Here is a 66,054-nt window from a genome sequence, read left to right on the forward strand (position 1 = left end):
CCGGCAACCAGAGCAAACAGTGGTGCCCGCATCGTCGGTGCTGGAGGACTCAAGGCTTCAACGGAAGACACTGAGGAAATATTGCACTTATCCAATCCGAGGAGTGGAATGGCGAGCAAGCGAAGACACCTAAGCGGGTCCAGTACTGGCGGAAGCGAGTGCGTGAGAGGACACCGGCTCAATTCGCAGATTATAGAATCTGGCGAAGGTGTTAGGTGTCGCCCAGCCTGCAGCTCTGCAGATGTCTGTTAGCGAGGCGCCGTGCGCTAGAGCCCAAGAGGAGGCCACACTCCGAGTGGAATGGGCCGTCACACCAAGGGGGCACGGACGGCCTTGCTGCTGGTAAGACAAAGCAATGGCGTCCACTATCCAGTGAGACAGCCGTTGCTTTGAGAGAGCCCTTCCCTTCTGGCTCCCTCCATGACAGACAAAGAGCTGGTCTGAGGTCCTGAACACCGCGTTCTGTCAACGTAGGTGCGGAGAGCACGTACCGGACAGAGCAGTGCCAAGGCTGGGTCTGCCTCCTCCAGGGGTAGCGCTTGCAGGTTCACCACCTGGTCCCGGAAGGGAGTGGTGGGAACCTTGGGCACGTATCCAGGCCGGGGTCTCAGGATCACGTGAGAGTAAGCCGGCCCGAACTCCAGAAACGCTTCGTCAACGGAGAATGCGTGCAGGTCCCCCACCCTCTTGATGGAGGCCAGTGCAACCAGGAGTGCTGTCTTCATGGACAGCTGGACCGTCTGGGGATGGAGTCGCCATTCGCCGGAGATAGGGCGGATCCGTGACAGCTCGTCAGCTGCCTGGTTCCGGTCTCCTGGAATGTATACTGCATGAAGGGACCTTAGGTGCTTCTGACTCCATAACAAGAGGTGGCGGGCGAGCTGCGACAACCGGCGTGAGCGTAGACCACCCTGGTGGTTGATGTACGCTATTGCAGTGGTGTTGTCTGAGCGGACAAGTACATGTTGACCCCTGAGCAGCGCTCGAAAGCGGTGCAGGGCCAGGCGTACTGCCAGCAGCTCGAGGCAATTGATGTGCATGATACAATTGACGGGCGCTGGGCTCCTGTCCAGGAACCCGCGGCTGCATGCCCATTGCACATGGATGCCTGGAAACTCGCTGAAGAGGGACACCGGTCTGTAAAAAGCTGAGGTTCGACCACGGGAAGAAGGTTCGGCGGCATGCTGGAGTCACTGGAACTCGGAGCGAGCCGCGATGCCATGCCCACCTCGGGACTCACCAGGCCGTCCTGTGTCCTCGAAGATGGTGAGGCCAGGGTGGCCTTCAAGCACAGCACAACAAGTAAGTTTGCATCACCTGTTTTTATATATACCTGTTAATATATAGATTTTTAGGCAAACATTTAGGCTTAAAGTACATTTGGATACCCATTTCTGATCATTTTAATTTAAAAAAAACTATATACATTTTTTTTTGCAACCAGGAAGATGGGTCGGGGATGAAATACCGCTCAGACATGAGATGCGGTTACCCCATGTGACCTGGGTAATTCGGCGATCGCATCCCTTGCTTATCGCAATAACCCTGTATACAGGGATACCAATACAGGGAATACACCAGGCCATCCTGTGTCCTCGAAGATGGCAAGGCCAGGGTGGCCTTCGAGCACAGCACAACGAGTAAGTTTGCATCACCTGTTTTTATATATACCTGTTAATATATAGATTTTTAGGCAAACATTTATGCTTAAAGTACATTTGGATACCCATTTCTATTTTGTTTTGTTCCAAAATGTTATTTAACCATACTTTTCATTATCATTCTGTATGTTTCAACAGGCGCTTGCGTTCGGAGGATCCTGTGCCAGACAACTGGAGGGATCTCTGTCTGTAACAGATGCACTGTTTAATGTTTAAAGTGTCTTTCTGCTTTTTATTGTTTGTGTGTGTGTGTATATATAGTTCTTAACTTGTTAAAGCTTCAATTGAGTTCATCTATATATTTCTTTGTTGTTTCTGTATTAATTGTGTATATAGTTTTTACTTTGCTTTATTGTAATTTTAATAAAATACAGTTTGCTTTGAAAAATTGTTTGATTTGATCACAATACAAGGTAAGACGTCATATCCCAGAGGGCTTTGCATCTAAACAAACATGGCTGCACCCTCAATGTTACAAGACACACAAATAACACGCAAATATCTCTGCAAAACCTCGACAGATTTGGAAATATATTTCAAAAAATAAGAAGAGTAGACCATAATGATATTTATTTAAAATAAATTATAAGTCCTCCATCTCTTCATTGTTGGCACAATACTGTAGAGAAATAAAAATCAAACGAAAAGTTTACACAATTGCAACAGAGTTTGACAGCTGTCTGTAAAATACTGTAGAAAAATCAAAATCAAATGACAAGTTAAAGTTATTTTAGTCCTATTTTATCTCAGTCACTCTAACATTTGGTGAATGTAGGGTCACAGACAATACTTATATTAATAAAAGATTTTTAACAGGAGATTATTTAAATCGAAAACCATAAGCTACAGCATAATCAACAAACAATCATAATGCAACAATAGGTTTGTGAAAATTATTTTTTATTAACAATATTAAAGAGCACTCCAAAAGAATATGTACACTGCTTGTTGTTTACACATTTTATAAACTTGACACAATTATATATAAATGCACAGCCTCATCACATGCTCAAAAACACGTCACACAGTTTTACAGTTAGGGATTAGAGCTTATTCAGTTGTTTTGAATAGAGATCACTGTATTCTAATTTTTAGAAATCTCTTCCTGGGCATCTGAGAATGTGTGGAAGAAGATGCAGGCCCCGTGAACACTCCCGTAAGGCTCCCACTGTTAAAAGAATGATTGAATTCAGATTAACGGAAATTATTTTTTTAAAACAGAAAATAAATATGCATAGCAGCTTTAATTCTAATTCTTATTCGTATAGTTCTTTACACAATAGTGCAATTCTGAATTGTCCATAGAAAAATACAGTTAGTTAATCATGTATTAGTTTATGGGAAAACACATCACCGATGTTGAGTCACCTCTTCACAGGGGTCGAGTCGTCTCTTCACGGGCGTTTGGTCATCAAATCACAGGCGTTGGGGCATCTGAAGTCTCCGTGACACGCTGGATACAAGCTGGACCTGACGAACCCCTATTTTCTCGGGACAAGCGTCCCGAGATAACAGCAGAAAGGCAGATGGGAAATAATTAGCATAGCTGATGTTCATAATATTAATGCATTTGATCTGATTCAGCAGTAGTATAAAAGGTGAGCAATATGTGAATGAATGGTTAAAGAGATGCGTAACTTTATGGAAATTGTTCTCAGGTTCTGGCTCGCTCTCAGCATCTCTCAAGGAGCTCTGAGGAGCCGACGATGGAAGGAGACACTGTCCTGGGATGCCCGGGTAGAGTGCGTGGTGCCCTCTTCAAAATCCTGCTGTGGTAAACCAAAAACAGAGAGGTTATTTTACTAATGTACAGTGAGCATAAATTCATGTACAATACTGTTCAAAGTATTTACAATACACTTACAACAAGTACTCTACTCTACTTACAATACAGTCTGTCTGGGTTGTCAGTTCACAACGAGGCTCCATTTAAATTTGTCACACATGGTCTGTGAGAGGCAAGCAGACGTCCGGCAAAATCACAGTCTGAAAAAATAGAGTCTGTCCGGGTTGTCAGAGATCCAACCACTCCAGCTCCAGGACGTAGATCAAACTCAATTATTTCATTGGTCACACTGAGGCTCCTTTTACATGAAACTACAATGTTTAGACGCTACTGAGGCTCTTTTTACATGAAACTACAATGTTTAGACGCTATTGAGGCTCCTTTTACATGAACATCAAGTCCATACGCAAGCTCCCAATTTTGTCCAAACATTGATAGTCCATACGCAAGCTCCCAATTTTGTCCAAACATTTATAGTTCATTCGCGAGCTCACAGTTGAAAAACAAAACATTGATAGTTCATAGTATTGTGTCATAAAATGTGACACAAATTGTAAAGAATCAAATGTCCAGCCACTCCAGCTCCTCTATCTCCCCACGAAAAGTCCTCTTCTTGATGCCGTGGTCGAAGCAGATCTTATCATCTTTCTTAATGTCCGTGGTGGCCTGAAAGAGCAGGACGTGCCTGTCTCCCCCCTGAAGCTTCACTATGCAGTGGCATGGCTGTACGTTGTGCTTCTTCTTTGAGTGTGTAATTCATCTCCCGATGGTTTCCAGAGACGGGTGGCACTCACAGGGGAAAGTCTCCGCATCGATGCAGATTTCGTCAGCGCCATGTTTGAAGAAAAACAGGTTTCCCAGCTGGTCCTGCGTCTCTGCCATCTCCCTGCCCTCAGCACCTGTGATCACCTTTCCGTGGAAATCACACAGGATGGAGCCCTTCCCGAAGGCCTTGGTTGCAACAACGCCTGTGGTCAAAAAGAGGGAGTCATTAATGTGCTGTTCATGATGTTATTATATTCATTTTATTTATGGATTTTACTGTGCTCATAAGACAGTTGTACATACCTTTCTGCTCCCCAAAGGCCTTCACAGCCAGACCCGACCATTTCTGCCTGGTCACCCTCTTGATGATGCCCGGGTTACTCTCCGCCTGTGCTCTGCTGAGCGGCCTCCACTTCGCCATGATGTCCTCTGGACGAGGATGATTGGCCGTCCAGCCCTCTGCATCTATGACTTTGGCCACCATCGCTGCAGTTGGGGTACGTCTTGAGAATTTTGCTGTCAAAGAGAGCACATTTGAATTAAAATTCAGGTTCACATACTAGTTCTAAGTGTTTCTGTTGGAGCAAATCTAATCATTGGATCATAAGGAAGTATATACACTTACACAAAAGATGTTGCTCCCGAAGGCTGTACTGCAGAGCCCTCCACTTATCATAAAAGACTCTGTCGCCGGGGAACCCAGCTTTTTCTCTCTGGGTCTTGTTGGGTGGTTGGCCAGTGATTCCCACAGGGAAGGCCTGCAGGAAAGCATTTAAGTCCGGGGCTGGGCTGCCAACCTCTTCTTCCACCCGCCTTCTCTTCACTGCCTGGGTGCCCTCTTCACCAGAGTCGTCAGAAGAGGAGCTGCAATATCAAAAAGGTTTGGAGGTTACAAACTAACGAACTGATGGATGAGCGTTGAGAAACATTATTATTATAACAGATTTATAACATAATTATATTACAGATAATTACATACCGTGTCAGGGAGCTGACAACGGCTGCTTCAGAGTGGCCACCGGCTGCTCCAGAAGGTTCACACGCCGTGCTGGTGGACGCCTCTTCTGAGTCCAGGTCTGCCTGTTCAGGAGCATTAGCCACAAAAAAGTCTCTTTGGCGAAGCTCTTCCAGAAGAGCCAGTCTGGATGGTCTGTGGGGGTAACGTTTCACCATCTCCTTGTAGTCCCAGTTCCTGGCTTGCCGTGTCCACGCCTTGGCAGACTCCTTTGCCCTATTTGTTTCCTCCATCCGTTCTTCGGGTGTGTTCTTTTTCATACACACTCTGCTCAGATGCGTCGACAGCATCTCCTGTGGTTTCCCACACAGCAAGCAGTGAATGATGCGACGGTTGGATTTCTGGCTGTGAGACAAAGCAGACACACCAAAACTTACAAATCAAATGAATGAAGACAGTGAATTCTTAAAACAGAGGCCTAATATGACCCTTGACCAGCAAAACTTAAAAAAGAGATAAAAACTTAAACCTTAAACTCTTAAGTATGCAGCAGAACAGGGCATTGTCCTATTACCATTGAAATGGAGCTCAACAGAAAATACACAAAAACACAAACATTACCGCTTCTCAGCTTGTCCTTCCATTTCAGCAAAATCCAATTCAGATGGTCTCAGCAGATCAGCAGAGTAGATAGATCCAAGTGTTCTCAGCAGTTCAGCAGAGTAGATAGAATCCAAGTGTTCTCAGCAGATCAGCAGAGTAGATAGATCCAAGTGTTCTCAGCAGATCAGCAGAGTAGATAGAATCCAGATGTCCTCAGCAGAATCCAGGAGTCCTCAGCAGATCAGCACAATAGAATCATTTGAAGAAAAGTGATTTCTCTAGCAGAATGCTTCCCAGATAAACCTCCTGAGTGTCTCAAACCAGCCAATCAGATCGCAGTATTATACAATGGGTGTCTGGGGATACTTAAGTGTTTGTTGGCTTAAGAGATGGAATTAATTTAAGTCCTGAGGGAAATAATCTTTCTCAACTCTTAATCTTTCCGAACTCACTGATTAATTTGATACTAAAAGCAGAAAGAAAGCTTGAGATTTTAGTTAAATAAAGACGTTTTAGCACAGCAGAAACAGTAACGACAAAGGCCTGGGGTGAGTTCAGCGGTGAAGCCGCAACTTTAGTCTGTATTATCAACTCCCTGAACAAGATACAGATAATTCAATGCAAACACATTAAAGTGCAGGTCTCAAGCTTTCAATAGATGTGCAAAACTTGTCTGTAGCATAAACAATGACTGAGATGCGTTCATTTTAATAAAATAATCCAAGTTGAAAACTGGTAAAGTGCTGCCAGATTTTCACCACGGCAAAGAGGTCAGCTAACCTGATTACCTCTCATTCCCTCTATGAACATGGTAAAGACAAATAAGTGTTGGGGTATGAAAGCACACATACCCCTAGATTAGTTTTATATTAAATAATAATATCAGGCTGTTTCATGTTGTTCCCGGCCCGAGAGAGCAGGGGTCAAACAGGCCTCGAATTAGGCCTCTGAGCTTTACAGTGACTGCACTAAAAATGGCTGTACGAATTTGTTTCTGCTTATTGCTGGTCAGAGAGGGGAAAATATTATTTCCCTCAGGACTTAAATTAATTCCATCTCTCAAGCCAACAAACACTTAAGTATCCCTGGCAGTAATGGGATTAATCTAATTACTGTTTTTTCAATTGTAATCCCTTACTTTACTCGTTACTAGAAAAAAGTAATTGGATTACAGTAACGCGTTACTTCTAACGCGTTACTGCCCATCAGTGCACATAACGTTATCCATGTTGTAAAAATTTAATAAGAAAACATATCTATTGCAAATGCAAACCCGTTCATCAGTGTCAATGTCAGTGCCGTCTTGCCCGAGAGCTGCATGGACTCACAAAACGGATCTGAAAAGTTGCGATAAATAGTGTGGGCATCATTTTAGATCAGATTCCAATCGGATACAAAGATATTTTGGCAGTGTGAATGTAGTCATAGTTAATACGTTAGCATTTTAGCCATAGTCAAAGCTTCGTTTAACTTACACATGTGATGTGGCTGATGAGCTGATGCTGTGCCTCTCTCACCACAAACGCCTTCTTTCATCAGTTTTTTACACTCTTCTCTTTAACTTTTGACAGTCTATAGAACTCGAAAGGTATTTTCCCGATGCAACCGATAGGTACAGACCAAAAATCGACAATTATTCAGCAGTAATAATCAGCCAAATATGCGAGCCCGTTCAGTTCAATGGCATTGTTTATGTTCTGTGCCTCCAAAATGGCCGACTTCCGGATTGATATATACACGACGAGTCGTGAAAACCTATTGGGTCACATCGTTCACAAAATGGCGGACGGAGTCCTCAATTCATTTTCATATTAAGAGCCATCTCACTCAGCAACAGACAATGACCCAGCTTTCAGCATTATACCCACACATTCCCACATCATTCCTCTGTTAAAATTTACATAAGTATAATAAACATTTTCTTACAGGATCAAAATGTGTATACTTTCTAGGACAATGTTTGTTGCTGTTTGTCTGTGCTGTCTGAATTGGCCTTAATCCAGCTAACATTTTGTTCGACTTTATTTTCTTCCACAGTTATATTTCATAAACGTAATGATCATGACAACTAAATATTTTTGTTATGGTTATTAATATTAAAGAAAGAAGAAAGTTATTTATTGCTACATTAAAACCATCCTTGATTTAACCAGCCGAGTCATTTCCAGAAGTGGTCCAGATCATACAAACATGAACGGGTTAGCAAACATGAATCAACCCAGTGAGCCGTAAAAAAATGCATGTGCCAGAGCGAGCTGCCAGCCTGGTTATCAGTTACGGTGAACATGAATCGGCCAAGTGCTTTACAGCCGGAAAGAAAATGCATGTGCCAGCGCGAGCTGCAGGCCACAATCGGCCCGTTAACACACGCCGATGCCGAGTCTAAGCCGCAGGCGCCGCGAGGCAGCCGAGCTCGGGCCGATTATACATGCTGGCTGGGCAGCTATTTTGCCCCAAATCCTCTTAAAATGTCTTTAATTAGGGGCCAAGCACCGAAGGTGTGGATGCACCTATTGAAATCGTTTTCGTTTTAATTATTATTCCTCTTCTTCATCCAAAAAATCACAATAATCTTTGTCCTTTGTTACTATTGATATGAAACAAAGTCTCAAATTTCAAATTACGTCCATTTTCTTTAGAAATTCAAAAACATAAGTAACGTTTTGGCGCTGTGGCGTGAGATCGCTCTGGCGCAGCTCAAGAGAAGCAGCAGCACCGGCTTAATAATACCAGTTACAGCGTGAAATAAACATGAATGAGCATCTGAAAGTGTGTCCACCTCAAAGAGCATGCACAGAGAAGTCCAAATTAAACATGATTTAATGACTCGTGAATGTAAGTACACACTGATGGCCTAAGACACGAAACGAGTGGTTTGTGTGAGAAAACGAACAGTATTTATATCGTTTTTACCTCTTGCACACTGAGTCCGATTGAACCGATTATCAGATCGAACTGGTCTTCAAGTGTACAATTTTGTGGACATCCTGGAAGAGCATTTAGGATTGTGCCAACATTTCTTTGTCCCCAGTGCAGTGGGTGATAACAATGAGGAATCACTCATAGGTATAACATTAAATCTGATAGTAACTAAATAAAAAAAAAATAAAACACTTCAGTGTGCCGACGCACGGACTGAAGGTAAACAGGTTAAATGGGTCAATTACTTGCAACATCACTTGTTAAATCAGGCACAATTGTCAGAACAGACTGCTTGGTAGTTGACAAACAAGTGCAACCATCAAATTGACGAATTGAGACATTCTTAATTGTGTACCACTTCCCAGTCACAAGGATATCTCCTCCTCAGACAGTCAACAATAATCCACTGGTTTTATCTGCCACTTCATAGGGTCGTCTTAGCAATCTTTGATTGCTGCGAGTCATTGACTGTGTATCCTCAGTCAACTGGATCACTTTACTTGTAACATTCACCTAAAATACAAAAAACATGATTCAAAAAAATGGTTAAACTAACAAACAATCTCTTTTCTTGGCAACAATAACCTTAAAGGTGCCCTATAATGTGAAATTGAATTTATGTTGGCATAGTTACATAACAAGAGTTCAGTACATGGACATGACATACATTGAGTCTCAAACACCATTGTTTTCTCCTTCTTACTTATATCTCGTTTTTGAAAAACACCTGAAAAACAGGCGAATCTCCACATAATACCGACTCTGACGTAAAAGTCGGGATCATTAATATGTATGACCCAAAATATTTGCATATGCCAGCCCATGTTCAGTGACAGACGAGACGGAGCTGCGCAGTCGAAGCATGGCAGTCGATCAGTGTTTGGATGTACACATGAATACAAAAGTATTTTTTAGTTCCTTCATCCGAGCCTCTGAAGAAATTAATTTAATTTTATTTTCTCTGGAAATTTCCAAACATTTCACTGAAGACTGTTTCCTTAACTTCCTAAGAGCTGGCCTCGGATCGAGCTGATGTGTTGTTGTTGTTCAAGTTCAGACAGGTAACGTTAATCTTTCACTCAAAATCGTTCAATACTGTTTATGCATCAGTAAGTCAAACCAGGGACTTCACATCGTTTCTTTTAGTAGGATGAAAAAATAATAATTGTGAATAAATTATATACAGAAAGCGATCAATATCTTTCCACACAGCGCGAGTTTATCTGGACACTTGCCAAACTCGTTATGAATTCAATGACGCACGTTACACTGCACAACGAAGCTCTTACTGTATTACATGATCGTGTTGGCATTGGTGAAAAAGCATTAGACTAGAGAGAGCAGAAACTGCATTACAATGATAAGATCTTCATTCTCGCGATCGACAGACTGTCTGTCCTCTGCTTGCTCAGCACAGCAACACTTTATGTGATGGGAATAGATCTAAATACTTTAAAAACATCTCACGATTCGTTAATCTCGATTGCTGTAATAGTAAAAACGTATCATAGCAGTAGTAAAATTATTCATATGCAGACACGCCCCTTCAAACCGGGTGTTCAAATCAGAGGCTAAAATCAGGCTAGGAAAAATGCCTTTTATTTCTAAATTATGACTATTTTTGATCTAAAAAACATACTAACATTATAAGGGCAACCCAGGAAACATAATAAAATAATTAAAAAAAACATTATAGGGCACCGTTAATGGCTTGTTTCCACTGAGCGGTACGGTAAAGTACAGTACAGTACAAGTCAGATCGGTAAACCATGATCCGGCTTGCGGTTCCACTGCCAACACTACCCTTACTTGATAGGTGTGGTGTTTGCCGGAATGAAACGATCAATGTTTCAACGATTTTCGTACTAAGAAAGCGACATAGTAAATAACAAAAGATGACGGACAGCAGATCTTGTTCTTGTTTCTCAACATGTTTTTCACAAGAAACAAGCGCTGGCATTAGGCGTTTCTCGATACCAAGTAGAGTCCGACTCAGGAGAATGATCCCGAGGATGCGAGTCCAGTAATTCTGCTAATGGAAAAGCGTTCTCGAATGCACCACTCAGGTCGCTCTGCTACTCCGGTTATCTCTGTATGTACATTTTAGGCAACAATAAAACGAAATATGTTATAAAACACCACTCTACTTCTTTTCGATTTCATTTCAATAGATTTTAAACATAATAAGCACACAAATGTGGTTCAGGCAACGTATAGCCCAGAGGTACTCAACAGGCGGCCCGCGGGCCTTACCCGGCCCATCGGCATTCATTTTATGGCCCGCGACATGCAAAAGATGAATGCAGTTTTTTCTAGCTCAAAGGTTGCTATTACTCTATGTAGGCAGGCTATACCGCGGACACTTTGGATAATCCGTGATTTATTAAAAAAATAAAATAAAATCATCGTCATTGTGATGTGTGTGGAATGTTTAATGGAACTTATATGGGCTAAATAGAGGAATAAATAGAGTCTCCGCTACGGCGACTGAAGTGCGCGCGCGTCCGAGTGAAGACTGCGCGAGCCATGTAGCTGACAGCAGCGGCAACAAACGCTCAGCTTGAGTTCAAAAACATTTTAGCACTAGATCTCTTATTTAAGAGCGAACTAAATTAATGCCCTGCTAGTTAACTGGAGATGTTTTGTTTGGATTAGGTACATCCGTGCCTCAATGTTTCCAAAAGTGTGCTGGGTACAAAATGATTAATGACAAAATCGCCATTGTCTTGTTTTTAACAGCTGACTCGGGTGACGTTAGAGCTGATCCGTGCATCTCTACTCTGCAATGTGTAATTATTGGCTGATGCTCATCTTAAAGGAGCTGTATGAAAGAAATTTATTTCAAATAATCATAAAATGGCCCTGATATGTAACTAGACATTCAGAAATCATGTTCATTTCAAATACTTATATCACTGACAACAGTAGTCCGGCTAGGATATTGTCATTTAAAAAGTGAAGTTGCAGCCCTCAACTGTCATGTTGTGTTTTGGTCTGATGCTCCGCCCTCCACTGATCAACCAATCACGGAGTCAGTAGTGTTGCGGCATTCGGGTTGCCAGCTCTGCTCTAGTTACCACAGCTGCAGATACAAATGTGTCGGATAAAAAAAATTTTGGATGGAGGTTGCTAATTATTTTAATATTTATTTTACTTCTATAGCAAAACAGCTGGTCTTAAAGCTTCAACCTTTCCATGGGTTTTTTAATATAGATTGGGTGAAAGCATTCTACAATAAACTTGGGGCATTGCCAAATTCATTTTCTTTACGGAAAGTTGAGATAGGGGAGATGGAAAAAAGCTATTACAGTTAGACTGCTCTAAGGGACCTGGTTTAGATGGGTTATCTCCTCGGTTTTTACGAGATACCGCTGCCCAAATAGCCCCATATATCTCATATTTTTAACCTGTCTGTTGAAACTGGAGTTTTCCCTCATGACCTCAAGAGGGCCAAGGTAATCCCCCTTTTTAAAAAGGGAAATAGCCACGATCCCGATAACTATAGACCAGTCTCTATTTTATGTACAGTTTCTAAAATATTTGAAAGGCTGGTCAATGAGCAATTAAATGAATACATGAATAAAAACAACTTCATGTTTAAATTCCAATCCGGATTCAGGAAGTCACATTCTACCGAATCATGCCTTCTCTATTTATCTGAAATCATTCACAGGGAAAGAGATAATGGAAAAGAGATCTGTGGAATGGTGTTATTGGATCTGCAAAAGGCATTTGATACAGTGAACCATGACAGACTGATTACCAAACTTGAGGCCTAATGCCGGGTTCAGACTGCATGATTTTCAAAGTAGTCGGGTCGCTGCTCTTTTCACACTGCATGACTATCTTGGCCAGCATTCAGTCACTGCTGTGTTCACACTGGACGATTGATCGGTGACAGAAGGTTTCACACTGCATGACTTTACAATGGGAAAAATCGCCGACAACTCTTCTAGCACGCTGCGCGCAAACTACGTTTCACAACAAACACACGTGAGATGTGAAAAGGAAACAACGCAAACATCACACGTGCTAGACCGAGTTCTCACGTGAGACTTTTTTCTTTTTCGACCCGGTTGTGATACAGCTCAGATGAAACGTCAAATAAACGTGGGTGCTCCTGCCAAATTTTTACTCATTTTTCTTCCATTTCTTGGGTCCAAATAGACCGTGAAGAAATCTTTTTTTCTGAATCAATGCCATGCATGTTGATATATGATCTATAACTCCTCCCCGAACTCCCTGCTGCTCTGTATCTTGCTCTCTCACTGGCTGCCGGTAATCACCGATGTAGTTTTCAGTCAAAACACTTTTCACACAGCAGGATTTTGAATCGCCGACAGGTCCAGATATTTAGCATGCCAAATATCTCACGGGCGTCGGCGACTCGTCGGTGATTCTCTTTTAGATCGCGTCTTTGCTCATTCACACTGCGTGATTGTCACTCGCATGAACGAGCGCCGATTTGCCTGTGATTTCGGGCATTTTGGCGATATCTCAAAACCTGTCGGCGAGCCAAAATTGTGGCTAAAATCATGCAGTCTGACCTTGGCATTAGGGGCAGACAGCTCCACCTGTAGATGGTTTAGATCTTACCTATCAGGGAGGGAACAACTGGTAGCCTTAGGGGGAGTAATGTCAGATCCTTGTATAATTGAGTGTGGTGTTCCACAAGGAAGTATTCTCGGACCGTCATTATTTTTAACATATAGACCATTTCAAAAGATGTAAACAACACTGGCCCAGAAGCACTTCCTGTTTCAGTTTGTAACCGTTTTCTTTATTTCACATGTAAAGAAAACATCTTAAAGATGTTTGTTTAAATTTTTGATTCAGTTTTAAATGTTCTGTTGGTTGTATTTTATCCCAGCTTTTATGTAGTGTTAAAAAACTGAAACAGGAAGTGCTTCTGGACCTGTGTTGTTTACATCTTGTGAAATGGTCTATATTAATGATATGGCCGACTCCTGTTCATGTGAACTATTTTTATATGCAGATGACTCTGCACTCTTAATGTCTCATAAACAACAATCCATTCTAGAGAGTAACCTGAGTGCTGAGTTATCTTCTGTAAACAACTGGCTGTTTTTAGCTAGAAACTCTACATTTTTAGATTAGGTCAACAATGATCATTTTAGCTAACGCTTTAATTTTAAACCAGTTTGAATATGCATGCACTTCCGGTTGAGTCACGCGTTATTATGTCAAGACTGACCATGACCCATAAAATATTGTATGGTAAAGTCCCAAATCATTTGTTGGGTCTTATTACTAAGGTGAAGGACACACACACACGGTTTAAACTCGTGTAATATATCCAACGCATTCTCATCCCAAAGCGCCATATACAACGCTTTTGCAAAAGCGTAAATATCCAACGCACATGGCACCCTTTAACGTCTAATGAGACGCATCGGTTATGGTTAAGTTTAGGTATGGTGTAGGGTAAGGGTTAGACCACTAGGGGGCGCCTTCTGCCCAAATATATCTGCGTCTCATTTTACGTTAAAGGGTGCCATGTGCGTTGGATATTTACGCTTTTGCAAAAGCGTCCTATATGGCGCTTTGGGATGAGAACGGGCTCAATATATCAGACCTCTGTCCTTATGCATTCAAGACAATGTTAGGAAAAAAAACATTTGCCTATATAGGGGCAAATATATGTAGCCTGGTTCAACCAGACTCTAGTACATTTCATTTGCACATAGAGTCTGGCCTCTCTCAATTGAGAAACGTTTCCTTCCTTGTAGGCGGGTTCACTATTAAAGTTCAAATCTATTGGATCTGCCCAAAGTCACTCACGATCTGCCATAGCCAATCGCTAACGTGTGGTCGTGAGTGACGTATGTCACGCGCCGAAACGGCTGGAAACAACAAGTCCGAATGATCAGAGGATTATGTTTACAAAAGGATTTCAGTCAACGAGAGCTGCAGGTTTTGTTAATCTAGGAACAATTATTAATTCGAAATGTATATTTGACACGAAGGACAGTGATATATTCATTCAACGGTGGAAGCTGTGTCTAATCATTACAAATACGCCGCTGTGGTCGTTTTCTGATCTGCCGCAAATGCTGTAGCAGCTACAGTGAATGATCAGTCTGTCGCTATCTGCAGATGTGTAATAAACAACAATTTTTCATATTACGTCTTATTGTTTCTTAATTACCTTAATTATGGTCTTCAAAGTATGTGTTTGTACATTTTTATGTGGCATTTAGTTTTTATTTATTAAAACAAATCAACCATTGCCATCTAAAACTGAAAATCAAATATCTTCAAAGTATGGTTTTTCACATTTTTATTGATGACAATTATTTTTAAAAAATCACAACCAATTTGTATGATTTACAACATGTAAAACTGACACACCAACCTCCTGCACGAGTGCACAAAGGGGTCAAAATGTTCTATTCATCACAAGAATCAGTAAATTTACAGTTGGGAATATGAGCGACTGACATGACTCCTGAGCGGATCTTCAACAATAGTTTAGCAGCCAGGACTCGGGGCTTCCGAACACCGCGAACACCAGGCTAAACCGTCCGTCCAAAATGTCACGGTCATCGTGCACGAGCTGCCCAGCACAAACCTCCAACCTTTCCGCCTCCTTCACTTGGTCCTCCGTTGTGCAACAAGAGGTGAGACGATAACAATCCGGCTTTAAATTCTGTATATTCGGCAGTTTCTTTTCCAACAACGGACCGAATAGCTTTTCTCACGTCTTTCTCCGCTGCCATTACTGAACTCAAACTGACGCGCTTACATCAACGTCATCTTTCTCAGCCACTCCCTCTATTCGCTGATTGGTCCTACAAAAAAATGATTCTGGAAACCTAACGATACACAGCAGTACCAGACGTAGTACTGAAGGAAAATGAAATTGAGCGGAAGTGCGTAGGAGGGTGCAGCCAGGCTAAAATATATGTTCAGTGGAACAAGTTAGACTGGCAAATTAAAGTAATCTTAAGCATTAATTCTTTTAAAAAGAGGACCAAGGATTGGTTATTAGAGAGGGTAGCGAAATAGAACCAGGAGCCAGTTACCTGTAATTTACCTGCATCTGTAATTTTGCTTATTTAAGAAAATGTTCGTACAGTATGTTGTCATTGATTATCACACAATATGTAATTGTCTTGTCTTGACATTATGTGTAAGAGGACCACAATGGAAATAAGTCCTGCACTTTATTGTGTTTTAATCCTCGATTGTTGGTCCATTTAAATGTCATTGTTATTATTATTTTTTTTATGTCCCAGTATTACTTTAAATTGGACAAAGACTAGCAAGACGTACCTTGCAGGGAGGTTTTTAATACTCTGAGTATGAACTTTAAAAAAAAAAAAAAATTGTTGCATTAATATTGCTAGAAAACTGTTAATCCACTTTACTGTTCCAGATTTGGTATTTTCACGTTCAGTATTAGCTTACTTTAGATAGGACTAGCAAAAAGACTTGCTAGACTTACCTAGCAAGATAGCTAATTGACTGCATTTCTAAATAAGTAAAAACTGTAAATATTGTCATAAATAAAAGTCTTACCACGCAAGTTGTATTTGTTGCCCTTCACATTTTATGTGGTTTAAATGTGGCCCCCTTGGCATCTGAACTTGAGTACCCCTTGAATAGCCTATTGATTATATTCACTGCATGTATGTACGATATATATTTATAACAAAACTCAATATAAAACACAACCCTGCCTCTTTTCATTTAAATTCAAAATTATTAAACATATTCTAGACAATATGTAATGTATTGCATATTTCAATGGTAAAAATGTTGCAATAAACAACATTACAGATGATCTTATAATAAAAATAAATGACAAAACTCTATTTTTGTTGAATTTCAGTTTTATCAATAATAGCCATTATAAAAGTATAAGTAAAAGGTACAAAAAGCTATACAGTAAAGCTTTAATAACATAAAGCTAACAATTCAGTCAAATATACAAATTCAGCGCTCAAATATATGAAAATTCACTGATCTTTCTGCCCAAACTATTAGGCAGGGAATGAATTATAGATTAACGAGACCAAAGATCGCCTGTTAGGTTTATACAAGACGAACTATATCTCATGTTTAACCACTACAGAGACGTCAGAGTCAGCGGCAAACATCAGAACGACTAGCTGTGGAAAGGCTGTTCCAGGCGGGGGACACGAGCGCGAGCGTCCGGTGATCGCTTGCAATGGATCTCAGTCAAATTATCATAAATCTATAAATAAACCACAGATTTGAGCTTTAAAAAACTACATTCTCACCTGGAAAACTCATAAAACTACATTTACAGTTGTATTATAATAACAGTTATAATTTCACAATATAACAATAACAATAACAGTATCAGCGCTTCTAATGCCATTGTAACACTCGCAAGTGACAATACTCTGTCAACCAATCAAAGTTCTGCAGTGAGTCTAGCTCCTCCTTTTAGTACCGTACCACTGTGCTGGAGTCCAACAAACAACAATGGGTCTATATTACATCTCAGGTACTACGGGTACACACAACAAACATATTAATAAAACACTACTGTAAAAACCCACATGAAATTTGATTTGTAGCATTTGAAGGGGTGGTCAAAATCCCTTGCCTCTTCAGTATATATATCATAATATCATTTTAAATGATTATGTATTTCTTTTATAAAATCAATAATTAAGTATATTCATTGTTACTTAATCATTTATCGACATATACATTTATTCTTTGTGCTTTTGCTTGTGAAATAATATACTTAAATGCATGCTGATGTAAGTCACCAGCTTCTTTTAGGTGCACAAGGCCATTTGTCTCTTTCTCTGGTCTCAGGAGAAAGGTTTATGGATCATAAAGGCGTCGTGAACACATATGTCCAACACATATGATACTTCTCTGTACAGATGGTCAAGCTATATTGAGCATTGCTTTATTGAACTTTAATTGTTATATTAAAATGTATTCTTTCTATTATATTTGCTTTCTGAGGAGCAAATGTTATCTGTTTTTCTCCCAAACGAGTGAATGTTTTACCATTATGTTTTGGTACACTTAACTGATAATAAGCCGCTCAGACTCTCTTCAGCCTTGATGGGAGCTCCTATTTGCTAGGGTCCTATGTGAATGCAGTAACAGTGAAAATAATAGGGAAATAGGGATTTTGGTTTATGTTTGAGTGTTAAAACATAAAGGGGTCATTGAAGCCAATAGTTTAAGGCACAATGTTGAAGTCTTACTCCAGTTAGACTAAAGTTTAGTGTTAGTCTTCTTGGTTGCAGGTTAAGGAACCACTGCCATTATTGGAGATTGAATGAGTTGTTGTTCTGGACACACTGGCGCCAGCAACCCAAATCTGTGACCTGGAAGGTCATGACGTGCCTCATCGATGGAGATATGTTTCGTCTATCTGTATATGTGTGGAAAATTACTGTGTTTATCTATATCGTAGCCAATGAGAATCATTCAACGTGTAAGCAATGACGCAGCTTAGACCTTGAAAACAGTATAACTGCTGTGATCTTTGTAACTGTAAGGGGGCGGCCTACGAACTCCTGAGTGAGTCTTGAAGCTGACTTCTGCTGATGAAATGGCAAACTATGTTCAGTAAAACTTTCTTTAATTTTTATAATTCTGACTCCGGGTCTTCATTCTTCATGTCTGGTTCTGGGTCCTTAAACTGTTAACGCCTAACAGTTTGGTGGAGGATGCGCTGGCAATTATTCTCGGTGACACCTCTGGCAAATCAACAAACAAGGTAGTAAGCTGTTGTTCATTGTTAGGGCTGTCTGATTGGAAAAGATTTTGAAGGAGGTCGGGAGAGTCTTCACTCCGATGAGGCGAGTGAAGAAGTTAATTATACTAAAGTTTAAAGTATAAAATGAAGTCGCTGATAGCATTGTTTAAGGTTTAAAGTTAACAAGAGCAGACAGCGCAAGCGAAGCGTACTTTGTGGGGGCCCCACTGGGCCTGGGCATTGTTGGTGTAGCAACACCCCAGCAAAGTACGTCCCTGGATTGGAGGTCCAGGGCACCGCGAACCTACTCTATCTCTTCCATCTCAGATAGGGGTACCCCGAATTTAGTGGATTAGGCAGTTAGGGATACTAACAAAAACAGGGTTGTTTGCCAGGGATGCATCTGTAGTGATGTAGTTAAATAGTGGTGTAATTCCATGTTTGGTCCACTGGGGGGCAACCTTGTGTTATATATGTGGGTTACCATGAAGCATGGAATGAGTGTTACTTCCACTGGCTAGTGAGCAGCACACGCTGCTAGTGTATTAATAAACGGACAGTTTGCAAATGTATCCTGACGAGTCGGTAGCTTATTAAATGCACTACACGGCGAAGGCAAAGGAACACTACATGGTGTCAGAAGTCAGTCGTTTTACGAACTTATGGACCTGCGTTAGACAGCATTGAGACAACGTAAAGCAGGCGTATCCTGACTGAAAGAGAGTCTGTTGAGTGCAAATCGAATATGGACCAGTTCAGATTGCCACCCCCATTAGTCCTGTCTGGAAATACAGGTGAAAATTGGAGGAGATGGATACAGCGGTTCAACATTTACATGACAGCTTCAGGATCTGATTCAAAGGTTGAGAAGGTAAAAATTGCCATTCTACTACATGCATTAGGAGAGGAGGCCTTAGAAGTCTACAATTCACTGTCTGTTGAGTCTGAAGAGGAAGAGGAAACAACAATGCAAGATATTGTAACTGCACTTGAGAAGTATTGCTTGCCGAGAAAGAATGTTGTATTTGAGAGGCACCAGTTTTGGGCTTACCCTATGCCTGATTCAATAACCATCGATAAATATGTCACAGAACTGAAACAAAAGAGTAAAGACTGTGAGTTTGGCTCAACAGAATCTGAAATGCTAAGAGACAAGATCGTGTTTAGCATTGGTGATCAGCGTTTAAAAGAGAGGCTCTTAAGGGAAATAAATCTGACCCTTGAAAAAACTGTTGATATTTGTAGAGCAGCAGAGGCAGCAAAAACACAGATTCAAGCAATGGGTGAACAGAATAAAATTGTCCATGCCGTTAGCCATGCCGTTAGAAAGAAGACAACAGAAGCAAAACCAAACAAGGTGTATGAAAGAACAAAATCTCAGCTGCAAAAAGTTCATGTTAAGTCTTTCATCTGCAAAAAGTGTGGAAAATCTCACCTTCCACGACAGTGTCCAGCCTTTGGAGCTACCTGTCATGCCTGTGGAAAATGTAATCACTTTGCCTCAGTGTGCATGTCTATAAAAAAAGACATTCAGCCTAAATATAATAGAAGTGTCACTGTTGATTCATTATTCATTGGGACAGTGGAATTAAAAGGGACTCACAGCTTTGCACAGAAAGCATGGTACACAGATGTGGACATTGGAAATGTGACAGTGAAGTTTAAATTGGACTCAGGGGCTGAGGCCAATATTTTACCTCTTGACATTTATAAATCTCTGCAAGAAACAGTGTCAATGCAACCGACCTCGACTATGTTGGTGGCATATGGTGGAACAAAATTAAGACCAGAAGGTCTGGCCAAGCTGCAGTGTGTCACTCCCAAGGTGCAAGTTTGCTTACCCTTTTACATCACTAGACACTCATCTATTCCTATATTGGGTAAGGAGGCATGTGAACGGATGCAGCTACTGAAAAGAGTAGACACTGTGCTCACAACCCATCCTACCTCCAAAGAGGAGCTGATAGCACAACATTCAGCAGTTTTTGAAGGTCTGGGTCAGTTTCCTGGTGAACATCATATACATGTCGATCCGAAAGCAGTCCCGGTCATACATGGCTGTAGAAAAATTCCCTTAGCAGTGCTGGGCAAACTGAAGGATACACTGGATCAGCTGTTACAAGCAGATGTCATAGCGCCAGTCACACAGCCCACTCCATGGGTTAACAGTCTTGTCATCACTGAAAAAAAAAATGGGTTATTGCGAGTATGCCTGGATCCTCGCGACCTTAATAAAGCAGTTCTACGCCAACACTTCTCTATCCCAACAACTGAGGATGTACTATGCAAGCTTGCTGGAAAGAAGATTTTCTCCATCTTTGATGAAAAGGATGGCTACTGGCAAGTTAAACTCGACAGAGACTCCTCCCTGCTATGTACTTTCAACACACCATGGGGTAGATACAGATTCAAACGTCTGCCATTTGGTGTCAAATCCGCTAGTGAAGTCTTCCAGCAGTACAACAATGAAGTGTTTGGTGACATAAAAGGTGTACATATTGTAGCTGATGATATGATCGTCGCCGCTGCTACTGAACTAGAACATGATGTCATAGTTGCTAAAATTATGGAGAGAGCAAGAACACACAATGTGAAATTCAACCCTGACAAGATTCAGTACAAGGTGAATAAGGTAAATTTCATGGGACACGTGATAACTCCACAGGGTGTGAGAGCGGATGATGGCAAGATACAGGCAATTGTAAACATGCCAACACCCACAGACAGACAATCGTTACAACGTCTTTTGGGCATGATCAGGTATCTCGCTCCTTTCATCCCAGGTGAGGCATCACTTACAACACCTCTCAGGCAGTTACTGAGAAAAGACATCGCATTCCAATGGCAACCTGAACACGACTCTGCATTGTCTGCACTCAAAATATCACTGACCAACACACCAGTTCTCAGGTACTATGATCCTAACAAACTGCTCACTATACAAACAGATGCATCCAAAGATGGCTTAGGATCATGTTTGCTGCAGGAAGGGCAACCAATAGCGTATGCATCTAGGGCTTTAACTGAGACAGAAAAGAACTATGCCCAGATTGAGAAGGAGCTACTGGCGATTGTTTTCTCGACCAAAAAGTTCCATCAGTATGTATACGGACACAGTGTGTATGTCCAATCGGACCATAAACCATTGGAGTCTATCTTCAAGAAGCCACTGAGCAAAGCACCAGCGAGACTCCAACGTATGCTCTTGCAGCTACAGAGATATGACCTCATTGTCCAGTACACGCCTGGGAAGGACATGGTAATTGCTGATGCATTGTCACGTGCCGTTGCTGAAGGTCAGCACACAAGTACAGACGACCTCAGTGATGAAAGAGTTGTATATGCACTTGAAGCAACACAAGCTCTCAGTGACGACACGTTAAAGCAGCTCACTGATGCTACTGCAAAAGACAGTACTCTCCAGCTTCTTATGAAGATGCAAAAGACAGGATGGCCAAAGCATAGAAAACAACTTGATTTCACAATTCAACAGTACTGGCCTGTTAGACACACTGTGGCTGTGCAGGATGGTATATTGATGGTATCTGACAGGATTCTGATTCCTGAGACAATGAGATCAGAGATGCTCAAGAAACTACATATCGCACATCAAGGTATACAACGTACAAAAGCTCATGCCAGGAAGTTCATGTATTGGCCAGGTATGACCAGACATATTGAACAGATGGTCGAAACATGTACAACCTGTCAACAGTTTCAACCCAGGAACCAGAAAGAGCCACTCATCTCTCATGAAGTACCAGAGCTCCCCTGGTTAAAAGTTGCTGCAGACATCTTCGAAATCAGAGGTCAATCGTTCCTTCTGATTGTTGATTATATGTCAAAGTTTCCTGAGGTGTTGAATATTAAGGACAAGACCGCATCCACAGTCATTGCAAAGATGAAAGCAGTGTATGCCAGGCACGGCATCCCCAAAGAGCTAGTGTGTGACCATGTACCATTTGCAAGCTATGAAATGAAGAAATTTGCAGCTGAGTGGGGCATCAAACTGACACACTCCAGTCCGGCCTACCCTCAGTCAAATGGGTTGGCAGAGAGAACTATTAAAACTATTAAAACTGTCCTGAGAAAGGCAGAACAGTCAGGGATGGATCATCACCTTGCTTTGCTGTCAATAAGAAATACTCCTGTCACTGGCATGCCTTATTCACCAGCGCAAGTTTTGATGGGAAGAGTATTGAGGAGCACCTTACCAGCATCCAGTGAAGTCTTGCGACCAACCACTCCCAAAGGTGTTCATCAGGCTCTACAAACCCTGCAAAAGAAGCAAGCATGTCACTACAATGTGCGGGCAAAATCCCTGCCAGAACTGCATGCAGGTAATACCGTACACATTGAAACAGACAAAGGGTGGCAGCCGGGTCTCATTGTGTCTAAACGAGATGAGCCAAGGTCCTACAATGTTGTTAACGCAGCAGGACGTCAGTTTCGTCGCAACAGGCGCCACCTAAGGAAAACAATTCACAAGCACACAGAAACATTGGAACCTGCAGATGAGCCTAATGATGGTGCACATTATGAGTCTAATGATGATGCACACTCTACCATTTCAGTGGAACACGAAGTGGGAGATAGGTCTACACAGGGTGTACAGGATCAGTCCTTACGTAATGCCAGTACCACGGTCACCAGGAGTGGTCGGATTGTGAAAGTTCCTGTAAAGTTCCAGGACTACTGTATGAACTGACTATAAGTTTGCCTTGTGCTTATGTATGATACAAACGAAAAGGCAATGTTCCTGTTATGTGGACTTTAAGAGCTATACTTAGTGCTTTGTGTCTTATGTGTAGCCAGTATTGTTTTCCGAGAAAAAAGGGGATGTAGTGATGTAGTTAAATAGTGGTGTAATTCCATGTTTGGTCCACTGGGGGGCAACCTTGTGTTATATATGTGGGTTACCATGAAGCATGGAATGAGTGTTACTTCCACTGGCTAGTGAGCAGCACACGCTGCTAGTGTATTAATAAACGGACAGTTTGCAAATGTATCCTGACGAGTCGGTAGCTTATTAAATGCACTACACGGCGAAGGCAAAGGAACACTACAGCATCAAGAATGATTCCGGGGAAAAAAATAAATAAAAAGTTGGGACCCAAATTGGCGTGGACCAGTATATGTAACTGTGATTTTGCAGTATAATTTGCAGTTTCATCACGCAGAAGCCAAGCTGAGTTGTTCAAAGATTGCCGCCTCCATTTCTGCAATAACTTCAGGTGAGTATGAACTATGATTAAGATATGGCAGAAAAATTGGATAACTTAATCAGTAATTTGAACAGTCCTAAAACAAATAGTGCGACAGAAGAGAGTAAATGCTGTAAACAGCTGGGCTCTGAAGCCCTCACTTTGAAGAAATTTGCAGAAATTATTAAGTAAATGGTAGTCAGGGTTTTGAGTCTGATTGGAAATTTAAACGACAACTTGACTGGTTATAAAGAAACTGAAAGAGGAAAATGTTTAGCCTCATATTGCTAATGATCATTACAAAAAGCAAGTAAAATAAATTCTGTGGCAGGAATAATTTCCCTAAGCAAGTGATTAAAGTTAAACTGAAACTTTGTGAAAACAACTTAGAAATATTTTGAGCATTTCGATACAGCCTCTGAAAATTAATGTTCTGTCAATAATAATGATGAAGATTATGATTGGGCTATTGTGATTAAATCCACCACTGGTGGACTGTAAAATAATACATAGAACTGCTTATCAGTGGCTCTGTGTGCATTCCTGAATGGGACACACTGCTTCAAGTGTGTGCAGTAAGTTGGAGCAGATAGAGAGTGTTTTAATTGTGGTCAGCAGGATCATTTAACGCATAACTGTAAATGCCCACAGAGAATGTGTTTCAAAATGTGACAGACAACACATTTCTGGTATTAATGTGGGTTTGGAAGTAGATCCGTGTTTAAATGATGACATTAACATTTTTCATCTGAGAAATGAGAGATAAAAACAAGGTCAAAAGAATGAAGTTTTAAAGTGAATCCTTTTAAAGAAAGGATCTATAATAGTAATTTTTATAAGTGAAATAATGAAATACAGTTTGATGTAAAATGAATGACTCCAACAAATGTGAGTTGCAAAATATATCAAAGTAACTAAAGGGATGATTGTGTTTTAATTAAACATTTTAAAAAGGTTTTAGATGATATAGAGAGACTAATCGCACAGATGATTTACAATAACTGCAAAAGTATCACAAGCAGAGAGTGCTTGCCTCGTCAAAGTTAGTGTGGATCCTAATTGGAGATTAATAAACTCCAAGAGAAAAATTAAGTCAAATATTAAACTATGGTTGAACTTGACGATTAAAATTGAGATTGAGATTGAGAAACGTTATTGAGAACTAGAATAATTATTTTTATTTAAGAACAAATAAGCAGAAGCAGTACTTTATTAGCAGTTGTTGAATGCTGATTAAACAAACAACTTGAGAAGTTGACCATGAAAGAACTAGAAGCTGATGTTTAGCTTTCAAAAGATAAGTTTGTTTTTGGCTGTAATGAAACAGTTTGGTTATCTGAATCTGGTGTGTGCTGTGGCTGCAAAACTGCCAGTGCAACAGAGACTCAATCTGAGTGAAAATTAGTAATGCCTTAATTCCCTGATGTGGGCAAAAGACAAATGTAAATAATGTTTATTTGAAACCGTATGTAATTTCTGGCAAAGATGCCTTAAATTGGAATAGAGTTAAACGATGGGATAAAGTTTGATGTTAGACGTTTATGAGAGCGCAGTACCAGTCCTGAATACCTCACAGTCTCTCTCATTCAATGTCAGCTAAAGATGTTATCTGAGCCTGTGTCATTAGTGATAATAAGCTATTTGTATTAAAACACAGTGTTTCAGTTGAAGATCATAGACACAGAGATGTTAAGAAAAATCATTGCCATTCAGAGGCAATTTGTATTTTAAATGTTTTAAAAGTGAAACTAAAGGACTTTCAAGAAGTCTTTAAAATAATAATAGATGACACGAATTGACATCTTTGACTAGGTTGTTTGTGAACCAATAACTTATTTGTCTGAAGATCTTAGTCCCCACCATGAAACGGGAGCGGGGACGATGGCTCCGCCTACAGATGAAGTGCACTGAATGTACGGTTGTGATCTAAATCCACTGAGTAGCTAGTTGCTGCTTTTAAGATGGTTAATGGATTTAAGTGATTGAATACTGTTGTTATTAACCTGTCTCCCTGTGTTACAACTATTAGGCAGTCCGAATGGCCCTGGTGACTCTTGAATATTTTTCCTAAGCTCCAGAAACAACAGATTTTGTTGAAGAAAACGGTTTTGAGAAAATGGCGGTTACCATGTGTGCACGAGTGGTCATCTCGATGACGGGTAAGACCTTCTTTGGCCAAATAGGAGGCAACCTAAGGCAGGGGGATCACGCAGACACTGGGCATCTCCTGATGGAGGTGTTTATGTGAGGTTGGGTATGAGAGTGGACGGATGTCTGCGAGGCCAACAGCATCCTGTATCGTTAGGGGGGATGGAGCTGTGAGGAGTCACGGCAGTCTGCCCCAGGAACGTAAGTCCCTCTATCTCACTCACCAGAAACCGCATTCACTGTATGGCTTGTTTCTCATTGTGACAAGCTCTGTGTATGCCAGGGGACCACACCCTGATGGAGATTATAGATAAAGAGCTAACAGGAAGTGGGCTTTCGGGGTTCAGTCAGGGCCATGAAGTGATTCCCATTTGTTGTTGTGGAGACAGTAACAAAACTTTTGGATGTCGGTCGCCTTATGGGCAAAGAAAATTATAGTGTTGATTTAGAACTAATATGTCTAACATAATTTTGACTCCTGAAGGTCGTTAGACATGGTGGTGACTAAAGATGAAGACAGCTTTTGTAGATTTAAGAAAAGTCTGGATAACAAAGGTGAATGGTCAAAGGATATTGTAATGAGTTTAAATGTTGTCTAAGTTACAGTCTTAGGAGGCTGTTAAAAAGATTATTTTGTTATAGTGAGAGAGACTTGAGTGGAGGAAGGGATGGAAACTGTGTCCGTCTTTCTGTTTTGGCCTGCTAAAGAAAGCTTAAACAAAATAATGTTAATGAACCAAAACAACCCAGCTGACCGTCTAAAAGTAAATGAATAATAAGCAGGCATGCTTTGAAACTGGTTTAGAGACCAAAAACAATTAAATAAAAGCTATAAGAAAAAAAATATTGTTGGTTTAACTTAAAAAAAAAGTAAGTAACCTGGGTTGCCTTAAAATTTTAAGTTGATTGAACTGGAAAAAAGTGAGTTAATACAATGAAGGAGATTAATTTAATAATCAGAAACTCAAAATAATAAGTTATTTCAACTAAATAAATTATTAAAAAGTTGATTTGACAAAAGAAAATATGTTGTGATAACAAATCTTGAAAATATTTTTTACAGTGTATGAATGTGTGTATTTTTTTTTTTGGCGACGGCACTTTACGTTTTATATGTGTTAGTTTGGGGACTATTATTTCCTGATTTTGAGGATATTGTGTCATTAACCTCTGGAATGTGTGTTTTATCATTACAGATGGGTTAAGTGGAATGACAAACTTTTAAAAAGTTGACATTTCTGAGTCAATCTGATGAAAAGACAATACAGAATGGGACGAGCTTTAATTGGAGTGGTTTTCCAGCTCTGTCTGCTATTGGTAATTATAAATACTAAAAAAAATCTCATTTATGATATTGTTCTGAATTACTCTCTGGATTAGTGTGTTAAATAAACTGAAATTGTAAAGTTGAAGATTGCCGTCCATTATGGGGTAAAAACTCTTCTCTAAATTCAACTGAGGGTCTACATTTAAATAGACGACTATATGGGATCTTAATGATAAACGTAAATAAAAGAAATTATAGACTTGACGGCAGAGAGACAAAGTGACACATTGGCTGAGTCACTATCCAAATTATCCAGAGTGAGCTCCCTCATTTTTTTTATGAAAGGCCGGTGGGCGAACAAAGGAGAAGTGAATATAACTTCTTAAAAAGTTTTTATTTCTCAAACCATTGAATGGATGTTTGACATTAGATGTCTAAGAAAACTACAATTTAGTTAATAAAGGTTAAATGAGAAAGCAGCTTTATGGCTGTCTTAGAGGTTGGGATCTGAGTAACATAATATTTTCGTTTCTGTAAAAGTGTAAAGATAAGTGGGACTGAGACGATACTGATAATATTTTTGGACTTTTGGAATATTATATTATATTTATATTTTAGACTAACCATTTGATAGACAAATACTGTGAAAAGTAGTTATAAGGAAAAATAAAGTTGAAATTAATGATAAGAAACCAAGAGTATTGAAGAATTAATAAAATAATTTCCCCAACGAGGGAACTCGTGTCACTATAGGCTGACAGTGGTGAGAGACTTGTTGGAAGAGGGAAGTGAAAAACAAAAAGGTTGTTGTGTGAGATATGTTTGTAGGGATTGTAAGCAAACAATTATGTACTGGTTAGATGCGGCGTGTAGGTAGATAGAAGAAATATAGGTTAAATTAAGTTTAAATGGTATGAAATATTTAAAAAAAAAATAAGGCATTGTATGATTAACAGGGTTTAACGTGATCTAAAGATAAGGAATGGACAAAAGCTTTATTAAGCAGAACGGGGAAAATTCTATATTTTAGTGGTAAAATAATGATTAAACTGATGATGTGGATTTGTTTTATTTTATTTATATTTTTGAAACAATAATAATAAAACAGGTGTAAAATGTTATACAATTAAACTGATACATGCTATGTGACCGTAAACTGAATGATAATTTCAGTAAAGACTTAAAAGTGCTTGAATCGATTATCATGGATCTGAATTATTAATATTTTATTTTTTGTTGTTATATTTTTGTTAGACAACCATTGTGTTTTGAACCTAAAGGGTCTATAAAGGGGATAGTGAAAATAATGGATTAACTATCCAACGTTGTTTATGATAAAAGGATTTGAAAATTATGGTTTTAAATAGATAAAAAATAGTGCTTATATTCTGGTATTCATGATTATAGACAATGTCCTTATTTAGGATCTGAGTAGTGACTCTGGGTCTAGCCCACGCTAGGAATACAGCAACAGTGCTTGTTTATTTAGCCCGGCTTCCAGAGGATAAATATGTACTTTTTTCGTAATCAGTTATGTGTTTTATAAAAATGTTAACCTGACTGATAAATTGAGGAAGAATGACATTGATGTCCTATTGTGAGTGGAAGGTGGGAGAGCCTCTTAATGGGGACTGGAATTTTTAGTATCCAGCATGTCCGTGACGAGGTGAAGAGACAAGTGTGACCCGTCAGGGGATCATGCGTCACCACTCCCCCTTCCGTAAGGACCTCACTGGTTAGACCAGACGTGGCGGTATTGGACCCCACATTGGTCTAAAATGGGGGACTGAAGGGGTGGTGAAATCCCTTGCCTCTTCAGCATATATATATCATAATATCCTTTTGAATGATTATGTATTTCTTTTATAAAATCAATAATTAAGTATATTCATTGTTACTTAATAATTTATTGACATAAATTTATTCTTTGTGCTTTTGCTTGTGAAATCATATACTTAAATGCATGCTGATGTACATGCACAAGTCACCAGCTTCTTTTAGGTGCACAAGGCCATTTGTCTCTTTCTCTGGTCTCAGGAGAAAGGTTTATGGATCATAAAGGCGTCGTGAACACATATGTCCAACACATATGATACTTCTCTGTACAGATGGTCAAGCTATATTGAGCATTGCTATATTGAACTTTTATTGTTGTATTAAAATGTATTCTTTCTATTATATTTGCTTTCTGAGGAGCAAATGTTATCTGTTTTTCTCCCAAACGAGTGAATGTTTTACCATTATGTTTTGGTACACTTAACTGATAATAAGCCGCTCAGACTCTCTTCAGCCTTGATAGGAGCTCTTATTTGCTAGTGTCCTATGTGAATGCAGTAACAGTGAAAATAATAGGGAAATATGGATTTTGGTTTATGTTTGAGTATTAAAACATAAAGGGGTCATTGAATCCAACAGTTTAAGGCACTATTTCTTTGTTAAAGTCTTACTCCAGTTAGACTAAGGTTTAGTGTTAGTCTTCTTGGATGCAGGTTAAGGAACCACTGCCATTATTGGAGATTGAATGAGTTGTTGTTCTGGACACACTGGCGCCAGCAACCCAAATCTGTGACCTGGAAGGTCATGACGTGTCTCATCGATGGAGATATGCTTCGTCTATCTGTATATGTGTGGAAAATTACTGTGTTTATCTATTTCTTAGCCAATGAGAATCATTCAACGTGTAAGCAATGACGTAGCTTAGACCTTGGAAATGGTATAACTGCTGTGATTGTTGTAACTGTAAGGGGGCGGCCTACGAAATCCTGAGTGAGTCTTGAAGCTGACTTCTGCTGATGAAATGGCAAACTATGTTCAGTAAAACTTTCTTTAATTTTTATAATTCTGACTCCGGGTCTTCATTCTTCATATCTGGTTCTGGTTCCCAAACTGTTAATCCCTAACAATGCGGACAACCTTGAAGGGAAAAGATATCGCCTATGGGGTCAAACCCTGTTCCCTGTCGGCATCTGCTGAAGAAAGGGAGTGGACACACTATGCTGGAAAACTGAGAGTGCCCTATTGACATTGGAGATGCACCAGTTCTTGACACAAGAGATCAAGAATTAAACTAAATAGTGGTAGAAAGGTATAAATCAAGTCCAGTGAAGCAGGCAACTCTTTAGGTAGTTACAGCACTGCTGGTCACTATATGACGCAATTGTCAAAACTAATCAGAAGTAGAAGTTGATATTAGTTCAAGTTTGCTCTGTGTGGATGTATTGTTCTGTTCCAGTGATGTTCTGTGACTCAACCTTGAAGGGAAAAGATATCGCCTATGGGGTCAAACCTTGCTCCCTGTCGGCATCTGCTGAGAAAGGGAGTGGACACACTATGCTGGAAAACTGAGAGTGCCCTATAGAAACTGGAGATGCACCAGTTCTTGACACAAGAGATCAAGAAAGAAAATAAAAACTGGCAGGAAGGTATGAATCAAGTCCAGTGAAGGAGGCTTGATCACAGCTGCCAAAAATATGGAGCGCTTCACGGATTTGCGTGTCATCCTTTCGCAGGGGCCATGCTAATCTTCTCTGTATCGATCCAATTTTAGTATATGTGCTGCCTTAGCAAGCACGAGGCCAACCATCCCCCTCAAGCAATATGTACCCCTCTGGTTCGAGCGAGCCATCACCAAGGTGGTAGGGCAAGCGATCCATCTACTGAAAGAATGGGTTGGGAAGACTTATCTATGGTACCAAACTACAAGCTCTGAATGGGCTGTGTACTCCAGGTTTTTGAGAAAGAAATGAGTTGGCAGAAAGTAGAAAACCCGATTATGCGGACAACCTTGAAGGGAAAAGATATCGCCTATGGGGTCAAACCCTGTTCCCTGTCGGCATCTGCTGAAGAAAGGGAGTGGACACACTATGCTGGAAAACTGAGAGTGCCCTATTGACATTGGAGATGCACCAGTTCTTGACACAAGAGATCAAGAATTAAACTAAATAGTGGTAGAAAGGTATGAATCAAGTCCAGTGAAGCAGGCAACTCTTTAGGTAGTTACAGCACTGCTGGTCACTATATGACGCAATTGTCAAAACTAATCATAAGTAGAAGTTGATATTAGTTCAAGTTTGCTTTGTGTGGATGTATTGTTCTGTTCCAGTGATGTTCTGTGACTCAACCTTGAAGGGAAAAGATATCGCCTACGGGGTCAAACCCTGTTCCCTGTCGGCATCTGCTGAGAAAGGGAGTGGACACACTATGCTGGAAAACTGAAAGTGCCCTATAGACATTGGAGATGCACCAGTTTTTGACACAAGAGATCAAGAAAGAAAATAAAAAGTGGCAGGAAGGTATGAATCAAGTCCAGTGAAGAAGGCTTGATCACAGCTGCCAAAAATATGGAGCGCTTCACGGATTTGCGTGTCATCCTTTCGCAGGGGCCATGCTAATCTTCTCTGTATCGATCCAATTTTAGTATATGTTCTGCCTTAGCAAGCACGAGGCCAACCGTCCCGCTCACGGAATATGTACCCCTCGGGTTCGAGCGAGCTATCACCAAGGTGGTAGGGCAAGCGATCCCTCTACTGAAAGAATGGGTTGGGCAGACTTATCTATGGTACCAAACTACAAGCTCTGAATGGGCTGTGTACTCCAGGTTTTTGAGAAAGAAATGAGTTGGCAGAAAGTAGAAAACCGGATAATGCGGACAAACTTGAAGGGAAAAGATATCGCCTATGGGGTCAAACCCTGTTCCCTGTCGGCATCTGCTGAAGAAAGGGAGTGGACACACTATGCTGGAAAACTGAGAGTGCCCTATTGACATTGGAGATGCATCAGTTCTTGACACAAGAGATCAAGAATTAAACTAAATAGTGGTAGAAAGGTATAAATCAAGTCCAGTGAAGCAGGCAACTCTTTAGGTAGTTACAGCACTGCTGGTCACTATATGACGCAATTGTCAAAACTAATCAGAAGTAGAAGTTGATATTAGTTCAAGTTTGCTCTGTGTGGATGTATTGTTCTGTTCCAGTGATGTTCTGTGACTCAACCTTGAAGGGAAAAGATATCGCCTATGGGGTCAAACCTTGCTCCCTGTCGGCATCTGCTGAGAAAGGGAGTGGACACACTATGCTGGAAAACTGAGAGTACCCTATAGAAACTGGAGATACACCAGTTCTTGACACAAGAGATCAAGAAAGAAAATAAAAACTGGCAGGAAGGTATGAATCAAGTCCAGTGAAGGAGGCTTGATCACAGCTGCCAAAAATATGGAGCGCTTCACGGATTTGCGTGTCATCCTTTCGCAGGGGCCATGCTAATCTTCTCTGTATCGATCCAATTTTAGTATATGTGCTGCCTTAGCAAGCACGAGGCCAACCATCCCCCTCAAGCAATATGTACCCCTCTGGTTCGAGCGAGCCATCACCAAGGTGGTAGGGCAAGCGATCCATCTACTGAAAGAATGGGTTGGGAAGACTTATCTATGGTACCAAACTACAAGCTCTGAATGGGCTGTGTACTCCAGGTTTTTGAGAAAGAAATGAGTTGGCAGAAAGTAGAAAACCCGATTATGCGGACAACCTTGAAGGGAAAAGATATCGCCTATGGGGTCAAACCCTGTTCCCTGTCGGCATCTGCTGAAGAAAGGGAGTGGACACACTATGCTGGAAAACTGAGAGTGCCCTATTGACATTGGAGATGCACCAGTTCTTGACACAAGAGATCAAGAATTAAACTAAATAGTGGTAGAAAGGTATGAATCAAGTCCAGTGAAGCAGGCAACTCTTTAGGTAGTTACAGCACTGCTGGTCACTATATGACGCAATTGTCAAAACTAATCATAAGTAGAAGTTGATATTAGTTCAAGTTTGCTTTGTGTGGATGTATTGTTCTGTTCCAGTGATGTTCTGTGACTCAACCTTGAAGGGAAAAGATATCGCCTACGGGGTCAAACCCTGTTCCCTGTCGGCATCTGCTGAGAAAGGGAGTGGACACACTATGCTGGAAAACTGAAAGTGCCCTATAGACATTGGAGATGCACCAGTTTTTGACACAAGAGATCAAGAAAGAAAATAAAAAGTGTCAGGAAGGTATGAATCAAGTCCAGTGAAGAAGGCTTGATCACAGCTGCCAAAAATATGGAGCGCTTCACGGATTTGCGTGTCATCCTTTCGCAGGGGCCATGCTAATCTTCTCTGTATCGATCCAATTTTAGTATATGTTCTGCCTTAGCAAGCACTAGGCCAACCGTCCCGCTCACAGAATATGTACCCCTCGGGTTCGAGCGAGCTATCACCAAGGTGGTAGGGCAAGCGATCCCTCTACTGAAAGAATGGGTTGGGCAGACGTATCTATGGTACCAAACTACAAGCTCTGAATGGGCTGTGTACTCCAGGTTTTTGAGAAAGAAATGAGTTGGCAGAAAGTAGAAAACCGGATAATGCGGACAACCTTGAAGGGAAAAGATATCGCCTATGGGGTCAAACCCTGTTCCCTGTCGGCATCTGCTGAAGAAAGGGAGTGGACACACTATGCTGGAAAGCTGAGAGTGCCCTATTGACATTGGAGATGCACCAGTTCTTGACACAAGAGATCAAGAATTAAACTAAATAGTGGTAGAAATGTATGAATCAAGTCCAGTGAAGCAGGCAACTCTTTAGGTAGTTACAGCACTGCTGGTCACTATATGACGCAATTGTCAAAACTAATCATAAGTAGAAGTTGATATTAGTTCAAGTTTGCTTTGTGTGGATGTATTGTTCTGTTCCAGTGATGTTCTGTGACTCAACCTTGAAGGGAAAAGATATCGCCTATGGGGTCAAACCTTGCTCCCTGTCGGCATCTGCTGAGAAAGGGAGTGGACACACTATGCTGGAAAACTGAGAGTGCCCTATAGAAACTGGAGATGCACCAGTTCTTGACACAAGAGATCAAGAAAGAAAATAAAAACTGGCAGTAAGGTATGAATCAAGTCCAGTGAAGGAGGCTTGATCACAGCTGCCAAAAATATGGAGCGCTTCACGGATTTGCGTGTCATCCTTTCGCAGGGGCCATGCTAATCTTCTCTGTATCGATCCAATTTTAGTATATGTGCTGCCTCAGCAAGCACGAGGCCAACCATCCCCCTCAAGCAATATGTACCCCTCTGGTTCGAGCGAGCCATCACCAAGGTGGTAGGGCAAGCGATCCATCTACTGAAAGAATGGGTTGGGAAGACTTATCTATGGTACCAAACTACAAGCTCTGAATGGGCTGTGTACTCCAGGTTTTTGAGAAAGAAATGAGTTGGCAGAAAGTAGAAATCCCGATTATGCGGACAACCTTGAAGGGAAAAGATATCGCCTATGGGGTCAAACCCTGTTCCCTGTCGGCATCTGCTGAAGAAAGGGAGTGGACACACTATGCTGGAAAACTGAGAGTGCCCTATTGACATTGGAGATGCACCAGTTCTTGACACAAGAGATCAAGAATTAAACTAAATAGTGGTAGAAAGGTATGAATCAAGTCCAGTGAAGCAGGCAACTCTTTAGGTAGTTACAGCACTGCTGGTCACTATATGACGCAATTGTCAAAACTAATCATAAGTAGAAGTTGATATTAGTTCAAGTTTGCTTTGTGTGGATGTATTGTTCTGTTCCAGTGATGTTCTGTGACTCAACCTTGAAGGGAAAAGATATCGCCTACGGGGTCAAACCCTGTTCCCTGTCGGCATCTGCTGAGAAAGGGAGTGGACACACTATGCTGGAAAACTGAAAGTGCCCTATAGACATTGGAGATGCACCAGTTTTTGACACAAGAGATCAAGAAAGAAAATAAAAAGTGGCAGGAAGGTATGAATCAAGTCCAGTGAAGGAGGCTTGATCACAGCTGCCAAAAATATGAAGCGCTTCACGGATTTGCGTGTCATCCTTTCGCAGGGGCCATGCTAATCTTCTCTGTATCGATCCAATTTTAGTATATGTGCTGCCTTAGCAAGCACGAGGCCAACTGTCCCGCTCACGGAATATGTACCACTCGGGTTCGAGCGAGCCATCACCAAGGTGGTAGGGCAAGCGATCCATCTACTGAAAGAATGGGTTGGGCAGACTTATCTATGGTACCAAACCACAAGCTCTGAATGGGCTGTGTACTCCAGGTTTTTGAGAAAGAAATGAGTTGGCAGAAAGTAGAAAACCGGATAATGCGGACAAACTTGAAGGGAAAAGATATCGCCTATGGGGTCAAACCCTGTTCCCTGTCGGCATCTGCTGAAGAAAGGGAGTGGACACACTATGCTGGAAAACTGAGAGTGCCCTATTGACATTGGAGATGCATCAGTTCTTGACACAAGAGATCAAGAATTAAACTAAATAGTGGTAGAAAGGTATAAATCAAGTCCAGTGAAGCAGGCAACTCTTTAGGTAGTTACAGCACTGCTGGTCACTATATGACGCAATTGTCAAAACTAATCAGAAGTAGAAGTTGATATTAGTTCAAGTTTGCTCTGTGTGGATGTATTGTTCTGTTCCAGTGATGTTCTGTGACACAACCTTGAAGGGAAAAGATATCGCCTATGGGGTCAAACCTTCCTCCCTGTCGGCATCTGCTGAGAAAGGGAGTGGACACACTATGCTGGAAAACTGAGAGTGCCCTATAGAAACTGGAGATGCACCAGTTCTTGACACAAGAGATCAAGAAAGAAAATAAAAACTGGCAGGAAGGTATGAATCAAGTCCAGTGAAGGAGGCTTGATCACAGCTGCCAAAAATATGGAGCGCTTCACGGATTTGCGTGTCATCCTTTCGCAGGGGCCATGCTAATCTTCTCTGTATCGATCCAATTTTAGTATATGTGCTGCCTTAGCAAGCACGAGGCCAACTGTCCCGCTCACGGAATATGTACCCCTCGGGTTCGAGCGAGCCATCACCAAGGTGGTAGGGCAAGCGATCCATCTACTGAAAGAATGGGTTGGGCAGACTTATCTATGGTACCAAACCACAAGCTCTGAATGGGCTGTGTACTCCAGGTTTTTGAGAAAGAAATGAGTTGGCAGAAAGTAGAAAACCGGATAATGCGGACAAACTTGAAGGGAAAAGATATCGCCTATGGGGTCAAACCCTGTTCCCTGTCGGCATCTGCTGAAGAAAGGGAGTGGACACACTATGCTGGAAAACTGAGAGTGCCCTATTGACATTGGAGATGCATCAGTTCTTGACACAAGAGATCAAGAATTAAACTAAATAGTGGTAGAAAGGTATAAATCAAGTCCAGTGAAGCAGGCAACTCTTTAGGTAGTTACAGCACTGCTGGTCACTATATGACGCAATTGTCAAAACTAATCAGAAGTAGAAGTTGATATTAGTTCAAGTTTGCTCTGTGTGGATGTATTGTTCTGTTCCAGTGATGTTCTGTGACTCAACCTTGAAGGGAAAAGATATCGCCTATGGGGTCAAACCTTGCTTCCTGTCGGCATCTGCTGAGAAAGGGAGTGGACACACTATGCTGGAAAACTGAGAGTGCCCTATAGAAACTGGAGATGCACCAGTTCTTGACACAAGAGATTAAGAAAGAAAATAAAAACTGGCAGGAAGGTATGAATCAAGTCCAGTGAAGGAGGCTTGATCACAGCTGCCAAAAATATGGAGCGCTTCACGGATTTGCGTGTCATCCTTTCGCAGGGGCCATGCTAATCTTCTCTGTATCGATCCAATTTTAGTATATGTGCTGCCTTAGCAAGCACGAGGCCAACCATCCCCCTCAAGCAATATGTACCCCTCTGGTTCGAGCGAGCCATCACCAAGGTGGTAGGGCAAGCGATCCATCTACTGAAAGAATGGGTTGGGAAGACTTATCTATGGTACCAAACTACAAGCTCTGAATGGGCTGTGTACTCCAGGTTTTTGAGAAAGAAATGAGTTGGCAGAAAGTAGAAAACCCGATTATGCGGACAACCTTGAAGGGAAAAGATATCGCCTATGGGGTCAAACCCTGTTCCCTGTCGGCATCTGCTGAAGAAAGGGAGTGGACACACTATGCTGGAAAACTGAGAGTGCCCTATTGACATTGGAGATGCACCAGTTCTTGACACAAGAGATCAAGAATTAAACTAAATAGTGGTAGAAAGGTATGAATCAAGTCCAGTGAAGCAGGCAACTCTTTAGGTAGTTACAGCACTGCTGGTCACTATATGACGCAATTGTCAAAACTAATCATAAGTAGAAGTTGATATTAGTTCAAGTTTGCTTTGTGTGGATGTATTGTTCTGTTCCAGTGATGTTCTGTGACTCAACCTTGAAGGGAAAAGATATCGCCTACGGGGTCAAACCCTGTTCCCTGTCGGCATCTGCTGAGAAAGGGAGTGGACACACTATGCTGGAAAACTGAAAGTGCCCTATAGACATTGGAGATGCACCAGTTTTTGACACAAGAGATCAAGAAAGAAAATAAAAAGTGGCAGGAAGGTATGAATCAAGTCCAGTGAAGAAGGCTTGATCACAGCTGCCAAAAATATGGAGCGCTTCACGGATTTGCGTGTCATCCTTTCGCAGGGGCCATGCTAATCTTCTCTGTATCGATCCAATTTTAGTATATGTTCTGCCTTAGCAAGCACGAGGCCAACCGTCCCGCTCACGGAATATGTACCCCTCGGGTTCGAGCGAGCTATCACCAAGGTGGTAGGGCAAGCGATCCCTCTACTGAAAGAATGGGTTGGGCAGACTTATCTATGGTACCAAACTACAAGCTCTGAATGGGCTGTGTACTCCAGGTTTTTGAGAAAGAAATGAGTTGGCAGAAAGTAGAAAACTCGATTATGCGGACAACCTTGAAGGGAAAAGATATCGCCTATGGGGTCAAAACCCTGTTCCCTGTCGGCATCTGCAGAAGAAAGGGAGTGGACACACTATGCTGGAAAACTGAGAGTGCCCTATTGACATTGGAGATGCACCAGTTCTTGACACAAGAGATCAAGAATTAAACTAAATAGTGGTAGAAAGGTATGAATCAAGTCCAGTGAAGCAGGCAACTCTGTAGGTAGTTACAGCACTGCTGGTCACTATATGACGCAATTGTCAAAACTAATCATAAGTAGAAGTTGATATTAGTTCAAGTTTGCTTTGTGTGGATGTATTGTTCTGTTCCAGTGATGTTCTGTGACTCAACCTTGAAGGGAAAAGATATCGCCTACGGGGTCAAACCCTGTTCCCTGTCGGCATCTGCTGAGAAAGGGAGTGGACACACTATGCTGGAAAACTGAAAGTGCCCTATAGACATTGGAGATGCACCAGTTTTTGACACAAGAGATCAAGAAAGAAAATAAAAAGTGGCAGGAAGGTATGAATCAAGTCCAGTGAAGGAGGCTTGATCACAGCTGCCAAAAATATGAAGCGCTTCACGGATTTGCGTGTCATCCTTTCGCAGGGGCCATGCTAATCTTCTCTGTATCGATCCAATTTTAGTATATGTGCTGCCTTAGCAAGCACGAGGCCAACTGTCCCGCTCACGGAATATGTACCCCTCGGGTTCGAGCGAGCCATCACCAAGGTGGTAGGGCAAGCGATCCATCTACTGAAAGAATGGGTTGGGCAGACTTATCTATGGTACCAAACCACAAGCTCTGAATGGGCTGTGTACTCCAGGTTTTTGAGAAAGAAATGAGTTGGCAGAAAGTAGAAAACCGGATAATGCGGACAAACTTGAAGGGAAAAGATATCGCCTATGGGGTCAAACCCTGTTCCCTGTCGGCATCTGCTGAAGAAAGGGAGTGGACACACTATGCTGGAAAACTGAGAGTGCCCTATTGACATTGGAGATGCATCAGTTCTTGACACAAGAGATCAAGAATTAAACTAAATAGTGGTAGAAAGGTATAAATCAAGTCCAGTGAAGCAGGCAACTCTTTAGGTAGTTACAGCACTGCTGGTCACTATATGACGCAATTGTCAAAACTAATCAGAAGTAGAAGTTGATATTAGTTCAAGTTTGCTCTGTGTGGATGTATTGTTCTGTTCCAGTGATGTTCTGTGACACAACCTTGAAGGGAAAAGATATCGCCTATGGGGTCAAACCTTCCTCCCTGTCGGCATCTGCTGAGAAAGGGAGTGGACACACTATGCTGGAAAACTGAGAGTGCCCTATAGAAACTGGAGATGCACCAGTTCTTGACACAAGAGATCAAGAAAGAAAATAAAAACTGGCAGGAAGGTATGAATCAAGTCCAGTGAAGGAGGCTTGATCACAGCTGCCAAAAATATGGAGCGCTTCACGGATTTGCGTGTCATCCTTTCGCAGGGGCCATGCTAATCTTCTCTGTATCGATCCAATTTTAGTATATGTGCTGCCTTAGCAAGCACGAGGCCAACTGTCCCGCTCACGGAATATGTACCCCTCGGGTTCGAGCGAGCCATCACCAAGGTGGTAGGGCAAGCGATCCATCTACTGAAAGAATGGGTTGGGCAGACTTATCTATGGTACCAAACCACAAGCTCTGAATGGGCTGTGTACTCCAGGTTTTTGAGAAAGAAATGAGTTGGCAGAAAGTAGAAAACCGGATAATGCGGACAAACTTGAAGGGAAAAGATATCGCCTATGGGGTCAAACCCTGTTCCCTGTCGGCATCTGCTGAAGAAAGGGAGTGGACACACTATGCTGGAAAACTGAGAGTGCCCTATTGACATTGGAGATGCATCAGTTCTTGACACAAGAGATCAAGAATTAAACTAAATAGTGGTAGAAAGGTATAAATCAAGTCCAGTGAAGCAGGCAACTCTTTAGGTAGTTACAGCACTGCTGGTCACTATATGACGCAATTGTCAAAACTAATCAGAAGTAGAAGTTGATATTAGTTCAAGTTTGCTCTGTGTGGATGTATTGTTCTGTTCCAGTGATGTTCTGTGACTCAACCTTGAAGGGAAAAGATATCGCCTATGGGGTCAAACCTTGCTTCCTGTCGGCATCTGCTGAGAAAGGGAGTGGACACACTATGCTGGAAAACTGAGAGTGCCCTATAGAAACTGGAGATGCACCAGTTCTTGACACAAGAGATTAAGAAAGAAAATAAAAACTGGCAGGAAGGTATGAATCAAGTCCAGTGAAGGAGGCTTGATCACAGCTGCCAAAAATATGGAGCGCTTCACGGATTTGCGTGTCATCCTTTCGCAGGGGCCATGCTAATCTTCTCTGTATCGATCCAATTTTAGTATATGTGCTGCCTTAGCAAGCACGAGGCCAACCATCCCCCTCAAGCAATATGTACCCCTCTGGTTCGAGCGAGCCATCACCAAGGTGGTAGGGCAAGCGATCCATCTACTGAAAGAATGGGTTGGGAAGACTTATCTATGGTACCAAACTACAAGCTCTGAATGGGCTGTGTACTCCAGGTTTTTGAGAAAGAAATGAGTTGGCAGAAAGTAGAAAACCCGATTATGCGGACAACCTTGAAGGGAAAAGATATCGCCTATGGGGTCAAACCCTGTTCCCTGTCGGCATCTGCTGAAGAAAGGGAGTGGACACACTATGCTGGAAAACTGAGAGTGCCCTATTGACATTGGAGATGCACCAGTTCTTGACACAAGAGATCAAGAATTAAACTAAATAGTGGTAGAAAGGTATGAATCAAGTCCAGTGAAGCAGGCAACTCTTTAGGTAGTTACAGCACTGCTGGTCACTATATGACGCAATTGTCAAAACTAATCATAAGTAGAAGTTGATATTAGTTCAAGTTTGCTTTGTGTGGATGTATTGTTCTGTTCCAGTGATGTTCTGTGACTCAACCTTGAAGGGAAAAGATATCGCCTACGGGGTCAAACCCTGTTCCCTGTCGGCATCTGCTGAGAAAGGGAGTGGACACACTATGCTGGAAAACTGAAAGTGCCCTATAGACATTGGAGATGCACCAGTTTTTGACACAAGAGATCAAGAAAGAAAATAAAAAGTGGCAGGAAGGTATGAATCAAGTCCAGTGAAGAAGGCTTGATCACAGCTGCCAAAAATATGGAGCGCTTCACGGATTTGCGTGTCATCCTTTCGCAGGGGCCATGCTAATCTTCTCTGTATCGATCCAATTTTAGTATATGTTCTGCCTTAGCAAGCACGAGGCCAACCGTCCCGCTCACGGAATATGTACCCCTCGGGTTCGAGCGAGCTATCACCAAGGTGGTAGGGCAAGCGATCCCTCTACTGAAAGAATGGGTTGGGCAGACTTATCTATGGTACCAAACTACAAGCTCTGAATGGGCTGTGTACTCCAGGTTTTTGAGAAAGAAATGAGTTGGCAGAAAGTAGAAAACTCGATTATGCGGACAACCTTGAAGGGAAAAGATATCGCCTATGGGGTCAAAACCCTGTTCCCTGTCGGCATCTGCAGAAGAAAGGGAGTGGACACACTATGCTGGAAAACTGAGAGTGCCCTATTGACATTGGAGATGCACCAGTTCTTGACACAAGAGATCAAGAATTAAACTAAATAGTGGTAGAAAGGTATGAATCAAGTCCAGTGAAGCAGGCAACTCTGTAGGTAGTTACAGCACTGCTGGTCACTATATGACGCAATTGTCAAAACTAATCATAAGTAGAAGTTGATATTAGTTCAAGTTTGCTTTGTGTGGATGTATTGTTCTGTTCCAGTGATGTTCTGTGACTCAACCTTGAAGGGAAAAGATATCGCCTACGGGGTCAAACCCTGTTCCCTGTCGGCATCTGCTGAGAAAGGGAGTGGACACACTATGCTGGAAAACTGAAAGTGCCCTATAGACATTGGAGATGCACCAGTTTTTGACACAAGAGATCAAGAAAGAAAATAAAAAGTGGCAGGAAGGTATGAATCAAGTCCAGTGAAGGAGGCTTGATCACAGCTGCCAAAAATATGGAGCGCTTCACGGATTTGCGTGTCATCCTTTCGCAATATGTCCCGCGATCTTCTCTGGATGCTGTCGAGCGTTTGTCGAGCTTTTTCAGTTTTGGGCCAATCAGAATCGCGGATTGTCGAGCCTTAGTCGAGCGTTTTCAGTTTTGGGCCAATCAGAATCGCGGGCTGTCGAGCGTTTTCAGTTTTGGGACAATCAGAATCGCGGATTGTAGAGCCTTTGTCGAGCGTTTTCAGTCTTGGGCCAATCAGCATTGCGGATTGTCGAGCGTTTGTCGAGCGTTTTCAGTTTTGGGCCAATCAGAATCGCGGATTGTCGAGCGTTTGTCGAGCGTTTTGGGCCAATAATAGCATCTACTCAAACGGGAGAAAGAGACGGTGACACCTGGACTGACTGAGTGAGTATAACAAAAATTAATAGAATATTACGAATACGTGTACAGACATAACATTGTCTTCCCAGAGTACTTTTACAATGTACCGACATGTAATTTGTTGATGTTACGTCTCTCCGTCGATCGCTGGTTTTTATATGTAAAGAAACGTTAATGTTTGTTAGTCAATTAACGTCAGGCGTCCTGATTACACATTTAAACAATATTTACACTTTGAATTTCGACTTCAAACCGTAATAACTACATTTACACGGTCTAAGGAAGATAATCAGGAAGTCTGATCAAAGATTTAATACATTTTGAGAGATCGCTAACATGTAATGTAATGCAATCCATTGGCAATTAATGGGACAACATCATGTGGCAAATCTCGGTAGCTAAACAAAATTAAATGATGAAAAGACTATACATTTAGTGTCTTTAGACCCTTACGATTATAATATCACCACGTGAAATCAAAATATAAAGTTTAAGCGTATCTTTTATGCATTAGCAATAAGCCTGTTTGCTTAATGGCTGCCTGGGGTCATTATTTACCTGTTGTTTATGAATTTGTTAACGTTAATATTTCAATAATAACGAATGTGTAGTTCTTGTATATCATTAATCTTATGTGTGATAGTCCTGTTAATATGGCAATTAATTTATAGCTGCTAGTTTCACCTGTGTGATGAGATGTGGTATTATGTCAAGTATATTATCTCCTGGTATACTCTCTAGCTCATTTAACCTATACCAGTAAATGTAGGTGTGTCCGTACACTCATGTGAAACAATAACTTATCCTTAACAACCATTAATCCAATTCATACTCACCCTCCTAGGAGAAGATTCCGTGGAGTCCTTGTGGCTTCTTGATCTTGCAAGAATTATTCTAATGCTCTCATTATTGCTTATAGAACTGTTTTTTGTACACTGAAGTAAAAAAACTATACCACTTTTGTATTTATAAAGTAACAATTTATTTATACAAAAGATAAGAGTACTGGTTACACAATGCTTACTATTTGTAGCAAAATAATAAAAGGTTACAGATTATAATACTTCAGTATATCCAAACTTAACAGGGCAGTCCTGTATAAGTGGAACAATTACAAAGGCTATATACCCTGTACACAGTTCAAGCAATAGATGAAACAATTAACTTGGTCTTGTTCAGAGCATATCAATTTAAAATCTTAGAGCAGAGCAATTAAATCAAAAAACTTTTCTAGTAAACTGCACTGAAGAATAATTACCTTCAGGGATGCACACAAAAATCTCAATCAAGAATGCAACAACTTAACATCGAAAAGCAGTCATATTTATAAGGAAACTGGGTTACATTGTTCCTTAAGCAATCTGGGTTTTTTTTCCAACGGAACTATATCATGTGAGAGTAAACTTGCGTCACATAAGTCATGCGACTTCAGGTTCCGCTGGGGAGGCTTCCAGCGTAGGCAAAATTCTCCATGCGTGTGCATTTTTTCTTCCTTTGCGAGCCTTGCGTTTTGCGTTCCTTCTTGAGTGTGTGCATGTGTATAGATCTGTACGTGTTTTTGTAAGTTCATTAAAATCTATACATTTCCCTACACCTGTAATGCTCATTTAATGCTGTGCTGTGCCATTTGTCGTTGAAGATATGTCTTTAGCTAATTTAAAGTTCACGGCCTCGCAGCAGCTTATCCTGCGGGCCTCTGATGAGGCGTTGGCCTTCATCGCCGCTAAGGGGTCACGCGGGACCGCCGCTGCTGCGAGGGCCAAGAACCCGGAGGAGGTGGAGAAGGAGGCCCAAGCCCACGTCGTCTCCAAGGGCGGTGACCCTGGTGACCCCATGCTGGTGTTGGGCTGCCACAGCATCCAGTTTGGGAAGTACCAGGGTCAAACTTTCCGTTGGCTCCTGGAGAACGACGTGGGCTACATCACGCAGTTGCCAGCCACCAGCGGGAGCGGGAGAAAAGTGCCTCCGACAGCCCCCTTATGGCCAACAAGGACGCACTCGCCCGGTACTCGTGCGCCCACCCTGCTGTTGTGGAGCAGGTGAGGTTCCGCCGGTTGCACGAGGAGGCCCGGGCCCGTGCCACTCAGCCCGGGTGTGAGGGCGAGGCGCTTGTTGGCTTTGGGGACTTCAAGGAGGCCACCCTGAAGGACCTGTACGAGTCTACAGAAAAAAAGCAGAAGACGTAAGTCCAGTTGTGGTGAAGGGCATGGTGCTGTGACTTGTTGATATGCGTGTTAATCTTTGATCATTGTCTTGCAGCTTTGTCAAGTGGCTACGGCGGAAGACACCGCAGCCTGGGACCTCGATGGACGCCGCCAGGAAGTACATCCTGGGCCAAGACAAGGAGCGGTCGGCAGAGATGGCTGCTACCCCCCCACCTCTCAGCAGCGGCGGTGGCCCCAGCAAGGCCGCTGCTTCCACCGGGCTGCCGCCACGCAAGCCGACCGCTCCCATGTTCTCGGCCCTACTGGGAAGGCGACGGCGTCCAATGGCCCCAGGTGAGCTCAGTTACCTGCAGTTCCAGGTATATCTCTTTCTTTCTCTTTAACACAATAGTGGTTTGGTGTACAGGATTAACTAACCACTGCCCTCCCACCCCACAGCAGTGTCTACATCCGCCAGAGACCAGCGTCCCTCGGTTCCACCCCCCCCCCACACACACAGAGGTGACGGACGAGGAACTGGTCCAGATGGCCACTGACTTAGAAACGGGTAATTGGCACCACACTGGACGTAGGGGTGTGCGATATGACAATGATTTTTTATCGTGGACGATTAAAATGTCTCCACGATCTGCTGTTGAAGAAATACCGTAGTATCGTGTTACAGTGCATTCTATCAGTTCAGTTCTGGCGCCTCTGTCTCAACGGTACAACGCGACGTTGCCTACACATCACACGTTAATGAATAGGTACGAGACACGTCAATTCACTAAAGTTCATTATTTGCACAAGCCTTGCCGGTTAAACATTTGATTCACATGCTGATGATGCGCTGTTCTAACGGCGCCTTCCTGAGCGCATACCCCCGACGCTCACAGGAACTAGAAGCCTGTCAAACAGCGTCTGAATACTGAAGTTATCTTTCGAGTCTGAGGGAGCTATCCCTTTAGTGTTAATAACACAAAAAAACACAAGGAGAAAATCAATCACTGACTGAGAACTTTAATAGTAGCTTAAATAAGAATCAATAATTGATACAAAGAAGTCTATGTAGTGTTTTAACTTCACATTTGTCCATTTAATTACTTTCTTCAATGCAACTGCTAAATACACCTACTGTATCTGAAAAATAAAGCACTGTTTATTTAATTTGAATATTAATTTGTGTAATGTTTATCTTGTCTTATTTTTTTTAATAACAAAGAAAATAATGACAATTTTTATCTTCCCCACTGGCCTAAATGTATTCCCTTTCTTTTTTTTTTTTTTTTTTTACCTAAGGCTTTGTTTTTAACATAGAGACATTCGTTTGGCTGTAATGAACAGCCACTTGCAAAATAGTAAAACCAACTTCAAAAAGCATTGTGATAAAAAATCGTGATCGTGATTTTCCTAAAAAATTGTGATATGATATTTTTGCCAAATCGCCCACCCCTAACTGGACGTGTCACACTGCAACATTTGCCCTCAATATATATTATTCTGGCGGTATTTTAGTATTAACTGTTATGGTTTCATTTACTGGTCTCTATGCTTGAAGATCAAAGGTAAGTTTGGCAGGTAATGCAGCCGTCTTTGTCGGTGGTAGATGTGTAGAACGTAGTGGTAATGTGGATTTGCTTAACTACCTTCACATGTCTACTTCACTTGGCCCTGCTGCATCTGTCAACATCCACCTTGTCGCACTAAACCATCTGCCCCATCACTGGCATGCTGTACGTCATCTATTCACTTGCATGCTATACGCCATTTAATAACTGGTATGCTGCACGTCATCTAATCACTGGCACGCTGCACGTCTCACTTGGTCTTGCCTGCCTGTGGCTGATGCCATTTTGTTCTGTATGTGTGTGTGTGTGTGTGTGTGTGAAGCTCACGTACAGGTCCTTCAGACGCTCCCGCTGGTGGTGGGGCCTCCATCCCCACCTCCTCCAGGATTATCATCCATCCCTCCCTCACCACCACCACCACCACCTTCACCACCACGTCAAGTTGCGGCTGCTCCACCTAGCCTCGCGTTTCCTGCGCGGGCTCCGGCGTTGACCAGGGAGGAGCCCGGGCACGTCTCCGTGGAGGAGACTGTATCCGGGGAGGCCACCCTGGCACCAGCGCCGGCAAAGAGGAAGAGGAAGGAGAGTAAAGTGGAGCAGCCCGCAACACCCACTCCTGCTTCGGCTGAGGTACAAACACACGCTCACACACCTGGCCCGTACTCATGGACGGCACAACTCAGAGAAGTTGACTGTCAATCTGCTTGTAGCACCTCCTCTCAGCCTCCTGACAGTTTGTTTGTTTGTGTTTTTTTTCTTTTCTCACAGTCCCGGTTGCCTGAGAGCTGGCGGACAGCTCTCACCGTGGAAGAGCAGGAGTGGATCGGCCGGGAGCTGTTCAAGCCAGACAGCGAGGGGAGGACCAAACTCACCACAGACCTCAAGCTGTGGTGGGACCCCCCTCAGCCCCGGCCGAGTTACACTCAGCCACCCGCCTCACCAGCTGCCTTCTTCGCGTGGCTGGCTCTTGTGTAACACGCGATGTACTCCTCTCTGTAGGCTTGCCTGCGACCGGCGGGTAATCGTACAGCTGTGTGAGCGTACTCGGGGGAACAGCGCCACGCAGCTGTACAAAAAACTCTGTGAGGCACACACAGAGGCCTGGATGCGGCAGTCCATACACTACCTCAGCGTCATGGAGCCCTTCACGTCGCAGGGAGTCGTGCGCATGTGCACCCCACCACCAAAACCGCCACCCGTGCCCCAGTACGCGTGGCTGTTATTGGTGTACTGCCACGACATCCTCTCCCGCCTGGAGGACGTGAAGGCCCAGGTCACCTCCATCTTTGGAAGGGTTTTGAAGATGGACTCTACCAAGAAGGTAAATGTATAAAAGTGTGGTGTGGAGAATAATGCTCTGGCTATGTGCGTGCAGCCTTACTGAGATGCTTTGTCCTTTCAAACAGGTGACCCGGAAGCTCTCCGGTGCTGCCGCCCAGACCGCAGCATGGGCAACGAACGTCGGCAACGAGCACGGGCAGGTGCTCATGTCCGTGCTCACGGACGCCGAGGGTGCCGGCCTGTTGCCCATGGCTGAGGGGTTAATGCGGCGGTATAGGGACGCTGGGGTGGAGCCGCCTCAGCTCCTCTACGTCGACTGGGACTGTTGTTCGTCCCACGGGAGATCCAAGGCAGCTGACGTGTTCGGGAAGTGGGACAAGCTGGTGGTCCGGCTGGACATCTGGCACCTGATGCGGCGTATTGCGTCAGGTGTGTTTTGGCAATAACAATAATTAAACAAATAGCATTTCAGTAAGAGACATCATGGTTCCATAACTTGATATAACATGCATTTTTTCCATAACAGGTGTCACCACCGAGAGCCACCCGCTGTATAAACCCTTCCTGCGGCAGCTGTCTTCGTGCATCTTCCTGTGGGACCCGGAGGACACAGCCCGGTTGCTCGACGCCACGAAGAGGATGCTTGAGGCGCAGGGGATGACCTTCTCGTCCGACGCCGGAGTGTGGAGGCACGTCAGCCGCAGGAACATGGCTCTCCATTGTCGCCGCACGCGTGGAGCGGCGGAGACGGAGCGGCTGATCTGTGACCTCTTGGAAACCTTCGGCGGTGCCGGCGGACGAGACACCATGGGGATTTCCCTGCTGGACCGAGACCGCATCCAGAAGATCTGGAAGGAGCAGCAGCGCCACCTCCAGTGCATCCAGGACCCGCCGGGCGTGGAGCTGTACACTGAGACCGGCAGGATGACCAAGGGGGGGATCAGCCTGCCGGTGTACTGTTGTGCACGAGGCTCCACGTCCCTGGAGTCGTTCCACCTCCATCTAAACCGCTTCATTCCAGGTAGACCACGTGTTTCACCGTCACATCAATCTTTCGCTGTCCTCGACTCGCTGTCGTTCACATTGTGCACGCCGAATAAAACGCTAAACAGATCTGTGTTCCTCCTCAGGAGAAAGTGCCAATCCCTGGCACTTCCAGGCATTTCTCCTGGAGGGATTGACGCAGTGGAACGCGGACAGGGTTTCGTCCGCGGCACAGGAGGGACGGCCGCTGCTCCGCTCCTACAATGGCCCCCTGCAGCACTCTCTTGATCAGCTCAGCCAAAGGGTGCTTGGCGTGAGTGTGGTCAAGGATTACATCAAGCCCAGGGAGTACACTGGTAAGAACACTCAAGCCACCGCGCTTACACGTGTCCACACTGAATGATACTTGTACCTGACTGACTGTCGTTGTACTTCAGGGGAACTCATCGGCATCGAGTACCTGTACTCCCAGACGGGCAGAGTGCTGCAGGACGTCAGCTTGGATCTTGACATTCCGGACGCGGGGGGGACATCACCCATCTCGTCGAGGATGACGAGCTCGCCGACGGCCAGCAGGAGGTGGAGGACCTCACCCTTCACGTGCCTGGCGAGTTCCTAGATCCTCCGACGGACCCGCGGTCAGGGCGACCGGCCGACGCACCCGTGCCCGAGCCATCCAGTCCGACCGGTGCCCCCGAGCCCGCACCCCACTCCCCCGGCCGGTCCTCGCCAGAGCCTCGGCAGGCTGCTGAGGTAAGCACGACTGCAGTGCATCCCGCATCACCAAAAACGGCGCTTGCTCTGTTCCATCCAACTGACTTATTTTTTTTCCATCCAACTGACTTTTTTTTCCCATCTCTTCTTGTGTGTGTGTGTGTGTCTGCAGGACTACAGAGGACCAGATGACCAGCCGGGGTACCTGGCCGTGGTCCAGTTGAACACGGCCTTGGTGGGGTTGCGTCACGACCCGGCCTTGTCCGAGGAGAGGGTAGATGAGCTCATCAGGCTCTACGAGGCCCTGCTTACCCTCCCCGCTACAGGGACAGGCCAGCTCAGGGGCGCTTCATGGCAGCGAAGCCAAGCCGCACCAGTATACCTGGTGTGGAAATCTTGAGGCGGTAAGGCTACACTTCCATCATACATATCCCTGATGTACACACCAGCTGCTCTATGCAATGTTGCCCATTATCTTGCTCACATCCGTCATTGTTTTTGTCCATTGTCCACAGCTGCCTGGTCGGAGAGACCTCTGGACCTGACAGCAGTCCCAGCGCAAGCCGGCTGGTAGAGGCAGTATGCACTCAGCTCTGCCGCTTGATCCCCTCGGCTGCGGGCAGCCGTGCGTGCGGTGCCCGGAGGTCGCGGTGGGAGAGCATACTGCTTCGGTACCAGCATATCCGGGACCTTGTGCTGAGCCACCAGAGGCTGATGGCTTGGGCGCCCATGAGCTGAATGCCAGGATCCTCTCGCTGTGGTATGTTTGATGCTTCTGATGTTATGGTAACGACATGTTTGAATTGCATGCTCTTAAAATTGTACATGTAACTAAAATACTATGTTGAAATCCGTTCTCAGGTTCACCAGGAGGCAGCAGGAGAAGGAGAGGACTGTGCTCGCTTCAGGAGTTGCAGCAGAGGGACGACCACCAGCGGCGGCAGCGCCGGGCCCAACAGCAGCGGCGGATCGTCCTCTGGCAGCAGCAACAGCAGCGCCAAGGGTGGCGGGACCTCTGGCAGCAGCACTGGCAGCAGCACTGGCTGTGGCAGCACCGGTGCCTGTTCTGCCAGCGCCAGTGCGCCCACTCAGCTGTTTTTCTGGCCATACCACCAGCTGCTGCGGCTGCAACAGGACCTTTTTCAGCAACACAGCCTCTCTTTCTGGACCTCTCACTGCCCCAGCAGAGTGTAAGGGTGCTCCCCATACCGACGCTCCCTCGGACAACGCCAGCTCCACACATCCTCCCTCTGCCTCTGGCCGCCGCACATCACGCCGGCCCTCTGCCTGCACTGCAGCTGCTGCCAGGACAGCAAGGACAACAAGCAGTGCAGGCAGCACCACCTGCTCCCCCTCCTCAGCCTCGCTCTCCATACAAAACTAAGTGGCTGAGGAGGAAGAGGGCTGAGCAGAGGGCAGCAGCAGCAGGAGCAGTCGTCGCTGCCCAGGCCGGCGTGCCACAAGAACAAAAGTGCAGGAGATGCGGCCAGCCAAAGCGGAGGGAGACCGGACACACCCGCTACGGCAATGTACATTTTTGCTCAAAAGTTTGAGTTTTCAGCAGAACAGAGCTTTTTGACGGATGAGGAACTAGATTACCAGGATAGAACCAGCTGAAGTGCCATTTATTTATTTACTGTAAAAAAGTATTATAGCCTAGTAGAATAAAAGTAGTATAAAAGTATAAAAAGAAGATAATAAATAAAAGAATAAATAAAATAGAAATGCAAAGCCTGTGATGTGGCCCTCTGTGTGATTGCTGATAGGAACTGTTTTGAGGCTTGGCACCAGTGAATTTCATGAGGCCCAAAACGCTTGGTCTTCTTTTGGAAAAATGTCAATAGTTTTTGTTCTGTACAAGTTATAATGTTTATTCCTGTGCTCCAGGACTCCAAAGACACGAACAAACTACTTTCCAGAGGAAATTTGCTTAGCTTTTATTTATTTGTGTGTGATTTCAATAAATACTTGAGTTATTCATTTTCCGATTTATTTTTTCATTTGTCTTTATGGTCCCATAACTTATTTTACATTCAGGTGACATCAATGCAACACAAATATGCTAAAAGAGTTAAATTTGTTCTGAAAAAAATAGGTGTGTCAATTGTCTGTGCACCAAAGGGTTGATGTTTTACAAGCTTTTTTACTAAATAATACCAGACGGAAAATTAATTGTAAAAATACCCTTAGGTCTCAGAGGGTTAACATAACAGAATCGACTCCAGAGCGTGATCCAGCACATGGGCACCAGGTAAGAGCGTCACTTTTCCTTTCTTCCTCATGTTGGTTTGCAACCCTCTTTTAAATGTAGTCAAAATCATGCCACACACATTTCACTCCAGGCCACTTTCAGAATGGTCCGTGGCAAGCCAGACATAGAGCTGTCGCGATAGTCAATATATCGACTTATCGCACGATATATGTAAATGAGCGCGATCATTTTTGGTGCCGCGATATATTGCAACAGTTTTATTATTAAAATAATAATTAGATTCATTTTTACATTAAAATGAATGTCATCAACATTTTAGTTGATCGCGCTGCCTCTGTCATCTTGCCTGCACTCTGTGTCGGAGGCGGGGCTCAGGCAGCGTCTCCACATAAACACACACACACACACACACCACACCACACAAACAGAGAGAGAGAGAGAGAGAGAGAGAGAGAGAGAGAGAGAGAGAGAGAGAGAGAGAGAGAGAGAGAGAGAGAGAGAGAGAGAGAGAGAGAGAGAGAGAGAGAGAGAGAGAGAGAGAGAGAGAGAGAGCGAGCGAGCGAGCGGACACCGTCAGGTGAAGAGAAGGTGTGATCCAACTGCATTTTAAAGTGTTCTATTTTTTCGTGACATCTACATCGAGCCAGTTAGGAAGAACGAGTCCAACATGGAATTGATTTCAAATCCACAATCTTCAGCTCAGGTGTGGGAACATAAGCCGAACGAGAGAGGAGATAATTAACGTGAACGAGCCGATATGTCGACTGTGTTTTAAAACCGTAGCAACGAAACGAGGCAACACAACTAACTTAAAATCGCACCTAAAACATAACCATCCCACCCAGTTTTTCAACCTGGGAACAACAACTGCAGCTGGAGTTGGAGACGGGCCTTCTTCCAGACAGTTATCTGTTGCAGATGCCTTTTCCCGACAGTGCAAATAACGTGACAGCGCGAAATGGCGCACACTCACGGATAGCGTAACTCAGTGTTGGGAAAGTTTACTTTCTACATGAACTAGTTCAAAGTTCAGTTCACACATTTTAAAATGAACTAGTTCAGTTCATAGCCCATATACAACCACAGACAACAATTATTTTATCGACGGGCAGTTTGCACAGAAATGTAAGATTTTTCCCATCCTCACCGACCTCGTCATAAAATCCGTTTGAATGATCATACATCTCACGCGCTGCTTTGTCGACGGCGGCGCGACACTGCTGGCTGCTGTTGCCAGATTGGGTGTTTTTTTCGCAACATATTAAGGCCTGTTTACGTGTGTTTAATCCGGGTTTTCGGGTTTTTTTTTTTAATCCGGGTTTTCTCTATACAAATCTGGCACCCTATTGTACAAAGTTAAGAGTGAAACCGAGAGAGCGTTCACAGACACCAGAAGGAACGCGTTCACACACAGTAATGTTCATCAGGCAGTAATACATAAAACCCGTTCAGGCACAACAGATGCAGCCATTATGCACAGTCAAAAAAAAAAAACAGCATTTAAAAATATGAAATGTCCTGTTGGCAGTGGTGGAAAGAGTACTGGTAAAAGTTCCATTACATTCCAAAAAATGTAGTGTGAGTAGAGTAAAAAGTACTTGTCCAAAAAACTACTTGAGTAAGAGTAAAAAAGTAGCTCATTTAAAAGTACTCAAGAGTAGTGAGTAGTGAGTACTGAGGTGCGGATTCTAACCCTTATAATAAACACTGTGCACTATAATTTATAAATTTAAAAAAAATTGCACATACTGTAATTCACATTATAGTTTGTTCTTTGTAAGAAAGATTGAAGAATATCTATCATCCATCTTTTTAAAATGCATCAAATCAGTACACTCATCACCATTTAAATCATTATTTGGGGAGAAAAAGCATTTAAAATTAGGCGAAAAGCCACTGGGCCTGAGCATGCTGTTGTTGCACATAAAATATCAATATTCATAACTGTGTAAAGAATTCAAAGTTTTAGAAACTCATATGATAGTTCAGCATCACACACACACCAAGAGATGGGTTAAAAAGAGAGATTAAAAAATACCCAATTTCTCTCCAAAACGGTACCAATGTTAGTGTTTTCATAAATGAGAATCACTAATATTATCAGATTACCTCAACTAATGCACTGAAAAAGGCTAAGATAGTGAGCAAACACTAATTACACACTTTTATTCCATGCTATTAAATATGTTACATTTTAAACGTAAATGCACATTGTTCTAGAAGGGTGGCATCCTTTACATTTTACACGGCTACATTTACTCACATTGTAATGCTAATGCTGATAATATATTTGTAAGGAAAATTGTGCATTAAATAGGGAAATTATATCCAGGAAACTTACAAAAGAAACAAACAAACACACTTTGTCTCATTGTCTTTGAAGTCTCGGCGAAGTTGTTTTATCAGCAGCATCCACACACACACACAAAAAAAAAAAAAAAAAAAAAAGGTCAACATGAAAAATGTTTTAGCGCAAGTACACTTGCCAAATAAAGACGGATCGTACAATGGATCAATCAAAAAACGCTGTTTATTAACGAGCTGTGCTAATTTATTATTAAGAAATGCAGTTCAAGTTAACGACATGGTGCACTGATTCTGAATCTGGCGGCATGGCGAGCGCGAGACGCGGCAGTGCACAGATCGTGACGCGCATCTCTCTATATTGTGATTGTGAAGTAAATGGGAGCGGGAATTCACCGCATTATGAACTCGTCACGCCCAACCTCAGACCAAATGTTACGCCCTGTTTAGACAGGCCAGCCTATATAAATATCATATTAAGCAGAAATGTACCTTAGCATATTAGAGGAAGACGCTGATATCTGGATTGAATTGATGCATGATGAATGCACTTCCACAGCAGTCACGAGTAACAGCAGGAATAGGCGGTAAGTTTTCTATGCTTAATTTGATTTGATGGCAGTCACGAGACCGATTACTCGATCCAATCACGTTGATGGATAAAAATAAAACTAAATTAAAACAAGCATGTAATGAGTAACGACCGCAAACAGAAGGAAAATAGCGGAGAAAAAGTACCGATACATCACTTAAAATGTACTCAAGTAAAAGTAAAATTACACAATTTTAAACGGTCCGGGTATCGTTCGTTCATTTGTTTTTGCTTTCATATATGAAAACGAAAAAAACGAGAAAACAACTTCTTTTTCGTTTTTTCTGAAAAACAAAAAAAACGAAATTATGACTTGATGTTTGGTATTCCCGTTCTTGCACAGAAATCAGAAAAAACACCTTGATATAGATACAGTCGGCAACGCGTCATAGTTGGGGGGCGTGGTCGGCGTGGGGGAAAGCAGCGCGACCATCCTATGTATTTGAATGACAAAAATGTCATATTGCGAGTCATTTATGCCTGCCGACCGGCAACGATACATTGCAAATTTAACTGTAATAGGTTATGATTGCCCTTATTTAATTAAAAACTGGGCCAATGACCCAACCAAATGGCCGGAGGTGTCGTTTCCAGACTATTATATCTGGTTGAATCTTCAGGTAAGACATCGCGGAAGCTACCGGCAACACAAGCCTGTAACTCAATCAACTTGCGTATAAGTTACTATAAGTCCATAAAACCATGTCACTTACCAATTGTACGTATGCTTCACTCCAAACTATTAATCCTTTTGTAAAACGGTGATCAAAGTAGTCGCTACGAAGTTGCAGAGGGACTTTGCTGACAGTTATCCGAATTCTCACAGACTGCAGTCTGATAACCTTCAGCTGATAACGCTAATAACATCCCTTATGAAAAACAACTAAAGGAATCTTGTAATATTTTAGGACAAACTATTATAGTAACGTTAATCCTATAGGAATACTATAGTATTTTGGGACATAGCCTAGAAGTATAGGTATTAATGAACATCACAGAAGTATTATACACTACTATAGAATACTAATAGCCATAGGATTACTATAGTTCTTTTTCGTAAGGGACGTAACGTCAGACAAATCTGGCCCACTGCCTAATACGAGTTAAACATCTACTACTATATCACACAGGGACCTCTACTCACACAGTAATCTAATAAGATATGATTAATTTTGCCATTTTGTCCTCCTATCCGGTTCTGCATGTATGTAAGAAAGGCTGTAGAACTTCAATTTGTAATTTGTTAGTTTATTGGTGGTACAGAAAACGACACCGCAACCCTTCGGCATGATTGTCCCATGTATTTCAATGAGCGCCAAGGCAATGATTTCCCCCACGGGCTAAATTCACACCACGTGACGGGGCGTTCCCGGGGGCGTTCCCAGACCAACCGACTGTATCTATTCCAATTTCCCCCTGTGGGTGGGGCTACATCTGTACGTTCTGATAGTTTGTTTTCCAGTTTGAAACGATCTAAGCAGAAACGAGAAAATGGCTCGTTTATTCGTTTTTTAGTTCAAAGACAAAAAAACTATTAACGTTAAATGACTTAAATTCGTTTTCTACACGTGGGCGGTCCTGAAACGCCCCCTTCCGCCGATTGGTCAAGCAAATCTGAGCATGTAACGTCATCAGCCGTCGCTCCGGTCTGTTCAACAAAATAATAGTCCTAAAAAATAAAATAAAAAATAGTCCTCTATATGGTTACCGATTCTTAAACTGTACAGGGCAGGTCATATTGGGCTTTCTTCTGTGCAACTTAACACGTTTCACAGAAATCTGTACTTCAGACATGAATGTCTGCCAACATATATATTAATTATTATTATTATTTATATATTTTTATTCATATGGTATTCAAATACAAATATATTGTTGTGACTTGCCACCACAACTACCGAGTTTTTTTTTTTTTATGTTGTTTTTTTCGTATTAGACTGTGTCCTGACCAGTCTATCGTCCTGACTGTACATCTAAACGCCCACCTACCTATATTGCAAAGCTGGGTGTTTGTTCATACATTTCATCAGATGCCTAAACGCCTCATCTTGTTGGTTTAAATAAAATAAATAAAACAATTTGACATTTGCTCTCAATTTTTTTTCCTTCAAAAACCTCTTCATTTTGCAGGACAATTGTCTATTACGGTATACAACGAAGCGTGCAATGTGGTCATGTAGCTACAACACGCTTTAAGAAAAGTTTATTTTCATCACACAGTAAAGTGATCTAGAGGAAAAGCAGATGTGTTTCGCCGCATACATATTACGTGTGTTTGTTTTTATTTATGTTGTATTATAATTACACTGGGTCACCAACTAAGGACAGATTGAAATCACTGCAAATTAACACATCCTTCTTGACTCGTCAACCGATGGTATTTAAGAAGCCTTTAACATTATTTGCTCAACATTAAATCTGTAACATAGCCAACATTCAGAATTGTGTCGGCAGGGAAATTTCCGCATTGATTAGTCTCACAACATGCAGTCTCATAAGCTCTTCTGTAGATTTTGATCTTTATAAGTTATGATGATATATTGTTAATTACAAAACAACAATAAAATAGTACAATAATATAAAAAAGTTGCATATTCTATAATCAAACTAATTAGCCTAGATCTGGTGACATATTACCCAATATTATAACAAATAAAATATATTTGGAAAATCGCTCTAAACGAAGGCTCCGTTTGTGGTTCCCAATTAATTTATTAAAAACAATAAGACAAAGTAACTTATGTTTAACACTTTTTTAAATTGTGTTTTTGTTAACTAAAGTTATATTGCGCTTTTAATTGTCTCGGGTCGCGGCTATGATTACAGTAGTTTCAGTAGAAATGTATTTCACCATCGTCGGTGCCCACCCTCAGGCGATTGGCATTACAATATTTGCGTTCACAATCCCGTGTCTAAACAGAGTTTACTGTCTAAAAAAAGTTCTGACTGGTTCGCCGCTGTCAAGCGCTTCACCAAACAGAACGGGCTGTTGGCAGACATTCATGTCTGAAGTAAAGATTTCTGTGAAACGTGTTAAGTTGCACAGAAGAAAGCCCAATATGACCTGCCCTGTACAGTTTAAGAATCGGTAACCATATAGAGGACTATTTTTTATTTTATTTTTTAGGACTATTATTTTGTTGAACAGACCGGAGCGACGGCTGATGACGTTACATGCTCAGATTTGCTTGACCAATCGGCGGAAGGGGGCGATTCAGGACCGCCCACGTGTGGAAAACGAATTTTGAAGTCATTTATTCGTTTTTTTGTCTTTGAACTAAAAAACGAAAAATCAAGCCGAAATCTCGTTTTTCTTTTTTTTTGAAAAAACGAATAAACGAGCCGTTTTCTCGTTTCTGCTTATTTCGTTTCAAACTGGAAAACAAACTATCAAAACGTACAGATGTAGCCCCACCCACAGGGGAAAATTAGAATATCAAGTGGTTTTTCTGATTTCTGTGCAAGAACGGAAAACCAAATATCAAGTCATAATTTCGTTTTTTCGTTTTTCAGAAAAACGAAAAAAGAAGTTGTTTTCTTGTTTTCATATATGAAAGCAAAAACAAATGAACGAACGATACCCGGACCTTAAACTTACTCAAAAAAGTAAAATTTCTGAAAAAAACTACTTAATTACAGTAACGTGAGTATTTGTAATTCGTTACTTTACACCCCTGCCTGTTGGAGCTGTGCCTTTGTGTGAGACACTTTAAAAGTTCAAATTGACATATTAGCCTACTTTGTTTTGATCTAGTTCTTGATACCTTGCACTTTTTTGTTAACAAATGTGTATTTATTTACTTGTTTTATTTATTTGGGATATATTTTTTCACATTTCACAATGTCTAAATATTGAATAGAAATAAGAATAATTATTCTTTGTTCTTTGAAACAGTGTACTTGCATTATAGAGAGCCTAAGTCCCGCCCCTCCGCTTCCGGCTCATGGGACCTTATTTCGGAAAAAATATGAATGGTAGTCAATGGCGAGAGACAACTTATCTTTTTATTCCGTCTGAACTGTGCCCTCAATTACATATATGATGTTTGTCAATTTAAAAGATAATTCTGAAAGTCAAAAACGTCGCAGTTTGTCATACAACAGAAGAGTAACATTTAGTTTTATGTGAAAATCGCTCTGTGAACTACATCTCCCGGGAAGCGAAACGAGATCCGCTGCTCGTGTGTGTGCAGTCTGGTACAAAACACTCAGGTATGACGGCGTAATGTTACGATTATAACGTAAGACTGTAGAAACAATGACAGACAGCATCAGTAAAGTTAGCTTCATTCATTGCGAGAAAATGTGCGCCTTTGGGGTTTGTAGTCTTTGTAATTACGTATTTTCACAGTCTTATACCTCAACGGTTTTACATCAAACTGCGACTTTCTTTACTTTAAAATGTATCTTTTAAATTGACAAACATCATGTGTAATTCAGGGCACAATTCAAACGAGATCAAAATATTTGTTGTCTCTCGCCATTGACTACCATTCAATATTTTTCCAAAATAAGGTCCCATGGTGGTCGACCGGAAGGGGAGGGACTTAGGCTCTCTATTATGCTATTATATTGTCATTAGGTAATCAGTGGCATAAAATGGTCTGAAAATTACAATAATATCGTTTATCGCAATTAATTTTGGTGCAATATATCGCACAACAAAAAGTAGTTATCGTGACAGCTCTAGCCAGACATTTCTCAAAAGAGGTCAGTTGTTCAGATTTTATTTGATTTTTATTATTATTTTAGTTTGTGTTATTTCTTACAAACTGAAAGAAAGTAGAAAATAAACACTTTCACTTTGGAAATTGATTGATTCAGCTAATGCTTGTCAGGATAAATTAAAACTATTTAGAATGAAATGAAGTGCAGTAACAGTCGGACGAACAGTGGCACAGTGCTCATTCAGTAAATGCACAGCTAAACAGATGTGTTTTGAGTCTGGATTTGAATGTGACTACTGTAGGAGCACACCTGATCTCTTCTGGAAGCTAATAATATAATAATAGCTAAAAGCAGACTCTCCATGCTTTGAGTGAACCCTTGGTATTTCTAGCTGATGTGATCCTAATGATCTGAGTGATCTGTTGGGTTTATATTCAGTGAGCATATCTGCAATATATTGAGGTCCTAACCCATTAAATGATTTATATACCAGTAATAATACTTTAAAATCAATCCTAAATGTAACTGGGAGCCAGTGTAAAGACCTGAGGACTGGTGTGATGTGTTCATATTTTCTGGTCCTGCTCAGAATCCTGGCAGCAGCGTTCTGTATGAGCTGCAACTGTCTTATGGTCTTTTTAGGAAGGCCAGTGAGGAGGCCATTACAGTAATCCACCCTGCTGGTGATGAAAGCATGCACAAGTTTCTCCAAGTCTTGACTGGAAACGAAGCATCTAATTCTTGAAATATTTTTCAGATGATAGTATGCTGATTTAGTTATTGCTTTGACATGACTATTGAAACTAAGGTCTGACTCTAGTGACACACCAAGATTCCTGACTTGATTTTTAGTTGTTAGACCCCTAGCGTCAAGGTATGCATTCACCTTGAGAACTTCATCTTTGTTTCCAAACGCAATAACTTCAGTTTTGTCTTTGTTTAACTGCAGAAAGTTTTGACACATCCAACCGTTTACTTCATCAATGCATTGGCACAGGGAGTCAATGGGGCTGTAGTCGTTAGGCGATAGGGCTAAGTAGAGCTGTGTGTCGTCTGCATAGCTGTGGTAAGCGATTTGGTTCTTTCTCATTATTTGGCTCATTGGGAGCATATACAGGTTGAATAGGAGTGGCGCAAGAATCGAGCCCTGAGGGACTCCGCAAGTCATGGATGTCCACTCAGACTTATGTTCTCCCATACTCACAAAATAACCTCTCCCTTCTAAGTATGACCTGAACCATTTTAGGACTATCCCAGAAATCTATCCCAGAAATCACACTGAGAGGATGATTAAACTCAACAAAACTTAAACTGAACACTAGTGGTGTGAGTGTGAACCTCCACTGGTGTCACGTTTTGAGGCAATTATGATTTTCATATCAACGATTCAGTTCAATTCGATATCACAATGCATTAACGATGCGTTGCGAGATTTTGATTATTAAACTGAATTTGCGTTGCATGATTTTGACTGCCACTCCCTCAGAAACACGCTGTGGGCTCAGATTGGTTGGCTTGCCCCGGTGTTGTAATTGGCTAAACTGTCGCTCACGTTGTCCGGAAGGTTAACGCCCATTACCTTTACGAGCGAAACATGCATGTCATGAGCTCCGGTCCAGATGTAAATATGTGTCGAACTGCAGTATCAATTTGAGGCATAATCAGACCGAGAAAGCGGCGATGAAGAGAGTCAAGCAGAACCACACCACACACGGCTCTTACTAAACGTTTCTGAATGATAATTTGCTACATTTTTTAACTTTATACACGTTTATTTTACACAATAGCATCTGACTGGCAACAATAGCAACTGACTGGCTACTAATGTCATACTCAAACAGTGTTGGCAAGTTTACGTTCTTGATAAAATCGAAAATAACCTCATAAAACATATACATGAAAAATACATTTACAACAAAAATACATTTAGTCCCTATACAAAATTCAGGTCCATAATGTTTGTACCCGTTTGTCGTGGACACAAAATAGCATAACTAATAGCCTATAGTGGCTAAAAAGCCAGCGCTGGCATTTAAAAAAAAATAAAACACAAGGCTACGTCTGGAATTATACATGAAAATACATTTAAAATGATTTAGTCCTACTTACAGGTTGTGGCCCAACTCCTGCTGCCTCTGGTTTTACAGTCGGAACTGCTTCATGTTTTAGTAACAGTTTCTTGTTGAATCCGGTGTTGAACTCGTGGAGATTCTGGAAGCTGTCTTCCGTAAAATGTGCAGCACAGAGAGCTAGATTACGATCGTCACTTTCAGGAACATAATCAAACATAAATTGTATCCATTGTTGACGAAGTACATGTACGTCCGTGGTAAGCCCGAACACAGAAGACCTGACAGCTGGATGAACACAACACACTCGACGTGCTGCAGAAATATGGCCATGCCCTTTCCTGCATATTCCAGAGGGAGGGTTGATGCAAATGTGTCGGTTAGTGACATCTAAAACCCAACTGTAGTCAGAAATCGAGTCGTTTTTGTAGGCATTAAACTTCCTGATTTTTAAAAGACGATATCTCTGCTTACACTGAACTTTCAGCAAAGCATGAAGACATTGAGAGGTTGAATTCATGTATATCCATAGTCCAAGACAGATAAGAATGTTGCACTTACTTGTATTTTTTTTGCTTCAAAAGATAAACAGGACTTAATTCTAAAGAAGAAACCTAACTTAAAATGTCAGTTTATTAACCAAATCTTGGACATGCATTGTGAAAGACAGGGATGGATCAGTAGTAATAGTTGAAAAATGTTAAAAGCAGATTGTAAATTTGTGATTGCTTGATCTAATGTGGATCCAGAACAGTATTATCAGCATATAAATGAGAGTTTGTAGTTTTTATTTTATTGCAGAGGTTATTTGTATGAATATTAAAAAGAAGAGGCCCAAGGATTGAGTTCAGTAATGGCAGCGGAGAAAGACGTGAGAAAATCTATTCGGTCAAGTCAAGTCAAGTCACATTTATTTATATAGCGCTTTTCACAATACAGATTGTATCAAAGCAGCTTCACAGTGATAACATGAAAGTAGTACAACACAGATCAATAATATTGCTAAACACTAAATAACCCCAACTGAGCAAGCCCAAAGCAAGCCAAAAGCAAGGCGACAGCGGCAAAGAACCAAAACTCCATCAGATTGGATGGAGAAAAAAACCTTGGGAGAACCCAGGCTCAGTCGGGGGCCAGTTCCCCTCTGGCTTACATTTATATTGTTTATATATAAATAATAAATGTAAATATTGTTTATGCATAAAACGGCGCCATAACATATCGCAGGCGTTGAGTCATCTCCTCACAGGCCTTGGTCCTCTCATCGCAGGCGTTGGGGCATCCGAATCCCCGTGAGAGGCTGGAGACAAAACTGGACCTGACGAACATCATTTTTCTCGGGACAAGTGTCCCGAGATAACAGCAGAAAGGCAGATGGGAAATAATTAGCATAGCTGATGTTCATAATGATTTCCATTATACGGGAGTCGGTGTTAGAAAACCACTATCTCACAAACTCTCCGTAACCCAACCATACGCGCCGACCCGTTTGACTAAGGCTGTCGATCCCCACTGTCGCGGAAATGCGTTTCAGTGGCAAACGGTTCCGGTATGGCATAACAGAGGACTAAAAGGTAAGCATTATGTGAATGCTTGACTAAAGAGATGCGTCTTTAATGTAGTTTTAAACTGTGTCAGCGAGTCAGAGGCTCGGACCGTATCGGGAAGGCTATTCCAGAGTTTTGGAGCTAAATGCGAGAACGCCCTCCCTCCTTTACTGGACTTCGATATCCTAGGAATGATCAGAAGCCTTGAATTTAGTGATCTTAAGGAACGCGGTGGATTGTAGGGCGTAAGAAGGTCCGTTAAGTACATAGGAGCTAAACCATTTAGGGCTTTATAGGTTAGTAGCAGTATTTTGTAATTGATACGGAACTTAATAGGCAACCAGTGTAGAGATGATAAAATCTGTGTTATATGATCATATTTTCTTGATCTAGTAAGAACTCTAGCAGCTGCATTTTGTACTAACTGTAGCTTGTTTATTGAGGATGCAGGACAACCGGCTAATAAAGCATTACAGTAATCTAGTCTCGAGGTCATGAATGCGTGAACTAATTTTTCTGCATCAGAGATAGATAGCATGTTACGTAGCTTAGCAATGTTTCTAAGGTGGAAAAAGGCTGTTCTTGTAACATATGAAATATGATTTTCGAAAGACAAGTTGCGGTCTAGTATAACACCCAGGTCTTTTACTGTAGTGGATTAAGTAACAGGACATCCGTCTATATTAAAGTTGTATTGTAAGAGGTTTTGTGAGTAATTATTATGTGAGTTTTTGGACCAATAAGTAATTCCTCTGTTTTATCTGAATTTAATAGCAGAAAATTACGCGTCATCCAGCATTTTATATCTTTGAGACACTCTGTCATTTTAGATGAGTTGGTGTTTTCATCTGGTCGTGATGAAATATATAATTGAGTGTCGTCAGTGTAACAGTGGAAATTAATTCCATGTTTTCTTATAATATTACCAAGTGGCAGCATATATATTGAGAATAGCAGAGGGCCTAAAACCGATCCTTGCGGTACTCCATAGTCTACTGACGTTATCTTTGATTTTTCCCAATTTAAACAGACAAAATGATAACGGTCCGATAAGTACGATCTAAACCAGCTTAATGCCTGTACCTGAACACCAGTGTAGTTTTGTAGTCGATCCAAGAGTATTTTATGATCTATAGTGTCGAACGCAGCGCTAAGATCAAGTAGGACTAGTATTGAAATACAGCCTTGGTCAGAAGCTAAAAGTAAATCATTTGTAATTTTAACTAGCGCAGTTTCTGTACTATGATGCGGTCTGAATCCTGACTGGAATTTTTCATAGATATCATTTTCTTGCAAAAAAAGAGCACAATTGAGCGGACACAACTTTTTCTAGTATTTTGGACATAAATGGAAGATTTGAAATGGGTCTGTAATTTGCCAAGTTATTTGGATCTAATTGCGGTTTCTTAATGAGAGGTTTTATTACTGCCAGCTTGAATATTTTTGGAACATGACCTAAAGATAAAGACGAGTTAGGGCCAATCCCAATTCTACCCCTTACCCCTTCACTTTCCCCTAGCCCTACCCCTTCGCCTTGATGTGGAAACTCGGATTTGTTACGTCCAAGACTCATCTGGCCACATGAAGCTGCAGTTGTGGGCTGCACAGATAGGGCAGGTGGTGAGGGGCCATTCCTATCTGATGCGCAATCTCAGCATGCGTGAGTATCTTGGATGTGTGTTCCTGACCACCACTCGGAATACAGAGATTGTTAAAATTCAAGAACTGGCTGGAGCGAGTTCCTTTGTGGAGTTCAAAGCTGAGGAGAAAGTGGTGACCACCCTGATTGGAAGCATCATTCGTGCCGAAATTGGTGTTTCGAGGAGGTGCTCTAAATGCCAGGCCTGGCAGCCAGAGTTCAACGTGGCTTTAAAGTTTCATCGCTGCCAACGATGTAAACTTCTCCAGAAGGCAGAATTATATGAGAGTACTGCCAGTGGACGGGTCGCACTCTTGCAAGAGGGGAGCGAAACGGACCTGACTATGACAAATTCGGTCATCAAAAGGTACCTGGAGAAGGAAGGCATGTTGCATTTGCTCATTGAAGGCCAAAATGTGGAGGAGCATTTGTTAAGCGGCGAGGCATGGCAAGTTGAGATCCAGCATGACGTTGTCGTTGGACTTGACAAAGTGGTGGAAGCTGGTGAAAGTATCGATAGTGAAGAGCAAGAGGTTGCAGCATTAATGGCCGTTATGGAAGGGGAACAGGTTTAGTGGTGGTTCCAGATTAGTTGTGCTTATGGTACAACTACCAAACTACTAATAAAGATGATGAACGAACACATCATAACCTAACAATCCTACTTCACACGCAGTAGAATACGTTTTTTTTTTTTTTTCTGCTGAGGAACAAATGTTTGTGATGTTTATTCAAAGGGCACTTTTATTTTATGCTATTTGTATTGAAAAAATAATATATTTTTTTTTTGTTGAACTTGCAAACGTTTTAAAAGGTGTTAAACAGCCTTAAGTGCAGTGATTTTATTTTATTTATTTATATATATTTGTTGAAATATTCTACATGTGAATGTGCAGAAAGGGCACAATGTTTAATTTTGTTGTCATATTTTCTTCGATGGTGCATTTTGTTGTTTATTTTTGTATAATGTTTTGTGTATCTGTTTTTATTTTAGTCGTTGTATTTAGCAAATGTATATATGGAAATATTTTTTTTGTTTACAGCATGTTGTATTTATCAGGTGTGGTGTAAAATAAAGTTTGTTTTAGTCATTTAAGACTCAAGTTTATTTATTAATCTGGAATTGTTTGTTTGCATGATACTGCTATTTGTCAAAAAACGTAGAGTATTTAGTTTCATACTCAAATAAGTCTATAACTAGTATTTACTAAAAGGTTTAAAAATCATGTATTGTTATGCTACTTGGGCTTTTGCTGAGCTTAGAGTTCAATTGTGAATTTTAATACAGTTTACATTGTGTATTTACAGCAGTAGATGATGTCTGTACACATTACAGATTTTATTCAGTGGAGTTTGATTTTCCTCTAACATGCGCAGTTTTGTTACCTCAAATGCAACTGAATTAGTCATTAAAATGAATAAATACATTTTTTTTAAACATATATGACTCTTAAATTTAGTATGTAATCAAATATTGCATATTTTTTGCTAACACATGATTAATTAATTCTAATGCTTTCTTTTCTCTTCTCTTTTTGTTATGTATTTATAAAAAATATATACATTTTGTCCTATTGTTAGTTTAACTGCTTCTATTACTGTTTTGATTTGTAAGTCGTTTTGGTTAAAAGTGTCTGCCAAATGATTAAATGTAACTCTTAAATTGGCTCAGTTGTAATCAGACGACTCTGAAATTCATTTGTTCGAAAGAATATACTCTTTATTTAAAATGACTCATTTGAACCAAATAACTTGTACATTGACTGGTTTGTAACCAATTGATAACCAATTGTAACCTTTAAATAGATTCAAATATCCTTGTATGTAATCAAACTGTTAAATTGACTTGTTCGAAACAATATAACTGATCAAATGACTCGAAAGTGACTCGCTTGTAACTAAAAGACTCAAATGTCCTTGTTTGGAATCAAATGACTGCGTCTTTCCGTTTTGATCGGAAGAGAAGACATTTTGTCTACTTTCTTCCAAGGTAAGACACAGTGGTGATGCTCTGTGTGTAATCTCTATAATCTTTACTATTATTAGCCCTGTTTAAGTTGTTTTTTGTTTGTTTGATTTTTTTTGTCGTTGTATTTTGTGATTAATTGTATAAATGCACCGTTTAGTTACGAATGCAATGTAAAAAC

General features: G+C 41.8%; 13 non-coding genes and 1 pseudogene across 13 annotated transcripts; all 14 read right to left on the reverse strand.

Moving 5' to 3' along the window:
- Window positions 1-4,008: 4,008 nt before the first annotated feature.
- LOC120477432 (uncharacterized) lies at window positions 4,009-5,811 on the reverse strand (annotated as a pseudogene).
- A 24,682-nt stretch (window positions 5,812-30,493) lies between these two features.
- LOC148997529 (U6 spliceosomal RNA) lies at window positions 30,494-30,600 on the reverse strand. Its single transcript, XR_016148156.1, has one exon. It is a non-coding gene; the product is annotated as a U6 spliceosomal RNA (small nuclear RNA).
- Window positions 30,601-31,363: 763 nt separating this feature from the next.
- LOC148997530 (U6 spliceosomal RNA) lies at window positions 31,364-31,470 on the reverse strand. The gene has a single exon (XR_016148211.1). It is a non-coding gene; the product is annotated as a U6 spliceosomal RNA (small nuclear RNA).
- A 763-nt stretch (window positions 31,471-32,233) lies between these two features.
- LOC148997531 (U6 spliceosomal RNA) lies at window positions 32,234-32,340 on the reverse strand. Its single transcript, XR_016148157.1, has one exon. It is a non-coding gene; the product is annotated as a U6 spliceosomal RNA (small nuclear RNA).
- Window positions 32,341-33,103: 763 nt separating this feature from the next.
- On the reverse strand, window positions 33,104-33,210 carry LOC148997532 (U6 spliceosomal RNA). The gene has a single exon (XR_016148243.1). It is a non-coding gene; the product is annotated as a U6 spliceosomal RNA (small nuclear RNA).
- Window positions 33,211-33,973: 763 nt separating this feature from the next.
- On the reverse strand, window positions 33,974-34,080 carry LOC148997533 (U6 spliceosomal RNA). Its single transcript, XR_016148178.1, has one exon. It is a non-coding gene; the product is annotated as a U6 spliceosomal RNA (small nuclear RNA).
- Window positions 34,081-34,843: 763 nt separating this feature from the next.
- LOC148997534 (U6 spliceosomal RNA) lies at window positions 34,844-34,950 on the reverse strand. Its single transcript, XR_016148176.1, has one exon. It is a non-coding gene; the product is annotated as a U6 spliceosomal RNA (small nuclear RNA).
- Window positions 34,951-35,713: 763 nt separating this feature from the next.
- On the reverse strand, window positions 35,714-35,820 carry LOC148997535 (U6 spliceosomal RNA). Its single transcript, XR_016148158.1, has one exon. It is a non-coding gene; the product is annotated as a U6 spliceosomal RNA (small nuclear RNA).
- Window positions 35,821-36,583: 763 nt separating this feature from the next.
- LOC148997536 (U6 spliceosomal RNA) lies at window positions 36,584-36,690 on the reverse strand. The gene has a single exon (XR_016148160.1). It is a non-coding gene; the product is annotated as a U6 spliceosomal RNA (small nuclear RNA).
- A 763-nt stretch (window positions 36,691-37,453) lies between these two features.
- LOC148997537 (U6 spliceosomal RNA) lies at window positions 37,454-37,560 on the reverse strand. Its single transcript, XR_016148212.1, has one exon. It is a non-coding gene; the product is annotated as a U6 spliceosomal RNA (small nuclear RNA).
- A 764-nt stretch (window positions 37,561-38,324) lies between these two features.
- LOC148997538 (U6 spliceosomal RNA) lies at window positions 38,325-38,431 on the reverse strand. The gene has a single exon (XR_016148177.1). It is a non-coding gene; the product is annotated as a U6 spliceosomal RNA (small nuclear RNA).
- Window positions 38,432-39,194: 763 nt separating this feature from the next.
- LOC148997539 (U6 spliceosomal RNA) lies at window positions 39,195-39,301 on the reverse strand. Its single transcript, XR_016148168.1, has one exon. It is a non-coding gene; the product is annotated as a U6 spliceosomal RNA (small nuclear RNA).
- A 763-nt stretch (window positions 39,302-40,064) lies between these two features.
- Window positions 40,065-40,171, reverse strand: LOC148997540 (U6 spliceosomal RNA). Its single transcript, XR_016148174.1, has one exon. It is a non-coding gene; the product is annotated as a U6 spliceosomal RNA (small nuclear RNA).
- Window positions 40,172-40,934: 763 nt separating this feature from the next.
- LOC148997541 (U6 spliceosomal RNA) lies at window positions 40,935-41,041 on the reverse strand. The gene has a single exon (XR_016148214.1). It is a non-coding gene; the product is annotated as a U6 spliceosomal RNA (small nuclear RNA).
- Window positions 41,042-66,054: the final 25,013 nt, after the last annotated feature.

This window comes from Pimephales promelas, chromosome 2 (genome assembly GCF_988280905.1).
Source record: "Pimephales promelas chromosome 2, fPimPro1.hap1.1, whole genome shotgun sequence".
Taxonomy (NCBI): domain Eukaryota; kingdom Metazoa; phylum Chordata; class Actinopteri; order Cypriniformes; family Leuciscidae; genus Pimephales; species Pimephales promelas.